Source organism: Choloepus didactylus, chromosome 5 (assembly GCF_015220235.1).
Source record: "Choloepus didactylus isolate mChoDid1 chromosome 5, mChoDid1.pri, whole genome shotgun sequence".
NCBI classification, from domain to species: domain Eukaryota; kingdom Metazoa; phylum Chordata; class Mammalia; order Pilosa; family Megalonychidae; genus Choloepus; species Choloepus didactylus.
Window position 1 is genome coordinate 111365227 of NC_051311.1, and position 72089 is coordinate 111437315.

Sequence of the window (72089 nt, forward strand, 5' to 3'; positions counted from 1 at the left end):
TGTTCATTTGAATTGTCCACTGCTTTCAAAAGGAAGCAGTCACACTCTTGAGTTTGCTAAATTGCAGGGCTGTTGCTTTCTTCTTTCCTTCACTTTTTTCTTACTTTTTTTTTTTCATGATTTATGAAGTGATGTAATCCTGGGTGTAACAGGTCTCTTCCAAACTCTCTTACTGAATCTCTTTTGACCCTGAGAACGTCAAAAGTCAAGAATCTTGATTGTCCCCTGGCAATGCAGGACATGACTCCCAGGAATGAGCCTGGACCCAGAATCCTGGGATTGAGAAAGCTTTCTTGACCAAAAGGGGGAAGCAAAATGAACCAAAATAAAGTTTCAGTGACAGAGATTTCAAATGGAGTCTAGAGGACACTCTAGAGGGCATTTTTGTGCTATATAGATATCCCTTTTTAGTGCAACCCAGTAGCCTAGATTCTTGAAGATGATTTTATAACTATGTAGCTTGCATAGTGTGACTGTGTGATTGTGAAAACCTTGTGGCTCACACTCCCTTTAACCAGTGTATGGACAGATGAATAGAAAAATGGGGACAACAATTAAATTAAAAATAGGGTGGTATGGGGTGGATGGAATGTTTTAGGTGTTTTTTTTTTACTTTCATTTTTATTTTTTATTTTTTGGAGTAAGGAAAATGTTCAAAAATTGTTGTGAACGCACAACTGTATGATAGTACTGTGAACCATTGATTGTACACTGTGGATGATTGTAGGGTATGTGAATATATCTCAATAAAGCTGTATTTTAAAAAAAGAGTCTTGATTGACTTGCTTGAAAAAAATAAGAAGACCCTGACTGTTTCTGATTCTTGCAGCCCCAAGATATCTTGTGGTCTTAGTCTGTGACAGTGTGGCTAGAGCAGGTACTGCCAGAGCCACAAATTCATAATATCAAGCAGGTCCAGCAGAAAACAATTATATGATAGACATGGTACGTTCTGTATTAGGCATGAGCAGGGCCAGAGAGCACAAGAAAGCATCACAAGAAGGTGGACCAGAGCCCTATGATCCACTGCTGCTATACCCATGCTTTTTCTTCAGCTCACATCTATAGCCATATGAAGAATTCCTTGAGTTTGGTTCATGGATGATCAGCTCAATATATGTGTGTGAGATGAAAATGAGCTGCTCTTGCACTGCAGACCCACTCAGAGGTATCCATAAAACAGTAAGAGGAAATCCTCCCAATGGGAAAATCTTTGGGTGGTGCAACTGGTCATACACTTTATGTGGAAAGGAAAATGACCCACAGTAAGAATATATAGGACCCAGGAGCAGTGACAAATGGCTTGACTAGTTGGTCAGGACCTAGGAGGGAGATTAGAAGACTGGAGACAATGCAGTCTGGGAAAGAGGCCTGTGGATGGACTTATGCGAATGGGCCAAAAGCATGAAATCTTTGTGTGACATGATAGTACTTACTAGAGAGCAACTTGCATAGACACATCACCGGAAGCAAAGTAGACAGAGTCCCTTGGCCAGCTACCATAGCCAGACTCTGCCACGGGCCACCCTAGTGCTGACATGACAGGTACCTGAACAGAGTAGCCTTGGTGACAGAGATAGAAACTATGCATAGGACCGATAGCATGAGCTCATTCTCTCAAAGCCTTATCTAGCTATTGCTGAATGCCCAATGTGCCAGTTTGGATGTATTACGCCCCCCAAAATGCCATATTCTTTGATGCAATCTTGTGGGAGCAGATGTATTTAGTCTTGATTAGGTTGGAGTCCTTTGATTGAGTGTTTCCATGAAGATGTGACTCAATCAACTGTCAGTGAAATGTTTGATTGGATAATGTCCATGGAGGTGTTACCCCAACCATTCAGGATGGGTCTTAATTAAATCACTGGAGTCCTATAAAAGAGTTGACAAACAGAAGGAACTTAGAGAAGCTGAGAGGGACATTTTGGAGAGCAGCTAAGAGAGACATTTTGGAGATGGCTGTTGAAAGCAGACTTCTGCTGACGCTTTGGAGATGCTAGCACAGAGTTTGCTCCGGAGAATCTAAGAGAAGACAAAATGTCCCAAGGGCAACATTTTGGAGAATGCCATTTTGACACACAAACCTGGGAGAAAGGGAGAAGACACCAGCCACATACCTTCCCAGATGACAGAGGTGTTTCAGATGCCATTGGCCATTCTTCTGTGAAGGTACCCTATTGTTGACGCTTTAGCTTGGACACTTTTATAGCCTTAAGACTAACTTTCTAACCAAATAAACCCCCTTTATAAAAGCCAATCCATTTCTGGTATTTTGCATAATGGCAGAATTAGCAAAACAGAACACCCAATCTGCCAATAACAAAGACCAACACTAAGTAGCCCATGTAATATCAGGCTTCAGAGAAAGCTACTAGTCATTGATATCAAGCGATTATAGTGAATCCATTCCACCCAGGAAGGGGCTGTGACTAATCTTAGCTGGAATTGACTCATACTTTGGGTATAAGATTGTCTTTCCTGCTCATATGGCCTCAGGCAGTACTGCTATCAGATAGGATCCTGCATAAAATTGCATTGTACCAAGAAACTCGCTTTGTCGCAGAAATGTGTAACAGTGGGTATATGACCATGGGACCCACTGGTCCTATTGCACATATACACAAAGCAGCTGCCAGATGGATAGAGCAACAGAAGATCTTTTGACAGGATTAATGAAGCACCAGCTAGAAGATGATTCCCTGCAAGTATGGACTGCGCACTAAATCAATGATCTTTATATGGTGTTGCATTACCAATAGGTAGACTATTTGGGTCCAGAGACAAGTGGTTGAAGAGGCGCAGCTGTCCCCAGAGACCCACCTGAAAAATTTGGGCTTCCCATCCCTGCACCTCCAGAATCTTTGGTATAGAGATCCTGGTTCCTAGAGGGATAAAGTGCCCACTAGAGGACACAGAAAGGGTTCCATTAAACTTTAAGCTCTGGCTGCCATCTGGTTGTTTCAGAATCCTTGTTGCAAGAGACAAGCAAGCTAGGAAAGGAGTCACCATCCTGGCAGGTTACTGGTAATCAGGAGGTAGGACTCCTTTTGGGGCAGGAAGCCATGCAAGGAGGCACGAAAAAATACATTTGGCCACCAGGTAATCCACTGAAACATCCCTTGGTACTGCCCTGTCCAACTTTGATAGTCAATTGATAATCACAGCAGCCACAATCTGAAAAGACATGGTGACCAAGAGCTCAGACCCTTCAGAGATGATAATCTGGATCACCTAAGTAAGTCATCTAGACCAGCAAAGGTGCTAGCCAAAGGTGTTTTGGTGGAGGTGAGAAGTTCAGTTGAGTCCTTGGGAAGCAAGGGTTGGAATTCATCCCAGTAATGTTCTCTTAAACTTCCCCAGGAGTCCTGGAGAAGCTGTTCCCTGTTGGGGTAAACTTTTTATATAAGCAAGTGGATCTCAGCTACACAAAGAGTGGAGGTAGTAGATGCTGTAGTCCGTAAGAAATATTCTCCCTTTAAGACTGAAGCACTTTTCCCCCACCAGCTGTTAGGACTTGTGCCGGGTTGAGTGTATTGTGTCCCCCAAATGCCATTTTCTTTGTGGTCTTGTGTGGGACAGACGTTTTGGTGTTGGTTGGATTTGCTTGGAGTGTGCCCCACCCAGCTGTGGGAGATGATTCTGATGAGATGTTCCCATGGAGGCGTGGCCCCGCCCATTCAGGGTGGGCCTTGATCAGTGGAGCCATATAAATGAGCTGACTCAAGGAGAGGGAACTAACTGAGTGCAGCTGGGAGTGATGTTTTGAAGAGGAGCAAGCGTCCTAGAGAGAAGCGTCCTGGGAGAAAGCCGTTTTGAGGCTGGAGCTTTGGAGCAGACGCCGGCTGCCTTCCTAGCTAGCAGAGGTTTTCCAGACGCCATTGGCCATCCTCTGGTGAAGGTACCCGATTGCTGAGGTGTTACCTTGGACGCTTTGTGGCCTTAAGACTGTAACTGTGTAGCGAAATAAACCCCCGTTTTATAAAAGCCTATCCATCTCTGGTGTTTTGCATTCTGCAGCATTAGCAAACTAGAACAGGACTGTTACCTGAGTTGCTTATCACGGATTGCCCTGGGCCAATAATTATTGCCTCACTCAAGTATATATCCCCTCTCTCCAACAGCAGCCCTCATTCAGTGACTGGTCAATTTGGGAGAAAGAGAGTACAAAGGCCTGGCTCTCTTGCCTCATTGCAGGATAAATCTGAAAGGCCATCCTAGCTCCATAGCTGAGAACTTTGATGTGACTATATCATGCATAGTTCAATTGTACCTTCTGCTTAATCTTGCGTTGAAAGATCCTATCTAGATCTTGGGCCAAGAAAACAGGATGTATCAGTGATCCATCAAAGTAGACTCAAATAACTGTCACATCTAATCATTTAAAAGCAAAAATAAATAGATTCACTCCCATTATCCAACTAATTGTGATGTCCATCTCAGATGTAAATGCAGGCTCTGTAGGCAACATAAGCTGATGAAATAAATAAAAAGAGCTCTTCCCATAGCCATAATTCAAAGTTCTTAAGTGCCAATGTCATTCTATTAAGCAAAATCTGGAAACAGATTTACAGTCTCTATGTAGATCCTACATGATTCAGATAGCCTTCAGGTATTCCAAGCCATTCAGATCTAAGGATTCTCTGAGGTTTGCTCAAAAGACGGATTTTGGAACTGTTGCTGATTTCAATTTATGGGTCCAAAATAGAAAAAGTTCTCTTCCCCAAAGCATTTAGACATATCGATATGGTTTGCCTCATTCCTAGGGGCCAATTTATTGGCTCTTTATCAAAATATACAGGATTATTTTGTAGTTGCAAAAGGAAAATGGGTAAGTCCCGCTGTGTTAGAAGTTAGAAGCTGTTTTTCAAATTGACAGCAAACGAAGTCACAAAGCCTGAAGGAAAATGTAAGCTGAATCTTGCTGACTCTTTTTAAAATACAATACATCCAAATACTGCTATTTTTTTTAATGTCCTGAAAAGCTGGTGATATTTCAAGAGGAAAATTGGAAAGATTTTTTTTTATACTTTAGTCAATAGTGAACTATTTCAAACACCAAGTAGTTCCAAATCTTTTTGAGCTCAAGAGGCTTGGTTGGCTTCCTGAGATTTCTAGTAGGCACCGTTCTTTGCAAACTATCTTCCTCTCCTGCTTCATTCCTGCCTCCTCAAATAGCCAAATGCCCTCTAACCAGCCCCTGAGACAGACCTCAGTGTTGAATGATGGATAATCATCATTTTCACCAATTCACTTTAAGAACTATGTTCAGTTTCCAAATACTAAACCGACTTGGACAACCCCCGTAGGAAAAGAGTAAAAATACAATCAAACAGTTTAAATTTCAAAGGTCAAATTCATAATTCTGAGCTGCAGCCTAGTTTTCTCCCCATAGGCAATGTGGTATTACATACACTATAAAGCACTGCATTCAAGCGCGAGGATTAGTCAGAGACTGTCAGAGCTGGGAAGGACCTTGGAGATTAGCCATTTCAATGCCTCTCTTTTACAGAAGAGACAAAAGATTCTTGAGAAGTAATAGCAGAATGGAGAGGAAAAGAGACGCAAAGTAAGACATACAAAGTTCTTAAACTTGCTGTTAGATAAGTTGCAAATGGTAGAGTTACTAGAAACTTCTCACACAAGGGACTTCTCCTGTTCCCCTCACTTGGGCCCCCTCCTCTCAACCCTACCTCCCACCCCCACCCTGCCTGCTCTCAACCTTGTCACCCCTCTCAGCAAGCTGCCGAGTCCCTTTTTAGAACCCTTCTCAGGATAGCTACCCCATTCAGTATGGACTTTTGCACCAGCCTCCTTCCATGAAACGGATGAGAGCAAGGCCTTGCAGATGCTGACTGGACCTGTAGCACAGAAGCAGAAAGCTGAATGTGTCTCTTCTTTAATCACCTTGTGTGCAAATCCAGACAACCAATGAATGCCCTCTTTCTCTCGTGCAGGACTGAAAAGGTCTCTGCTTTGCTTTCTTGTCTCAACCCAAGCACTGTAATGCATTGGTTTATTTACTCTAACCTGTCCTATACTATTTTCTGTCCTTCCTAAGGATTGTTTCAGCCTCTCACCCCAAGCTGCCATCATCCCTGTTCCTCTACATTTTCAACTACACTCTCTTTTCTTAGCAACGAAGATCATGTTTATTTTCTTAGTTCAAGGCAGTTTTATACCGAAGTCTCTTGTAATCCTGGACAAAGATGTAGAGTCTAGAGGTGGGAAATTAGGTTCTGTTCTAAAATGGGAGTGTTGGAAGACTGAGATCTTGCAGAAATCATAAATGCTTTGAAGCTGTGATTTTACCACAAAGAATAGTTTCTGTCAGGCATTTTCTATGGGGCAAATAGTGAGATGTAATGAATAACCAAGTAAGCACATTACATATATTCTCTTTATAATGTTGACTTTGCCGTGTACAAAAGTGGTACTATTTGGCCTTGGTGTTTGTTTAATAAAGGAGCTTCTGCCAATGTTCAGTGTCATAGCAGATACCATTAGGAGGCCTGGGTGAAAAAGCTCCACTCCAAAGTCACAACCAGGAGGAGGGAAAAGTGTGGATGGAAAGCTTAGCTTTGGAGACAAAAAGTTCCAGAAACTAAAAATGATTCAGCCACATCTTGCATAGCCTTGTACTACAAATATTCTAACCTCACTGAACCTCAGTTTTCTCATTTGCAAATTGTTTTAACAAAGCCTACTTAATAGAGTTGATGTAAGGATTCATAACATGATTACACATTGCACACGTTTTTACATACACACACATGTGTATAAAATGCCTCGTCTATAATAGTCAATAAATTGTATCAATTATTTTAGTAGTAAAAATAAATTTTTAGAGATTCAAATTAGCATCCACAATGGCAATACACTGACAACTAAAAACTTTACCTGAAAATAAACTTTTCATACTTTATTCCATTCTTCTTTCCATCAAAAATCAGTGGCAAGTAATAAACATTATTTTTTTCTTTTACTACCACATCTGCTGCAGGTCCTTACATGGGTAAGCAGTTAGCTTAGAAGAGAAGAGCTGAAATCCAGGAAATCAATATAATAAATAATCAGGCAGTGAATAATTGAGTCAAGTGAAACAAATTCAAAATGACCTCACGGGTTGAGATCAGATCTATCAATCAAGTAATACTGTCATACATTAAAGCATGCAGATGTTCTCACTCATTTAACAGATGAGGAAACTGAGGCTCGATGAGACTGCATGATTTGTCCAAAGTAAAAAGGCTTGGTAATCATAGGGCAAGATAATAACAGGGCAGGAACTCAGGTTTGTTTTTTGTTTTTTTTTTTTTTGAAACTTTTTACTGAGCTAAAATTTATCTAGAGAAAAGTGTACAAACCCTAAGTATACAGCTCAGTAGATTTTCACTCACTGAGCACATTCATGTACTCATTATATGAGTAGAAAAAGTAATAGAATATAAGCTCTCCAGAAGGTCCCTTATGCCACTCTCAATCAATATGCCCCCAAAGGTAACCAATATCCTGAATTCTATTACCACTGATTTGTTTTACATGTTTCTAACATTTATATAAATGTTCTCTTTTATGTTTGGTTTCTTTTGCTCATCATGTTTTCAATATACATCCTTCTTTCTTTATTAGCAACGGCTTCCGTAAATGCATTGGTATATTATTCTGTTATATAAATACACTGGAATTTATTCATCCATATTACTATTGATAAGTATTTGTGTTGTTTGTAGTTTTTAGCTGCTATGAACATCACTGTCCATATATTTTGGTGTAACTATGTATGCCATTTCTGTTGAATATATAACTAGGAGTGAAATTGCTAGCTAATTAGGTATGCATAAAAGAAGCCAGATCTTTTGACTCTAGAATCAACCATGGCCTGTGAATATCCTCAGCTTGATTGGACTTTCTTCTGTTCTACACAGCAATGGAATGACAAGTTCCAGGACTGAGGAGGCTCAAATGGACTGGAAGCCTTTTTGATACTCTCGGTATTGAGCAGTATTGCTCTTGAAGTGCCGTGGAAAGTATGCTTCACAGGGAGCCTGGAAAACAGGTTTGAATACTGTCTGTTGCTTCTTGAGTGTGTCTTCTTCAGCAAGTCTCAGAGCCTTTGCAATTGCCGTTCCCTCTGTCTAAATTGTTTGTCCCCTTCCTTTTGTCTAAAGTAACCTCTACCCACCCTTTAGGACTTAGCCTAATTCTCAGTTTTTCAGTAGAGCCTTTTCAGATATCCCCAATCCAGATTCAGTTTTCACTGCTACTTGTCTCACAGAAGCCTGTACTTCCTTTGTTTTTTTTAAATCATTCATCACAATCATTAGTTTATAAGTGATAATTGTGTAACTATTGGTTTATCACCTATGCCGTTAGACAGTAAGTTCTGTAAGGACAGATACATGTCTTCTTTGTTTACTACATGTGTAGGGGGTCCCCAAGACCACTATCAGGTTCAGTAATTTGCTAGAAGGACTCACAGGATTCAGTATATTGTACTCATGAATATGATTTTATTACAGTGAAAGGATATCAAACACAATCAGCAAAGGGAAAAGTGAATGGGCGAATTAAACCAAGCCTGATCCTTCAAGGGGCCTCTCCCGGTGGAGTCAACAGGACACAGTTCCCCCAGCCATGAGTTATGACAACACAAGTGAAATGCTGCCAACAAGAGAGCCAGTGCCCAGGTTCACTAGGGGCTGCTCACATAGGCACCTTCTGCCTAACATGTACCAAAATCCCAGAATCCCAGAAGAAAAGCAGATGTTCAGCCCAAACTGCATTTTCTTTCTATAAATAGTTTAGGTACAGTGAGCTGTTTATCAGTTACAGGGATGGAGGGAACCACCCTGAAATTCAAGTGCCCAGACTATGTACGTCAAAGATCTGGCAAAGGGCACTACTAGATGTGGGATGAATGGAAATAATTCACTGTCAATCTAAGAATCATTGGATATTTTCTCCTCCAGCTAATCTAAATTGCAGACCTTCCAAATATTTATTTATCCCATAAAAATATTTTTTCTGTAGATATAAATGTTTGACATCCCCCACAGATAAAAGTCAATAACTCAGATGCACCCTGGTTATGGTAACTTTGGACCCTACTTAATTTTCCCAACAAAAATTCTAGGGCTGAATTTTGCAGTAAGTCTGTGTTTCCAATAACATGTTCTCCAGGATACCAGTTCCGCGGCTAGTTCTCGAAATAAGGGTTCAGTTCGGGAAATCTCAGGAGATACTGCTTAACAAGTTTAAATACTTTTTTGGTATTTCTTTAATTGCAGGAATTTCAGAGCCATTAGTTGTATAAATCTCCATATGAGGAGATAAAGTATACAGTATGGCCAAAATTCTTTTATCATACCTTGTTCCCTCTCTCTTAAGGCAGTTTTTATTGGATTAGAGTTCTATGAAGAACACATTGACAAATGTTGTTCTAATTCCAGACCCTTCCATCAGGCCAGTCACCTTTTCACCTCAGCATTCTGCTGACAGGCCAGGGAGAACTGCCAAACCACACCTTCCAGGTTTCATGGAACATATCACAGCTGCAGTCATTTGGCCTCCTCCTTCTTGTACCTCTTCCCAAGCCACTTGTAGTCACAATCTTAACCTCATAATACAATCAGTAATTCTGAACCAAAGCTAATGAAAAGACGAAGGGGTTAAGCACATATTTTCACTGATAATAAGCAGTATTTATTAAGTATCCCACCTCAAAAGACCAAATCGCTGTTTCTTGGCAGAATTTTGCAAAGGTAACTTAGTTTTGTGAAGGTAACTTAATTGAAACACATTTGCATGTTACTGACCATACAGCACAAATAGTGTAAAACAGAAGTAATTAACTGTTGTTCCAGTTGAAAATCTACATTCAGCTCCTTTTCTATTTTCTTCATTGCTTTTGGCATTGAGACTACTGAGGTGAAGACTGTGCCAAAGCGGTCATAAATAGAACTACTGCTTTGGATAATTATTGTATAGTGCTATGATATTTTTTAGGCCAAGACTATTAATTTATGATAAATGCTATGTATATTCATATGGGAATTCATTTAGAAAAATGGCTTTCAAATAAACACTAGAGGAACACCTTATTTCTCTTCTGGGTTTATTCAAATAATTTTAATACAAAGCAAATTAAGGAAAATAGGATCCAAGCTTCTCTGCAAAGCAATAGCTAAGTTTAGCCAGGTGTAAACTTAATGAAAAGCCATAATTTTTTCCATAGGTGGAGGAACTGGGACAACGATTGTTTGTCAAATCATTAAGACCATTTAGTTTTACTCCTCAGCCACTGTTGAAGGTATTGGCAAATTAGTTGGCATCAAATTTCAAACATGAGCAAATGATGCAAACAATTTATGCCCCAAGGACTCACAGATTTTCTAATAAACCTAGAGATAGAGACCAAGGCTTTATATTTTTGTCATAAGGACAAAAAGGGAACAGTCTCAAAAATGATCTTTGGCTGACGAAGTTGGATATTTGAGGCCATGGTGGACTGAATCACATCCTCCACAAAAGACATGTTCGAGTCCTAACCCCTGGTTCTGGGGGTGTGAATCCATTTGTAAATAGGATCTTTGAAGATGTTATTACTTGAGGTGTGGCCAAACGGGAATGAAGTGGGCCTTAAACCAATGTGGCTAAAGTCCTAATAAGCAAAGGAAGTTGGACATGGAAATAGAAACCAAAGGAGGAGACACAAGGAGACAGAGTGCCATGTGACTGAGGGTTGCTAGAAAGCCACCAGTGGAACTCTGCACACTCCAGGAGAAACCATGGCTGGGCGATACCTCAACGTGGGGCTTCTGCCCTCCAAAACTGCGAGACAGTAAATTCCCATTTTTTGAGCCACCTATTCTGCAGTATTTGTCATAGCAACCCTGGCAAACCCTTACTGATCATTAAGACTGATTAGTTCTAGAGCCACAATTGTCAACAACCCCAGCCAGACGTTTGGATAACTCAGTAGATGGTTCCATCCATATCAAAGGAAAACTATCTCAGAGTGTATTTGTTAGCACTGTTGTTCTATATAAAGGAAATCCTGAATGAGAATAACAAACTTTTATTCACTGGAGAAACATAATAAACTCAATGATATAATACAAATGAAATGAATCAAGATGTATTCCTTTAATTCTAGTACTTTGTGCTCCTTTCCTTGTGCTGTATCATAGGGGTGTATCATTTTATTTTGGCAACTAAGGGCATTAAAATATTATTTCACTATCACAATCTTTTAAGAAAAATGATATTTTTAAGGCAACAAAATTAAAAGGATATCACAACGAGTTGCTTAGCAAAGTTCTGGAATCTCCCCAAAGAAGGAGAATCTCTGGAGGAGAAAGTATCCTCTAAGAGATGAAACTACCCCTCATGGCACTGTCTGCAGAAGATTTTGTTGAAGCTTCATACAGAAAACTAGTGGCTGCTCCATACTTAACACATCCAAGTCTCAAGAAAAAAGGAGGACTGTGGAATGGAGAAGACACTGGAATTATTGTAGATCAAGGACTCCCAGATGTTATGATTCACTGACTGAAACCATTTCAAAAAAAGGGGAGGGGGGGAATCTGTTACAAGTATAATGATTTTCTAAGTAAGGCTGACAAATTGTCATCATTTATCATAAATTCATGTAAAAAAAGACATTTAATAGCAACAGAATGGAAAGACATGTTGTCTAAATAAAGCACACTATTTAAATTTAAAAAGAAAAAACAGTTTTGTGAAAATTGCAGTCTGTTATTCTTATTGCTTTTCCTGTAGATAGAGTGGAGAAAACTTTATCAAAGACAAAAGACTAGTCAGTGGGCGATGGAAACACAGGGTGGGTGATATTATTGAATGTTATCCTTATCACACAGCAGGTGTCTTTAGGGTGGGATTTGAGAATCTTTGATTTTGAAGAAAAGGAAATTTTACTTGTTACTTCAGCTGCATACTGTCTTTCACACAATAAATGCTGGTTGAATTCAAGGTTGGCAAAATGTCATTTGTTCTGCAAATATTTAATGATGTCATTGTCTTTTATGAACTACATCAAGTTAGTTTGAAATACATCCCACATGCTTTAGAAGATCCATTGTCTCTTCCAGTCTTTTTGTGGAAGCTCAAGTTTTCCTAGTCACTTATTATTATTGAACACCTACTATGTGCCAGGAACTTTCTTCGGTGTTAGAGATAAAGTGGTAAACAAAATTACTCTTACGGAGCTTATGTTACAGTGGAGCAGGAGGGGCAGAAGTTAGAGAAGTTATTTTTAAAAATCAACAAGATACATTTAAAACTCTTAAATTTACAAAAAAAAAAAATTTAAGGTGTCGTGATAGAGATTGGGATGGCGTGGGAGGGCAGTAGCTGGGTAGAGGAAGTTCTTGATGCCACAGAACCAGTTCAGTTTCTATTTTCTGACTGTTCTCATTATGCTATTTTTTTCCTGCAGTGTGTCATGCAAATTGTGTACTACTCCTATTATTTCACTCACCGAAATACCTTCAATACAACGCTGTGTGTGAAGCAGACTTGAATTGAAGGTTTGGGGCTTAGAGAGAGTTTCTGCAAACAGTGCTCCACAGACAATTCTCCCTTGCAGGATTTCTCACTGGTTGCCTTTCAGGCAGGCCCTCGTCTCACCTGCTCTCTCTCTACTCAGACTTTCCATTCTCTTCTCTCCCTCACTACCTCTCTGCTATGTCTATTCCTAGCCTTTGTTTCAATTTTATACTGTGACCTCAAGTCTCTGGGGTCTACCTCCCCCCCCCCCCCAATGTGGTCCACCAAGGCATTTCCTAAGCAAAGACAGTTTCTTAAATGGAATTCTGGTATTTATTGCTAAAACTATGTTTTTCAACCTATGTCACTGTCTACTGTCAGACTTCAGTGATAGCTTGTTAGGGCCATAGATAAGAAGGTAATTACAATATAGCTAGATCAATATTCTGGTCTACTCCAAAGCCTAAATATTGCCTTCTTCATCCCATCCTAAATATTGGTTTATATCTATAATATGTGAGGCTCTGTCCCAGAACCTGTGAAGGGCATACAGAAGCTGTGTTCCTAACTTTCTAGATCCTGATCTAATTGACAGCAATGAACAGGTGCATAAACAGTAAAAGAATAGCAAATGCTATTAGGTGATTGGCTTATACAATCTGTTTAAAGAATGGTCCATGAATTTGGTACATCAGAATCAACTGGTGGTGCTTTTAAAAAATGATTTCTGAGCCCTGCCCCAGAATTACTTAACCAGAGTATTTGGAAGTAAAGCCGGAGAAACTATATTTTTAACATGTTCTACATATGATTCTTATCCACCCCCCAACATTCAGGACAACCTTTTCAGATGACCATAGAATTCATATATCATATCAGATGACCATTTCCTGTTTTGGGCCAGATTAGGTGATTTTTGGCTGGCTTTTGAAGGATGAATAGGACTAGAGAGTTAAAACTGGAAGAAAAGGGAATTCTCATTAGAAACAATGGCATAGGCAGACAGAGGCAGGAAAACAATCATACTTAGAAAATGGTGAGAAGACTGGTTTTATTGGAGAAAAGGTATAAAGTATGGAAGTAGCAAGGAGAAAAATGAGAAAGCACCCAGGAGTTGGACTGTGATTAGTTGCCCCACTGAAATCATATCCTTCCCATAACCAAGAAGACACCTAAGGTCCTCCAAGCCAGGTGACCCAGACACATAGAGCAAACTTTACAGGTTTAGAGATGGAGAAGATGCTATTCTTTTGTGGCTCCCATAGACTATACAGTTTTATTTTGAGTTTATTTTCTATTTATTAATATTCAGCTTTGATCCAAAACATTAGGGACAAGCTCTGATGATCTAATGTTCTTCACAGAATTAATAAATGAGCTTTGTTGATGTGTCTGCATTCCAACATCCTCCGATAAAGAAGTGCTAATCGGCTGCTGTGGTGGATGAAGATAAGCACATAAAGACTGTGACATAGTTTCCCCCCTTTTTGTAATTAACTTTTGAGTCTGTTGTGCCTTTTAGTGTCTACAATAAAATGGCAGGCAGTGAACATTTAATCAATCCCATTCAATAACAACAATGGATAATAGATCTTGCTATTCAATTTAACATTTTTACTTTTTTTAATTTAAGGTGATGATCCTATCAGACTGTAAATGTTCATGCTGTTTTGTTTCGCTCTCAAACTACTTAAAGCTAATCCAGGGATGTGTTCAGTGTGCAGATTACTATTATTGATGTATGAGTTAATCCCGCCATCCACTGGCCTCGGTGGGAGGCCCGTCCACTGTGAGAATCATTCAGTGCTGGGTCACAAGCCTCCTGAGGCTGTCCTGCTGGAAGAACCTAAAACCATGCCCCAGAAGTTTTGCCTTCTCAGCTCCTTCTTCCATCAAGCTGCAGTCTAAAGCTCAGGGCTCCCTGCTGCCACTTCCGTTCATGATGCACAACCCTGAACCAGCCTGACACCAGTCATTCCTGCTCAGATGCTGGCTGAGGGCAAGTGCTGTGCAGAATGTGTGTAGATCATCCAGGTAGAGAACAATCAACCAGAGTCACATGGTGCAAAACTCGGCCAACTGGAGAAAAAACCACCTGTGAGTTCCTTTCAGAACCCTTTGTAAGGGAGCTGTGGTCACAGGTTTCATTCCTGTTCTACCTAGTACTGGATATCAAATAGTCAGCATAGAGATCTTTAGACACAGGAAATGCACATATAAAAACAGCATCCTACATGCTTAAAAAAGAGACAATTCATCCACTCACAAATGATGAGGGCATGATTTTGGAACTCTGACCTTGTCAGTGACTGAACTTGAATCCATTGTAGAAAAGAGAAACCTACCTGTTCTGAGCCATAAACAGTGTATACATAATGATTTCAAGTTTTGCAGTATTAAATTCTAACTTATCAACAAAACACATAAATCCCCCAGGATGAAATATCTGAGTGAAGCTCAACCAGTAGACCACACAAAGCACAAATTGAATATCCAAGCCTGAGTGCAAAAGTGATTCCACAGCTCCGGAGCTTCATCCACCAAACAAAAAAGTGGGATCAAGCAAGTCAGGTACCTGGAGTGACTGAGCCTTTCTATCATTTCTGTGGATACCTAGCCTGTATTTTTGCAATACTGGGTCCTGGGTACTCACTGCTGACGGGTGTGGAGATGTTGCTTATGTACAGAGAGGCCCTCTTACACCTGGACATCAGGCTCCTCACCACCGAGGACACACAGTCTAGGGACCCTGGGGCTAAGGGCCCCGGCTGGAGGCTACGCGGCTACACCTCTTTCCTACTTTCCTCTGCAGTTCCACTTCCAGTTCCAGAGCCTTTGCCGCTGCTAACATTGTTGTGTCTGAAACAACAGATGAATGATTTGAAGCCATATTCCAAGGAGTGTGTAGCAACTTGTCATTTTGTGGTTTTTTTTATTTATTACATGTTTTATTTTTTTATTAGAGAAGTTGTGGTTTACAGATCATGCATAACATACAAGATTCCTATATATTCTCCTACTATTAACACCTTGCATTGGTGTGGTGCATTTGTTACAATTGATGATAGCAAATTTTAATAATTGTACCATTAACTATAATGCATGGTTTAACTGAGGGTTCACTGTTTGTGTAACACAGTTTTGTGGATTTTTAAAAATTTTTTATTTTATTACCATATATAACCTAACATTTCCCCCCTTTTATCTACAGTTAATATCCCAGTGTTGTTAATTACGTAATATCCAAGCTGTTATTTGTAAAAACTACCTTAACCTCCTAGTTCTCGCCATTATTTCCTCTATCCAGTGTCCAACAATCAACTGGATGTCTTCCAGCATCTTTCCCTCCTACCCCTCAACTAGGCATGGAACTCCTTCAGTTTCACCCTCCTGTCTGAGAGAAGTCTGAATTTTAAAGAGAGTGGATAGAAGCTTCCCCAAAAGTGGTTTCTTCCCCAGTTCTAGGATATTTTCTAGTTTGGGAATACCCTTGCCAGGAGGGTCATTCTGTCCCCTCTTTCCCACATAAGAATGTTCTGGTTTCCTGGGATGTTTAAAGAAGAGACCATAACATGGGTTGGCTTAACCAAGGGGAATTTATCAGCTTGCAGTTTGAGGCTGGGAAAATGTCCAAATCAAGACATCATCAAGGTGATGCTTTCTTCCCAAAGACCAGCTGCCAATGATCCTTGGCTTCTCTGCCACATGGCAAGGCACATGGTGACATCTGTTTGTCTCCCCCTTCTCTTCCAGATTTCCTTGTTTTCAGCTTCTTGCTTCTGTGGCTTTTTCTCTCTCTCTGGGTATTCATTCCATTTATAAAGAACTCCAGCAATAGGATTAAGTCCCATCCTGAATGAGGTGGGTCACACCTTAATTGAAGTAACCTCATCAAAAGATCCTACTTACAATTTGTGCAGAGAATAAAAATGTACTTACAGGGCCTTCTGAGGAACTGGGAGAAAATGTGAAAATGTTGGACTTTCCCACCTGGGTTATTACTGATGTTCTCACAAACATTGAGGACTACCAATTTAGAAGGTCGAGCCCGCAGTCTTGGGGCTTGCCCTTACGAAGCTTGCTACTGCAAAGGAGAGGCTAAGCTTACTTATAATTGTGCCTAAGAGTCTCCCCCAGAGAATCTGTTTGTTGCTCAGATGTGGCCTCTAAGCCAACTCTGTAGGTAAACTCACTGCCTTCCCCCCTACTTGGGACATGACTCCCAGGGGTATAAATCTCCCTGACAATGTGGACATGACTTCCAGGGATGAGTCTGGACCCAGCATCATGGGATTGAGAAAGCCTTCTTGGACAAAAAGGGGGAAGAGAAATGAAACAAAATAAAGTCTCAGTGGTTGAGAGATTTCAAACAGAGTTGAAAGGTCACTCTGGAGAGCATTCTTAAGTGCTATATAGATATCCCTTTTTAGTTTTTAGTGTATTGGAATAGCTAGAAGGAAATACCTAAAACTGTTGAATTGCAACCCAGTAGCCTTGATTCTTGAAGATGACTGTATAACTATGTAGCTTACATGGTGTGACTCGTGTGATTGTGAAAACCTTGTTGCTCACACTCCCTTTATACCATCTATGGACAGATGAATAGAAAAATGGAGACAAAAACTAAATGAAAAATAGGGTGGATGAGAGAGAATGGAATGTTTTGAGTGTTTTTTTTTACTTTTATTTTTATTCTTATTTTAATTTTTTTGAGTAAGGAAAATGTTCAAAAATTGATTGTGGTGATGAATGCACAACTATATGATAGTGCTGTAAACGATTGTACACTGTGGATGACTGTAGGGTATGTGAATATATCTCAATAAAACTGAATTAAAAAAAAAAAAAAGATCCTACTTACAATGGATTTACACCCACAGGAATGGATTAGATTTAAGAACATGTTTTTCTAGGGTATATTCAGCTTTAAAGAACCACAAAGAGGAAGCCTGAAATGGCTCTATGGAAAGATCATGCTATTTAAAGTCTGGCAGGCAGATGTGGATTTTGTGTGTGACTGTGGGCACATTATTAAGTTTCACTGAACTTCAGTTTTCTCTTCTGTGAGACTAGGACTGGATATGAGAAATACCTAATGCAATCCTTGGCATGGAGCAGGTACTCCAGTGGTGGCTGTCAACCTCCTTGTTATATTTATACGACATATTATATATATACAATATGTATACACACATACATATACATAATATACACACATATAGACAGAGCGACAGAGACAGAGAGAGACTTTTTAGAGCATCTTGGAAGGACCTGGAACTCACCAAACCTCATGTCCTCATGGGTATAGAAGATAAGATATCTTTGGCCAGTTGTGAGCTATTAAATTTGCCTAGGCCCATGAAGCTACCCTAGGAATCACAGGTTGTGGACAAAGGAGAAACTGACCAGTCAGCAAACATTCTTCCTCTGTCTTGAAATCTGACTGCCTATAGCCTAGCAGGTAGGAACCTGAGAAGGTAAACCGAAATACCTCCTAGCACATGAGATAAGCATTCTGTTTCTCTCTGCAAAAATAGCGATAATAGGTTCTTATATCAAAAATGCATTTGGTAGTATTAATATTCTGAGCTTCTGTCATTCCACTGTCAAAATACCTGCTTCCAAATACCTTATAAAAAGAATATTGAAATGGGGTGTATGCATCTGGACTCCTGGGTTCTTACAGTGGTATGACAATTGAAAAAATAAAAAAAAGGCCCCAATATGAGTGCTTGCCAATATTTATGGTGTAAATATTCCCACCACAGCCAATCTCATGCTACCAACCTGATATTGCTGAAGACAGAGCTGGGAAGAGATGAGCACAATTGGATCTCGTGAGCCAGTACAAGCCAGTTCCTGTACACCACTGGTTCTAGACCAATTCTGCCACTTACAAGACCTGTGTTTTGTTAACCAAACCTTACTCTCTGGGTCTGTTTCCTCATCTGTACAACAAAGAGCTTAAACCAGACTAAAGTTTCCTGATATAGATTCAGTAGACAAAAAAAAAAAAAAAAAAAACAGGTTCTGGGGTCACAGAAACGGGAACCATTGGATTAAACAAAATCAACAGATTTATTTATGGCAGGACTTTTAAAAACTTTAATATGACATTAGTAGTATGACTCTGTAAGAGGAAACTGTAGCACTTAGCTTTTCCCAAACATACATTCAATAGCACAGCTATTAACAATAACCACAATTCTGTACTGGTATATATTCTTGCACTTCCAGAATCCAATCTTAAAAAAAGAAAGAAACAGGCCTCAAAAGTTTACCACCTTCTCTCCCACTCTCACTGCCATTCCTCATTTTTTAATCTAAGGGAACTACCCTTCACTGAGTGCTTACTCAGTGCTGCCCCTGAAACTCAGCTGTACCAAGGTTTTCTTATTTAAGATTACAACTCCCCTGAAAAGCAGGAATTATCTCCTATCCAGTTTCCAAAACAGAAATCTGAGCCTCACTAGATAACTTAGCCAAGATCACAGTTTTTTTGAAGTAAAGGAAGCATCAAATGTTGGCAAATCAAAAATGCATTTCCCAAGAAGCCCATTTAAAAACGAAATGAAATCTAAATTACGTATGTATAATCACAATTGATCCCGTAGGTGGAGATCTATCTTAGCAATAGTGACACCTTGTGGCTACGTCTGCCTCAGCTTAGTAGCCAGAAAGACTAAAAATGATCCTTTCCCAGGCAAGTCACCCAACGAGCACAGTGGGATCCTTGGAAACAGGAGGAAAGCTCTGACAATTTTGCAGGGTTATCATTTTGCTATTTCAGAAATAACCTGAGATGAAAGAAGTCAGAGCTGTATTGTCTCATCTTCCCTTTTCTCTTCTCCCCAGTTCTTTACTTTGATTCCCCTGATAAACTAAAAAGCAAGTAAGTTTGCATTTATGTTCCCTCCCCACCCATATCCAAAACAAAATAGTACATGTAAAATGCATGGGTGACTCTTTGATATTATGAAAAACACTAATGGGACTTAATTTCTGTAGGACTTTCAGATTCTGGGAGGCTGACTGTATATCCCTTTTATGTGTTTTCAGAGGGATTTCAGACGCTGCTTAATGAAATGGGAAAACAGACACATTTTTCTAAAGCTGCCAAAGTGATATTAAGTTCTTAAAAGATAACAGGACTGTTGTTGATCATTTCAAGAAACATCTGGGAGGAAAACTTTCAAAGATGCAAGGGGAAATAGGAAGCCAAACAACATTACAGTGGCTAGAGTAGTACTCAGACTTTATAGTGGCTTTTTATTATAAAACTGAGGCCACATACTAGATCCATTGAATTCCCAAGGAGGCAAAACATTGTTTAAAAGTTGCATTTGGGATTCTAGAGCAGAGTGTTGAAGATGCACATGAAATCTTGTTTGCGTATTTTCAGGGGCTTAGGTGATTGGGAGAAAAGAGACTTAAATTTTGCAGAAGCACCATGACTCAAAAGGCAAAACAAGACAGGTAGAAATGACTGTTTGTGATTCCCATTTACCTTGTGCTGCAGCCAAATCTTACAGTCTCTATTATGCCAGAAAAGGGATAAATGCCCAGTAGATGTTGAATAAGTCATAGAAAAAGCCAGCTCAAAGCACTTTGCCATGTGAAAAGCTCAGACCAGCTTGGTGACATGCTATCTGCACCCATGGATCAACTTCTTTAGGTTGAGTGAGTCTGCAGGAGATGAGGATGGTGACAGGAGCTCAGGGCAAGAGAAGAGAGAAAATGAGAAGTAAAAAAGGTTAGAAATGAAAGAATGGGAGAAAAGGGAAGGAAGCAAGCAGGCAAGGGCTTGTGAGCAATATTAGTGTAAGGAAATTACAAGACCAAATAGTAAACTATTTTTCATTCAGTCAGTCTTGTTTTCAACTACCTCAGTCAGTCTTGTTTTCAACTACCTCAATAGAAGTCTGTCCTCAAAATTCCAGGACACAAGTGAGGGGCAGTGAGCACAGGAAGTCATGCAGCCATTACATGTCTCTGGGCTGCTGCTCCCACTCTTTTCTCCAACAAAAATGTTTTCCCAACCCACATCTCTGATTCAAAACCCTACTCATCCTGCTAGCAGCACTTCATATGACTATGAAGCCCTTTCAGAGACACACAACTACATATCACTTCTCCTAAATAATGACTTGGCTCACTCCAGCAAATCACCCACTGTGTGCCAAACGCACACTAGGTACTGGGATGCAGAGAGGATGAAGTCATGATCCTGCCTTCCTAGGAGCTCACTTGGGGGGAATGTTCTGGCTGCCCCTCCCATACCACATTGGTGCATCTCTCCTGTCCCTGCTTACTATAGTCTTTGGAACAATTGCTTTATCTCCAGGATAGGTCTTCAAATTACCCAAGGGCAGAGACTATGTTTTAATCTTTGAATCTTCGGTGATATCATCCAGGAGCCACTGAATACAGTAGATGACTACTAAATGGTTCTTTGTTTGAATTGACTGACTGTGATTTCCATCTCCAAAGTGCCAAAGTCCATAGTCCAACCAGTTGAGATAGAGGGTGTATGTTTTGGCTGCTTAGCCTCGGGGAGCCAACATTCAACCAGCAAAGAGGTTTAGTAGGCTGGCCAACTGCGAGAGTATCAACTGGGAAATGGAGGTTAGTGGCTAATAACATGTCTGGTTAGGAGGCAAAACAGGAAGAGAAGTGGACCTGATCAAGGGCCACCGCAGGGACCCTGTTTGTCTTAGAGCTTGATCTGAATATTCCTTTACTCTTCTGCTCCCCAGGGCCCCCCTCAGGCCTGAGCCCCTCTGGGCTGCTTAATCTTCTTGGTTGAGTTAGGAGGGCCTCGGCCCTGAGTACCGAAAGCCGTCTTTTAAGGGTAATTTGTACATATCAAATGTGTAGGGCTAGAAACAAGGCAAATACCTGATAACTTAATTAACACATCCTCCGATTAGACAGCCCTATTTTAAAACACAAAAAGAAAAAAGAAAAGTCTTCCTAATGCATCCTTGGGAAATGAAGCTTCTTATAAGAAAACAAACAAAGTATCTGTCAGAAGCTGCCACCACTCCCTTCATGAGCAGGACTGGGTGGCAAATACCCCGGGTGGGTAAAGAGCAGTGGCAACCAGACCAGCCTGTCAACATATACCTGACATCTCCCTACAGTGCCATGCTTACCCATCAGTGTGTCTCTGACCCCGACTCCAAATTCCTTTCTCTTCTTTTCTCTAATCAGGAAAAATACGAACCTATAAATGTATTTTGTTATTTAAAATATAAAAATAAAAAGGACATTTCAGGGTTTGGAAGTGGAGGGACAGAAAACAGCAAAAGGCCTTGAACTCCCTGCATATCTGCTTTGCGCCTCTTCGGGCCGTGAAGGTGACTTCAGTTAGGGTTTGCCACTCCCTAGGGGGGTGAAACTAATGCACAGGGGTCACGAGGCTGGGTATTCAGTTTTCTCCAATTTCTTGAAGAACTTGGAGTCCACTCTGCCCTGGCACTGACTTTTCCATTCATTTCCTCAGTTACTAACTTGAGTACAAGATACTGTTGTCCCCTTCCCCATTCAATGATGCTCAGAGGCATTGCCTGCAGCTTTCAGAACATTTTATACCTTTTTAGTTGGTATTTAATGATATTTTCAAGCTATAGTTGTAGTTTTCCTTTCCTTTTCAGATGTTTTGTAGGTTATTTCTATACTTCTTATTCATTTTTTTGTTTTACGAATTATAAAAATTATAAATGTCCCCTCAAGTTATAAATTTGATCCCTAAAAAATAATATAAAGGGGAAACAAAGTTCACCCAAAATCTCATCCCCTAGAATGAAGAGTTGAAACTGCTAATGTTTCTGGGATCATAACTTGGAGGCATCCATTTTCTCTCTCCCTTCCTCCTTCCCTCTCCCCTCTCTTAGGAATGTACCAGAAAGGACAGACCTACCCTATCTCTATCACTGATAAGGATGTTTCTAAACCACACCCTATTGAAACAGAGGAATATAGTATTGTGCACCAGGAAATGTTTTAGGGACCGAAATCCTGAGGGTCTCCACTGTGAAAGTGGGTGTACGGAGAAGCCACTCCTCAATACAAGTGCCATTTAGGAATTTCTTCCCCTCCTTAGCTCAACTTTCTACTGGCCTCTTGATACCACTGAACAAGTTGTCAGAAAACAAAACTACTAAGACTGAACAAAGTGACAGGTGCATAAAGTACCAGAATATCTCAAACTTCATCAAAAATCCTGCCTCATGTGTGGAAAGTGCAATCCATTTTCTTTCCCAATGAATATATGGCAAAAGGATTTTCTTCTCAAATATTTACTTTAAGATAAGGAGCAGTGAGGCAGAGATCTATAAGCATTTGATTTTAGATGGCTTCTTTGAAGGTTACTTTGGAGGAATTTCCTACTTTAGAGTTATGACAGCCCTTTATCAGAGCACAATGAATGTAAGTGGCAAGTAGTCATTGTCAGAGAAAAATCTGCCATCAAAGAAAAAGGAAAAAATATGCAAAGATACACTGGAAGACTGGATGGAGTAATAGTGGAGATTCATCTCTTCCAGTTATCTCTAAAAGAGAGTACAGTATAATCAGGATCTGAATTTGTTCAGCCCTTTTTATCAGAGTTTTCCATATTGTCAGGGAAGGAAAGTAAAAAAATAAGTCCTCCACTGACAGCATTCTTATCCTTTGATCTATTAACGTGTATGTCTGTAATAAATGGCAGCATAGAATAAAAAATTGAGGGAGGGAATATAGGGATGAAGTCAAGGAAACAGGCTTTTGTGATCCTGGCCGAGGCTTGAATTCAGGTCCCCACACTCTTGTCAAGTGACCTCATCCAGCTCACCTGTAGGGTCTCATCTGAATAATGATGATGAAACTAGTTATTTTATAGGGTTGATGTGAAGATAAAATGAGGTACCTTGTACTTAATTAGTATGCAATAAATGGTAGTTCTTTTCTAGAATCTATTCCAACATCTGAAAGCAAAAATCTGGCTTGTAGCTCTTCAGCCCAAGGTATTTGCCACTGATTTTGAGATCAAGAATACTCATGTATATAGCATATACAAATTTGGGTCCACAAACTTGAGTGTTCAGGAACTATTTCCCTTTTATCATCCTTCAAGGCAGTAGGGAATTTTTTCTCAATTTTCCCCTGGTTGTGCTAGCATCTCAATGGTTTGTCATGCCTGGAAATGGGGACAGGCAGCTGACTAATGTCCACTATGGCCTGGCTGCTACTGACTTCCTCATGCTGTGGCCCCTTGAAGTTCCCTGACTCACTGTGTCCCTACCCACATAGGTGAGAAAATCTTAGCGCATGTTGGAATTTCCATGCTATCATCCCCTTCCTGAGATGTCCACTGGCTCAGAGTCATAAATGGCCCTCGGCTTCAAATCCCTTTGCCTTCTCAAAGGCTTCCTCTCCCCTCACCTGGTCACAGCCTCAGGAAACCCTCAATTGATTAAGGCCTTTCCAAAGATAAACTGCTCTTGGCTTCTGCTTTTTATCCTACACAAATTCTGACTGCAAGGACTTCAAGGAACCAAAGATCCTGGTTGTCTGCCTCAATAAAGGAGAAGAGAGAAAGCTTAGGGAGGGCAAGCACAAAGTAACATTTCAATATAATTATATCATTATATATACATGATATCACCAGATTGACTTCAGGTAAATTTCTTCCTGCCACACTCAATCTTGAAAAAATATCTTTTAAGAAATGTATGAGAGCCACTCACAAATGGAATTATTTAGCCACCTCCCACATTCATGCCTTATGAGTCTGCTCTTCTATCCATGAACTCCCTGCACCCATGAGCAGTACTCAGACTCTGCTCAGTCCTTCCTTAGCCATGAGGGCATTTGCCTCCATCATCTGCCTAAGAATTCTCTCAGCTCACAAGGCCAGGAACAACTGCCACCTCCTCCACGAAGTCGTTTGTGATTTCCACATCCTCCTCTCCAGTTATAATGAAGCACTTCTCTTCTCTCCAGTGGCACTGTTTATCCCACTAGCAATCACTTATTCCTTCAGCATCTTGGACTAGTTTTTTCTCTTTCTGCTTCCATATGATCATAAGCATTTTGAAAATAAGGTAATGACCAATACATTTTTCCTGAAAAGAATTCAAGTTCACTTAAACAAAGTAATGATGTAAGAAAGGGTTGCTGTGCAAGCCTGTTAATTTTCTTTAGCATTAAAAGGAGACAACACAAGAACATAATATTTTTGTTTGCTTGATTGTTTTTAGTGTGGGACAATGATTTTTAATTCTGGTTGCACATTAGAATAACATACTTAATTTTCTGAAAGTACCAATGCCCATCCCCAGAATTCTGATGTAACCGGTCTGAAGTCAGGTCCAGGCAGTGGTATTATTTTTTTTTAAAGTGTCCCACTTGATTCTAATGTCCCAAGCTTGAAAATCTCTGATGATGAAAAGGCAACTGGTAGACTCCCTGAATCCAATTTTCTTGGAATTGTCAATGTTTCTCATTTTCTTATTTCCTTAATATCCTTATTATTTATCAACATTTTTTATCATATGCGTTTTTGTGAGCCATCTCCATTTCTTTGGGGAATAGGTGGAGTTTGAATAATCAAGCCACTATCATAATGAATCAGCAATTCCCAATTCTGGCTTCCAATATACCAATGAATCTTAAGAGAAATATTATAAAATTCTCAAAATAAATTTTAGTTCGCTAAAAAACCATAGTTTTAAACAATATTCATTGCATCCCTCCCATACCTCAAATACTTCTTTTAGCTAAAGGAAATAGCAAAACAGATAAAACAACAACAACAACAACAACAAAATATATCAAAATGTCAGAAAGTTTGGGTATCTTTCAACCTTGCTTGGTTTCTCCAACTCTCTATTAGTATAAAATTCTGAATACAGCAGCATATTAATTTATTGACTGAGCTCTCTGCAAAGAGGGTAAAACCCACATCAAGATTGGATTGTTGAACTAGCAGGGCCACACTTTTTTTAGGATCTGAAATTATGAGACTGAACTCAATGAAATTGAATCACATGATTCAATCTATATATTTGGTTAGAACTCCTTTTAACATAATTAAATATTTCAACAATCTACTATGATATTATCTTAATAAAATGTCAGTAGTACTATTAAGCTTGGGGTGCTACAAAAATTTTTCAAATATAAGTGGAAAAATTACATAAAATCTTCCAAGATTGATAAAATTTTATTCTGTAGCACCAAAATTTACTACAGTAATTGAATCAGGACCCAGGTGAAGTGACTGCCTTTTAATCATTTGAAAACAGTAGTAAATGTAGAAGATCACAATCTTACCATAGCAAAAGCAAAAAAAAACTGCTTTAATTGAAACTTCAAGCTATAGAAATACTCCGTGTATTTAAATTCAATCTCTTCCCTATTTAAATTGCACAAGACTTTCAATACCTGCTTTTTTTGGGTTCCCTTCTTGGCTGTGCTTGAGTATTACCTTAAAAACTACCAGCAGAGGAGGCGGGGCAAGATGGCAGACTGGTGAGCTGTATGTTTTAGTTACTCCTCCAGGAAAGTAGGTAAAAAGCCAGGAACTGCGTGGACTGGACACCACAGAGCAATCTGTCTTTGGGCATACTTCATACAACACTCATGAAAACGTGGAACTGCTGAGATCAGCGAAATCTGTAAGTTTTTGCGGCCAGGGGACCCGCGCCCCTCCCTGCCAGGCTCAGTCCCGGGGGAGGAGGGGCTGTCAGCTCCAGGAAGGAGAAGGGAGAATTGCAGTGGCTGCTCTTATGGGAAACCCATTCTACTGATTCAAACTCCAACCATAGATAGACTGAGACCAGACACCAGAGACTCTGAGAGCAGCCAGCACAGCAGAGAGGAGACAGGCATAGAAAAAAAACAACACGAAAAACTCCAAAATAAAAGCAGAGGATTTTTGGAGTTCTGGTGAACACAGAAAGGGGAAGGGCGGAGATCAGGCCTTGAGGCGCATATGCAAATCCCGAAGCAAGGCTGATCTCTCTGCCCTGTGCACCTTTCCTTAATGGCCCTGGTTGCTTTGTCTATTAGCATTTCAATAACCCATTAGATCTCTGAGGAGGGCCGTTTTTTTTTTTTTTTTTTTTTTTTTTTTTAAATCCTTTTTGCTTTTTCTAAAACAATTACTCTAAGAAGCTCAATACAGAAAGCTTCAAAGAATTGAAATTTGGGCACGTCAAGTCAAGAGCAGAACTAAGAGAGCTCTGAGACAAAAGGCAATAATCCAGTGGCTGAGAAAATTCACTAAACAACACAACTTCCCAAGAAAAGGGGGGTGTCCGCTCACAGCCACCATCCTGGTGGACAGGAAACACTCCTGCCCATCGCCAGCCCCATAGCCCAGAGCTGCCCCAGACAACCCAGTGTGACGGAAGTGCTTCAAATAACAGGCACACACCACAAAACTGGGCGTGGACATTAGCCTTCCCTGCAACCTCAGCTGAATGTCCCAGAGCTGGGAAGGGGGAGCAGTGTGAATTAACAGAGCCCCATTCAGCCATCATTTGAGCAGACTGGGAGCCTCCCAACACAGCCCAGCAGCCCAGAACTGCCCTGGGGGGACGGCACTCACCTGTGACATAGCACAGTCATCCCTCAACAGAGGACACGGGGTGCACAGCCTGGAAGAGGGGCCCACTTGCAAGTCTCAGGAGCCATACGCCAATACCAAAGACTTGTGGGTCAGTGGCAGAGACAAACTGTGGCAGGACTGAACTGAAGGATTAGACTATTGCAGTAGCTTTAAAACTCTAGGATCATCAGGGAGATTTGACTGTTAGGGCCACCCCCCCTCCCCGACTGCCCAGAAACACGCCCCACATACAGGGCAGGCAACACCAACTACACACGCAAGCTTGGGACACCAATTGGGCCCCACAAGACTCACTCCCCCACTCACCAAAAAGGCTAAGCAGGGGAGATCTGGCTTGTGGAGAACAGGTGGCTCGTGGACGCCACCTGCTGGTTAGTTAGAGAAAGTGTACTCCACGAAGCTGTAGATCTGATAAATTAGAGATAAGGACTTCAACTGGTCTACAAACCCTAAAAGAACCCTATCAAGGTCAGCAAATGCCACGAGGCCAAAAACAACAGAAAATTATAAACCATATGAAAAAACCAGACGATATGGATAACCCAAGCCCAAGCACCCAAATCAAAAGACCAGAAGAGACACACCTAGAGCAGCTACTCAAAGAACTAAAGATGAACAATGAGACCCTAGTACGGGATATGAAGGAAATCAAGAAGACCCTAGAAGAGCATAAAGAAGACATTGCAAGACTAAATAAAAAAATGGATGATCTTATGGAAATTAAAGAAACTGTTGACCAAATTAAAAAGATTCTGGACACTCATAGTACAAGACTAGAGGAAGTTGAACAACGAATCAGTGACCTGGAAGATGACAGAATGGAAAATGAAAGCATAAAAGAAAGAATGGGGAAAAAAATTGAAAAACTCGAAATGGACCTCAGGGATATGATAGATAATATGAAACGTCCGAATATAAGACTCATTGGTGTCCCAGAAGGGGAAGAAAAGGGTAAAGGTCTAGGAAGAGTATTCAAAGAAATTGTTGGGGAAAACTTCCCAAATCTTCTAAACAACATAAATACACAAATCATAAATGCTCAGCGAACTCCAAATAGAATAAATCCAAAAAAACCCACTCCGAGACATATACTGATCACACTGTCAAACATAGAAGAGAAGGAGCAAGTTCTGAAAGCAGCAAGAGAAAAGCAATTCACCACATACAAAGGAAACAGCATAAGACTAAGTAGTGACTACTCAGCAGCCACCATGGAGGCGAGAAGGCAGTGGCACGATATATTTAAAATTCTGAGTGAGAGGAATTTCCAGCCAAGAATACTTTATCCAGCAAAGCTCTCCTTCAAATTTGAGGGAGAGCTTAAATTTTTCACAGACAAAGAAATGCTGAGAGAATTTGCTAACAAGAGACCTGCCCTACTGGAGATACTAAAGGGAGCCCTACAGACAGAGAAACAAAGACAGGACAGAGAGACTTGGAGAAAGGTTCAGTACTAAAGAGATTCGGTATGGGTACAATAAAGGATATTAATAGAGAGAGGGAAAAATATGGCAAACATAATCCAAAGGATAAGATGGCCGATTCAAGAAATGCCTTCACGGTTTTAACGTTGAATGTAAATGGATTAAACTCCCCAATTAAAAGATATAGATTCGCAGAATGGATCAAAAAAAATGAACCATCAATATGTTGCATACAAGAGACTCATCTTAGACACAGGGACACAAAGAAACTGAAAGTGAAAGGATGGAAAAAAATATTTCATGCAAGCTACAGCCAAAAGAAAGCAGGTGTAGCAATATTAATCTCAGATAAAATAGACTTCAAATGCAGGGATGTTTTGAGAGACAAAGAAGGCCACTACATACTAATAAAAGGGGCAATTCAGCAAGAAGAAATAACAATCGTAAATGTCTATGCACCCAATCAAGGTGCCACAAAATACATGAGAGAAACATTGGCAAAACTAAAGGAAGCAATTGATGTTTCCACAATAATTGTGGGAGACTTCAACACATCACTCTCTCCTATAGATAGATCAACCAGACAGAAGACCAATAAGGAAATTGAAAACCTAAACAATCTGATAAATGAATTAGATTTAACAGACATCTACAGGACATTACATCCCAAATCACCAGGATACACATACTTTTCTAGTGCTCACGGAACTTTCTCCAGAATAGATCATATGCTGGGACATAAAACAAGCCTCAATAAATTTAAAAAGATTGAAATTATTCAAAGCACATTCTCTGACCACAATGGAATACAATTAGAAGTCAATAACCATCAGAGACTTAGAAAATTCACAAATACCTGGAGGTTAAACAACACACTCCTAAACAATCAGTGGGTTAAAGAAGAAATAGCAAGAGAAATTGCTAAATATATAGAGACGAATGAAAATGAGAACACAACATACCAAAACCTATGGGATGCAGCAAAAGCAGTGCTAAGGGGGAAATTTATAGCACTAAACGCATATATTAAAAAGGAAGAAAGAGCCAAAATCAAAGAACTAATGGATCAACTGAAGAAGCTAGAAAATGAACAGCAAACCAATCCTAAACCAAGTACAAGAAAAGAAATAACAAGGATTAAAGCAGAAATAAATGACATAGAGAACAAAAAAACAATAGATAGGATAAATATCACCAAAAGTTGGTTCTTTGAGAAGATCAACAAGATTGACAAGCCCCTAGCTAGACTGACAAAATCAAAAAGAGAGAAGACCCATATAAACAAAATAATGAATGAAAAAGGTGACATAACTGCAGATCCTGAAGAAATTTAAAAAATTATAAGAGGATACTATGAACAACTGTATGGCAACAAACTGGAGAATGTAGAGGAAATGGACAATTTCCTGGAAACATATGAACAACCTAGACTGACCAGAGAAGAAATAGAAGACCTCAACCAACCCATCACAAGCAAAGAGATCCAATCAGTCATCAAAAATCTTCCCACAAATAAATGCCCAGGGCCAGATGGCTTCACAGGGGAATTCTACCAAACTTTCCAGAAAGAACTGACACCAATCTTACTCAAACTCTTTCAAAACATTGAAAAAAATGGAATACTACCTAACTCATTTTATGAAGCTAACATCAATCTAATACCAAAACCAGGCAAAGATGCTACAAAAAAGGAAAACTACCGGCCAATCTCCCTAATGAATATAGATGCAAAAATCCTCAACAAAATACTTGCAAATCGAATCCAAAGACACATTAAAAAAATCATACACCATGACCAAGTGGGGTTCATTCCAGGCATGCAAGGATGGTTCAACATAAGAAAAACAATCAATGTATTACAACACATTAAAAACTCGAAAGGGAAAAATCAATTGATCATCTCAATAGATGCTGAAAAAGCATTTGACAAAATCCAACATCCCTTTTTGATAAAAACACTTCAAAAGGTAGGAATTGAAGGAAACTTCCTCAACATGATAAAGAGCATATATGAAAAACCCACAGCCAGCATAGTACTCAATGGTGAGAGACTGAAAGCCTTCCCTCTAAGATCAGGAACAAGACAAGGATGCCCGCTGTCACCACTGTTATTCAACATTGTGCTGGAAGTGCTAGCCAGGGCAATCCGGCAAGACAAAGAAATAAAAGGCATCCAAATTGGAAAAGAAGAAGTAAAACTGTCATTGTTTGCAGATGATATGATCTTATATCTAGAAAACCCTGAGAAATCAACGATACACCTACTAGAGCTAATAAACAAATTTAGCAAAGTAGCGGGATACAAGATTAATGCACATAAGTCAGTAATGTTTCTATATGCTAGAAATGAACAAACTGAAGAGACACTCAAGAAAAAGATACCATTTTCAATAGCAACTAAAAAAATCAAGTACCTAGGAATCAACTTAACCAAAGATGTAAAAGACCTATACAAAGAAAACTACATAACTCTACTAAAAGAAATAGAAGGGGACCTTAAAAGATGGAAAAATATTCCATGTTCATGGATAGGAAGGCTAAATGTCATTAAGATGTCAATTCTACCCAAACTCATCTACAGATTCAATGCAATCCCAATCAAAATTCCAACAACCTACTTTGCAGACTTGGAAAAGCTAGTTATCAAATTTATTTGGAAAGGGAAGATGCCTCGAATTGCTAAAGACACTCTAAAAAAGAAAAACGAAGTGGGAGGACTTACACTCCCTGACTTTGAAGCTTATTATAAAGCCACAGTTGCCAAAACAGCATGGTACTGGCACAAAGATAGACATATAGATCAATGGAATCGAATTGAGAATTCAGAGATAGACCCTCAGATCTATGGCCGACTGATCTTTGATAAGGCCCCTAAAGTCACCGAACTGAGCCATAATGGTCTTTTCAACAAATGGGGCTGGGAGAGTTGGATATCCATATCCAAAAGAATGAAAGAGGACCCCTACCTCACCCCCTACACAAAAATTAACTCAAAATGGACCAAAGATCTCAATATAAAAGAAAGTACCATTAAACTCCTAGAAGATAATGTAGGAAAACATCTTCAAGACCTTGTATTAGGAGGCCACTTCCTAGACTTTACACCCAAAGCACAAGCAACAAAAGAGAAAATAGATAAATGGGAACTCCTCAAGCTTAGAAGTTTCTGCACCTCAAAGGAATTTCTCAAAAAGGTAAAGAGGCAGCCAACTCAATGGGAAAAAATTTTTGGAAACCATGTATCTGACAAAAGACTGATATCTTGCATATACAAAGAAATCCTACAACTCAATGACAATAGTACAGACAGCCCAATTATAAAATGGGCAAAAGATATGAAAAGACAGTTCTCTGAAGAGGAAATACAAATGGCCAAGAAACACATGAAAAAATGTTCAGCTTCACTAGCTATTAGAGAGATGCAAATTAAGACCACAATGAGATACCATCTAACACCGGTTAGAATGGCTGCCATTAAACAAACAGGAAACTACAAATGCTGGAGGGGATGTGGAGAAATTGGAACTCTTATTCATTGTTGGTGGGACTGTATAATGGTTCAGCCACTCTGGAAGTCAGTCTGGCAGTTCCTTAGAAAACTAGATATAGAGCTACCATTCGATCCAGCGATTGCACTTCTCGGTATATACCCAGAAGATCGGAAAGCAGTGACACGAACAGATATCTGCACGCCAATGTTCATAGCAGCATTATTCACAATTGCCAAGAGATGGAAACAACCCAAATGTCCTTCAACAGATGAGTGGATAAATAAAATGTGGTATATACACACGATGGAATACTACGCGGCAGTAAGAAGGAACGATCTGGTGAAACATATGACAACATGGATGAACCTTGAAGACATAATGCTGAGCGAAATAAGCCAGGCACAAAAAGAGAAATATTATATGCTACCACTAATGTGAACTTTGAAAAATGTAAAACAAATGGTTTATAATGTAGAATGTAGGGGAACTAGCAGTAGAGAGCAATTAAGGAAGGGGGAACAATAATCCAAGAAGAACAGATAAGCTATTTAACGTTCTGGGGATGCCCAGAAATGACTATGGTCTGTTAATTTCTGATGGATGTAGTAGGAACAAGTTCACTGAAATGTTGCTATATTATGTAACTTTCTTGGGGTAAAGTAGGAACATGTTGGAAGTTAAGCAGTTATCTTAGGTTAGTTGTCTTTTTCTTACTCCCTTGCTATGGTCTCTTTGAAATGTTTTTTTATTGTATGTTTGTTTTCTTTTTAACTTTTTTTTTCATACAGTTGATTTGAAAAAAGAAGGGAAAGTTAAAAAAAAAAAAAAAAGAAAAGAAAAAAGACAAACAAGGAAAAAAAAAAAAAAGATGTAGTGCCCCCTTGAGGAGCCTGTGGAGAATGCAGGGGTATTCGCCTACCCCACCTCCATGGTTGCTAACATGACCACAGACATAGGGGACTGGTGGTTTGATGGGTTGAGCCCTCTACCATAAGTTTTACCCTTGGGAAGACGGTTGCTGCAAAGGAGAGGCTAGGCCTCCCTGTATTTGTGCCTAAGAGTCTCCTCCTGAATGCCTCTTTGTTGCTCAGATGTGGCCCTCTCTCTCTGGCTAAGCCAACTTGAAAGGTGAAATCACTGCCCTCCCCCCTACGTGGGATCAGACACCCAGGGAAGTGAATCTCCCTGGCAACGTGGAATATGACTCCCGGGGAGGAATGTAGACCCGGCATCATGGGATGGAGAACATCTTCTTGACCAAAAGGGGGATGTGAAAGGAAATGAAATAAGCTTCAGTGGCAGAGAGATTCCAAAACGAGCCGAGAGATCACTCTGGTGGGCACTCTTACGCACACTTTAGACAACCTTTTTTAGGTTCTAAAGAATTGGGGTAGCTGGTGGTGGATACCTGAAACTATTAAACTACAACCCAGAACCCATGAATCTCGAAGACAGTTGTATAAAAATGTAGCTTATGAGGGGTGACAGTGGGATTGGGAATGCCATAAGGACCAAACTCCACTTTGTCTAGTTTATGGGTGGATGTGTAGAAAAGTAGGGGAAGCAAACAAACAGACAAAGGTACCCAGTGTTCTTTTTTACTTCAATTGCTCTTTTTCACTCTAATTATTATTCTTGTTATTTTTGTGTGTGTGCTAATGAAGGTGTCAGGGATTGATTTGGGTGATGAATGTACAACTATGTAATGGTACTGTAAACAATCGAAAGTACAATTTGTTTTGTATGACTGCGTGGTATGTGAATATATCTCAATAAAATGATGATTAAAAAAAAATAAAAAAAAAATAAAAAAAAATAAAAAAATAAAAAAAAAAAAAAAAACTACCAGCAAATAAATCTTTTGAAAACCTAATAATCTATGTTTTTTCCTCACAAAACAAAATAACGAGAAAAATGGGACCATTTTCCTGCCAGAGAGCCTGCAGGGATGTAAGAAAAGTCTTGATTACATTTCAGGCATGCTAGCAAATTATGAGGTTGCTGGAAATGTCACAATATCTTTGTGCTGTGGTCTTTCCATCTGTAAGATAAAAATGAGGGCATCTTCTACTTTCCTCTAGCTGATACAGAAGTTATGAGAGATTGAACTCTATTCTCTCTGATGAAGAGAGAAGGAAGAGTTGTCTGTAACCATTAATTTCTACAGTAGGAACTTCACAATATCTAAATTATATACATTAGGAATTAATAGAGATTTTCAAATCTCATTCAAGTTTCCTGCAGTATGTGCCATTTTTCATATATCTAAGGCATTGTTTTTAAATTGCAGAAGCACAAAGACAAATTCATTTTCCCTCATGTGCTCCACCTTAAAACCTCTGGGATACAGCACATTTCAATTTCCCCGAATTACATGTTTGTTTGTTCTTAATTGGCCTCTCTGGATAATTACACAGGATACAGAAGAAAATAGTCTCTGGGATTAGTAACCCTGAACAGGTGCAAAATGTACCACTGAAAAGCTAGTTAATTCTCAAAGGTGGAAGTTCCAACTATAAATTAAATGAGAAACACAGCCTCATCAGTGCCCATATGTTGGTCAACTGGGGCTGTGCTTAACAGAGCAATCTTTGTAAATGTAACAAGCCTGTTTCAATGCTACCCACAGCATGAGGCTGATTCCTATTTTGCATTGTAATAGATTATACAGCTTCAATTTTCAGTGGACATGCCCTAACATATTGGGTCTCTCTGGAGACACAGCAGCGGCAGTGACAAGGAAGAGCAGAGGGCTAAGCAATATCATGCAATATTTAAAATGTTTTTTTCTTCAAAACCAGTAAACTGTGGTTACCAAATAGGATGATTCACCACTTCCAGCTGTCAAAAATAACAGCATCTCCTATTACAGAGACCTGTTACAGAATGACCATCTAAATATCCAGTTTACAAAAGACGTGCATTTGCATACTGATTATAAAATAAAATGTTTGCCTTGTTATGTAAGTAAAAGTGTTGCTGGTATAAAGCTTTGCCTTTTACAATGAAAAAGAGGGGAAGAGCAAGTAAAGTATCAAGAAAACAAACCCAGCACTATAACCCTTAGAAATTATGATACCTGACAATATTATGTCACCTTTGCCAAAATGGTCTCTAAGTATTCAGTGAAACAAATCTACACCAAGCCAGAGAGTGGGACAATCAACCATTATGGTTTGCCCAAGATGGCAGAAATTCCTCAGAACTGGCTAAACTCAGTCTAGATGTTATATTCAGTAAATGTTATAATCTTAGAGTGACTTAAGAGCAGGTATCACAGACTTGAAAACTATACTACATCAGGTAACACGAAGAAAAAAGTTGAAATCATTAACCAATAGCAATACTGTAGAGTGTCTCAATGGCTAGGGCTAGGCTGGTGTTACGGTAAGAGTCAATAATATAAGAATCAACAAGACCACACTGCTGAGAATCATGTGTTTTAAACTCTACCTACCTTTCCTTTTTTGCACGGGAGACTTTGTTGCTTGCTCTGCAGGAAACAGCAGGTTGCAGAGTTGGAAGTGGATATGAGTGAGGAGATCTTCATTCTGGCCGCAGTTGTGCTACTCTGGATTCTTGATTCTTCACTTACTGATCATTCACTCTCTACTCTTTAAGATACTCTTCCACCTCTAACATTATTTGGAGATAAAAAATTACATACCCTGTCTTATTTTTGGTAGGCTGTAATCACTAATACCTGGTTATGAACTAATAAACTGTTTTTGGCTTAAACAACAGGAATTTATTGACTCACAGTTTCAGTGGCTAGAAGGCTTGCTCCCTCCTGCTGTTGGTAGCATTCTTACTGGCTAGTAATTCTTGGGTTCCTTGGCTTTCCTGTCATATGGCAATGTCTTTTCCTGTCTCTTCTGGGTTCCCCTGACTTCTGACTTCCGGCTCCTCTCTGTGGCTTTTCTCTTCCTAAGACCTCCAGGATTAAGGATTAAGTCCCACCCTGATTCAGTTGACCACATCTTAACTAAAATAACATCTTCAAAAGGTGCTATTTACAATGAGTTCATACCCACAGGAATGGGATTAAGAAAGTGTTTTGTTTGATTTTTTCTGAGGTACATAACTCAATCTTCTATATTCTGCTTTCCTTACTCTAGCTTTTGCCCAAGAGCTGCTAATATATGATAAAAAAAAAAAAAAAAAATCCAACAGTCAGGATTTACTGAGCATCTTCTATATTCCACAATGTACTAAGCATTTGAGATAAGGCTGTGTTAACGTATCTCATTTACTCTGATCTCCTTTTCCTACTCAAAAATATATATAGTTTATTATGTACATCAAGCTAAGGCTTTAAAAATACATAACCCATGGGAAAGTAATGCAGTGACTTAAATTTATACTAAGTTGTAGATATCAGATCCTTTCCTGATGGTAGGATTTGGCAAAGAGAAAGGGTGGAAAGCCCAGGAAGCTCCTGACACCTTAACCTGGAGGCAAGACGTGTGAATAAGGAAGCAACCACACAGGAAGCCAAGTCTGGAGCTGCTGATGGCACCCTTGACTTAGTACATTTTAGTGCAACAATGCTGTTGGATTGAGTTTTATTATATCATATATACTTATCCAAAGTCAGACTCAAATGTTTAGCCTCTGGGTTTGGCTTCAAACAGTTGAAACATGGAAGGTGAAACCAAGATTGACACGACCTTCAGGAAAACGGAATATGTCCAAACTGATAAAGTTTATAATATAATATTCTCCCACATGTTTTATCACTTCAAGCTTTTTTTTCATTCTTATGTCACACTAGGGAAGATGTCTCAGTTTTGTAGTTAGAGGAGGGGAAAGGATCTGCATTTGAAACCAAAAGTACCAAATAACTAGAGAAATGATTTTGACTTGGAGTATTTATATTGGGAAACATACCACTGGCCAGCCTTGAGTAAACAAACAAAAACAACAAAACACCTGATTTATTTTATGTTGTAATAAAAAAACAGCAATGAAGAGGACTAATGAGGACGTTGTATATTTGTATATCTCCAGCAAATATTACCACAAGGAAAACACTTTTACTTCACTTTTTTCTATGGAATGAAGTCTGCAGACCACCCGTAATCCAATGCATCCTCCCACTGTGCATGTAACCTCCAGTCTCACTGGAGCATCTGTGGTCCCTCGACGCGTGCCCTGTGTTGCTATGGCACAGAGTACATTCCTTATCACCACGTACTGCCATTACTCACTCACCTGTTTTCCCCATGGACCAGGGGCTCCCCAAGGGCAGAAACCATGATTATTCAAGTTTGTCTTTGGTGCCAGGCACAACATCTGCATAATATATATACTCAATTAGTGTTAATTGAATGAAGGTAAACTACTTTTATTTTCAGCGGCCTTCTAAGTATGTAAAGCAGTATGGCTATAATGAACATCAGAATCCTAAATGTAACATCACATATCTCTGTGTTTTAGAAATAGAGAAAAAGAAATGAATTTTAGTCAAATACATATTGTCTAACTTACATACATATAGAATATCCCTATATTACCCCAAGTTTTTCATGCCTTTATTTATGCAATTATGAACAAAAATGGAGTTCTCCTGTTACTTTTTATTTATCCCGTTTCATTTTAGTTAGCATGGTTAACATAGAACAAAACATGCACACTTAGAAAACATCTAGATGACTATGTTTTTTATTTTTTATTGCTATATTTGGAGACACGTGGATACACTTGTATAATATTTATTTGCTAAATATCAACAGATGGGTAAAAAGTGTCAAAGAAATGCTCGTGATTTTAATGAGAACTAGCTCTGAAATCAAAGGTTAATTTGGGTCTCAAATGCTGCAAATAAATACTTTCCAGACCAACACCTATTTGAATCCAACATAAACCTTCTTATGATAAAACTTCTTATGACATATGCCTGAGCAATGGGTAAAAAAACAAATACCATGAAGGAGAAATTCTAACTCTATGGTTCCATTCATCTCCCCTTCACTTGCCTAGTTCTACAATTTACCTGCTGTAGTGGCCCCGAATAGATTTCACATGCTTTTACACACTAAAAACTATGATAACTTTGCCAAGTATTGTCAATAATGTTAATTAAATTGTTAGATGAGAAAATCATAAACTCAGGATGGCAGGTCATTTCACACATCTCAAAAAGCTCATATTAGAGTGAAGGATCTGTTTGATCATCTTGGAATATGCTCATAATTGTATAAAGACTTAATCAGCTTCTGAATATTAATATATTTTAAATAAAGGCTTAATTCCCTTTGCTTAGAATGTGTTAATAATTTACAACTCTACTTCCATAAATACTTGAAGTGGCTTACAATTAAAATACTTATGTGAAACTGTCAATTATAAACTCAAAGAAAAGAGAAAAACAATCATGTAGTGCAGTGGTTCTCAGGGTGACTTTTCCTCCCAGGTGACATTTGGTAATGTCTGGAGACATTTTTGTCCAAACTGGGGGCAGGGGTTGAATGTCACTGGCACGAAGTGGATAAAGGCCAGGGATGCTGCTAAATATTCTATAATGCAAAGGACAACTACCTTCCCTCCAACAAAGAATTATCTGGCCCAAAAAGTCAACAATGCTGATGCTACCAAACCCTAATGAAGAAGGGAGAACAATAATTTGACCAGAAACCAAGTATAATTACTATAACTAAGTGTTAAGTTTATCTTTTGGCTTCTTAGATCTCAAAGCAAAAAGGGAAATGTCTAATACAAGGAAGTAGACCATTTTGTCTTCCTAGCCTTAAATTCTAAGAGAAATTCATCACTCATTTTTATTTAAGTGAGAAACACTGATCAATAGAATACTGCTAATGATAATTTAGCAAAAAATGTTGAAGTATTTTCCATATAGCCGTTTTGGTTGGTCAATTTGTTGTTGTTTTAGAACCCTCCATAAAGCCCACAGCTCAAAATTAGCTTGCCAGTTGAGAAAATACTAGGGAGCCAAAATAGGATATTATAAGGGTAGAATTTAGTCAACATGTAATGATGAGTCTCAAACTTTAGTGTACACGAGATTCACCCAGGAGTTTAATATTAAGTTCTAAGGCCTCTTGTTGACAGCTTATTATTTAGTGGGTCTGTGAAAGGACATCAGCTCAGTGGACCACATTTTTATAAATACTGATTTATTGTAAGGAATATAAACATTGGACCAGCACCTCTCAAACCTTGACCCTCAAAATTATCTGGGGAAGGTTTTAAAAATGTAAAAGATTAAGCACATATGTATTTGTTTCACTCCCAGAAATTCTGGCTCAATATTTCTTGGAATGGAACTCAAAAGCTGTGTATTTGTTAAAGCTATGTATTTGATGTGCAGATTCTATTGATCAACAAGGAATTGAATTCACCACCACAGTCTATTATTTTAAAATATCATTTGGCCTAAATGCATTTTTGACACAAGCCAGAAGAAAGTCTAGTCAAAACTGAGTTTTCCGGACAGTGCTTGGACTGAGGATAGGCCAGGCTTTTGACTTAGGTTTCAGTCCCAATTTCCCAACTTGCTAACTTTGTGGGTCCTGGGTACTTGATGTAAGATCTCTGAATTACCTCTTTGGTAAAAAGGGAATAATTTCGAGGAAGTTGTGCAGATTGGTTAGTATAGTGCTATAATTATCTATATCTGTATATTAGGTATCAGCTATTCCAGAATCAATATTAACATTAGCCTTATAAAAAGTGAAATAAATTAAATATTCTTGCTAGAGAAGTATGCCTCTCTGTAAAATAAGTTGGCTCTTAGAATTAGTCCACAGAAAATACTCCAACATATTTACGAATCAGTGTTTGTATGCCAATGTCAGCATGCACCGCAGAAAAACAATGCAGTAGGCAGCCTCTCAGATGGAGCTCAAGGATCACTGCCTCCTGGTATCCACAGCCTCTTGCTATCACTTCCTGTTGAGTGAAGGCTGGACTCTTTGATGTGTGTACTTCTAATGAATAAAATATGGCAGAATCGACAGGTGTCACTGCCAAGATGAGGTTACAAGAAGACTTTGACTTCTATCTTGGGTGCCCTCTCTTGCTTTCTTGCTCCAAGGGAAGTCAGCTGCCATTATGTGAACTGCCCTATGAAGGGGCCAATGTAGCAAGGAATTGAGGTTTCTTGGTAATCTGAGGCCTGCCAATAGCCATGTGAGCAAACTTGGAAATGGAGAATCCCCCAGTCAAGCCTTGAGACGATGGAATCCGGATTGACCCGTTGACTGTAGCCTTGGGAGAGATGAAGATAGAGGCGCTCAGCTAAGCTGTGCCTGGGTCCTTGACCCATGGAAACTATAAGATAATAAATGCTTATTCTTTTAAGTTACTGAATATTGGGATAATTTGTTACAGAGCAATAAATAACTGATACAAATGACATGGATATTCTACTTATAAATTCAAGGCTGTGAATATAACCTTTGAAATAAAGAAGGTCACCAAGCAAGGGAATGTATTTTTAAATACTCGGGGATGAAATCAAAGAACTGTCATGGTAACTCATATTATTTGGAATTGAACTTTATTATTTATAACTGTGAAACACAGGGCAGTACCAGAATCAGCAGGTCCAGGACCAGCTGCAGATTCAGCAAATATGGAAGTTTGCTGCAATAATTCTCATGTGTCCATAACCCAAGAAAATGGTTGATTCTAAAATTGGCATATAATTGTTAAAGATTACAGAGATTTCTTAGGGAGTTGGTGGCCAAATTGCTTGAGGTGAATATGAATGTTTTGAGATCTTAGTGATCAAATAAATTCTAGGGTAATTTGGTGTTAACAGAAATCCTAAAGTAATCTCTTGGGGATTATCAATGTAAATAGTAAGCTAGTTCATGATATTGGGAAATGATTTATATGAAATTCTTTTCTAGGAATTCTTTCCAGCGCCCTAGAATCAGCTTTGCAGACAGCATAAAGGAATGTATCATTTACCAGGCCAGTTAGCACACACTTTCAAGTTGTGCATTTCCTGAAGGAAATCACAAATCCTGCAGTGATAATTTGAACCATATGGACTGCCATTCCCAACAGTGAATTTGCACTTATGTACAGGAATTTTAACTAAGCTCTCCTTGATAATTCCTTTATAGAAATAGTCAACTAAAAGGAAGACAGAAATTGACCAAGAAGATTTGGCCAATTTCCTCCCACAGCTTTATGTTCAACCAGAGGCAACTGTGTGCAAGTGCTTCAGCCACCATTTCAAATTAGAAAAGGTCTTAAGAGACAACAAGTGTGTACTTGTTGACAAGTGAATATTGCATGACCATGCCCATATTTTTCTCAACTTTAACATAAGATGTAGTCTTATGACAAGTTGTTCTGTGGTTCAATGTTAGCTTTTCTTTTCTCATTTCTTCTATTTTTTTCCAGCTCTTAGCATTTTATGGGGCAATGGTTTTGATGTTGCTAGCCTATAGTACTTTGTCTACAATAAAGTCTTGTTTCCTTAAAGACTACTTAACACTTGGGAGAATGATTGCACTGATGGCTTAATTAATGTTCTCTCTATACGCATACCCTCTACAATGTGACTTTGAAGCTCCTCACATAAAGAGGTGAAGTCTATTTCCCCACCCCTTGAATCTGGGATGGTCTTGTGGCTTGCTTTAACCAATACAATATAAGGGAAGTGACACTGTACCAGTTTCAAATCTAGTTCTCCAGAAACCTCGTAAACTTCCATTTTCTCAAAACCCTGCCTCCACTATCAAGAAAAGCCTAGGTTAGCCTGCCAGACAATGAGGGACCAGTGGAGAAGAGCTGAGACACCCCAGTCTCTAGATGCTGATACCCAACATTGTGAGATAGCCCTGCCTAGCTCAGCACAGCTGCTTACCCAACCTGCAGCTGATCAGAGATATACATGAGTCCAGCTGAGACAAGAAAATCCACCTGGCTGCCATACATGTTTGAGCAATAATAAACAGTTTGTATTTAGCAACAGCTAACTGATTTACCTTATATGCACTGAGATTTCAAACACTGCTTTAATTTTTTCTTAAAATAACACATTCAGAGGCGGGGTAAGATAAGAGCAGAGATAGGTGTGGAATTCAGTGTGCCTTCTAAAGCAACTAGTAAATAGCCGGGAACAACTAGTAAATAGTCTGGAACAAGTGTTGGGGGACATCTGTGACTGGACACACATCATAGACCAGCCTGGAATGGGTGGAATGGCTGAGATCGCAGCATAGAACTGTAAGTAAAGCACCCCTAACTGCAGAGCTGGTGTCTCTCCCCCACCAACATGGCAGACTGAGTTGGAAAACTTCACTGCAGGAAAAAGAAACAGTCCCTGCCAGGAGCAAGGGAATGTAGCTCAACCAAGCTCCAATTGCAGTTTTAATTAACAAACTTGGGCTACTGAATACATGCTACAAGCACAGATGAATCCAGAGCAAGCAGGAAAGGAACCTGGAAGGTTCTCCTGGCAGAGAGGAGGCAGGGCTGATGGAAAAAAAAAAACCCATCAATAAATAAAAACAGAGGATTTTGGAGATGGCTGAGCTCAGAATACTGGAAAACAGCTGTGTGCCAAGGAAAGGGGCACAGAGAACCTGGTACCAACATCAGTCAACCAATGAAACAGAGGTGGGGTGGGGCTGGGGACTGGCTCTGTAGAGGCTCTTTCTCTCTTTTTCCTTTTTTTTCTCCCATTCTAAGTAGCTCATTACAGAAAGCCTCAGGCATTTTCAATTGTCAGCACTAACCCAGGCAAGGGTAGAGTTAAGAGAGACAGACAAAGGAGGAATTCAAGTGTAGGAGATAATACCCTAAAGGGTGTATCTTCCCTAAGGAAAAAGGGGCAGGGCCCAGCTCAAGTGGCTGCCCTCCCTCAGAGAACTCAGACCCCAGGGTCTGGGGGGGGGCGGGGATAAAAACAACTTAAGCTTGGCTTCTGACACCCTTGGCTCCTGGCTAGGACAGGGTCAGCTCAGAATTAAAGGACTGCACCTCTACACCACTGGGGAGCTGCAGGCTGACAAGTACCACTTGCTGAACATGATAGGAAAAGCACAAAGTTTAAAGGACTCACAGGAAAGTCTGATAACATGCTGAGTCTCATCCTCAGGGAAGCCTGATACTGGTTACACCTTCCTCCTGAGAAATGAGCCCATTTGGTCTGGGAAAATCTGATTGGGATAATCAAGGAAACAAGATGCCTAGACAACAAAATTTATGAGTCACATTAGGAAAAATGAAGATATGGCCCAGTCAAAGGAACAAATGAGATACAGGAGTTGAAACAACTAATTAAAGATCTTCAAACAAATATGCTAAATCAATTCAAAAATAAAATCAAGTTGAGGATGATATTGCAAAAGAGATGAAGGATATACAGAAGACATTGGGTGAACATATGGAAGAACTCAAAAGTTTGAAAAAACAATTAGCAGAACCTATTGAATGAAAGGTACAATACAAGAGATGAAAAACACAATGGAGACATACAACAGCAGATATGAAAGGATTCATGAGTTGGAGGACAGAACAGCTGAAATGCTATACACAAAAGAACAGATAGGGAAAGTATGGAAAAATATGAGTATCATCTCAGGGAACTGAATGACAAAATGAAGCTCATGAGTATACATCTCATGGGTGTCCCAGAAGGAGAAGAGAGGGGAAAACAGACAGAAACAATAATGGAGGAAATAATCACTGAAAAATTCCCATATCTTATGAAAGACATAAAATTACAGATCCGAGAAGCACAGCATACCCCAAACAGAATAGATCTGAATAGACACACACCAGGACACTTAATAATCAGATTATCAAATGTCAATGACAAAGAGAAAATTGTGAAAACAGCAAGAGAAAAGTGATCCATCATATACAAGGGAAGCTCGATAAGATTGTGTGGATTTCTCAGTAGAAACCATGGAGGTAAGAAGGTAGTGTTATGATATATTTAAGATACTGAAAGAAAAACTGCCAACCAAGAATTCTGTATCTTGCAAAACTATCCTTCATAAAAGAGGGAGAGTTTAAAATATTCTTAAACAAATACTGAGAGAGTTTGTGAACAAGATACCTACCTGCTCTACAGGAAATACTAAAGGGAGCACTACAGGCAGAAAGAAAGAGACAGGAGAGAGAGGTTTGGAGCACAATATCGGGTGTTGATAGTAAAATATTGTGAGTACACCGAACAAAGACGATTGTGAGTACGGTTGAAAGAGGAAGGCTAGGGGCATACATGACACCAGAAAGAAAGACAGAGGATAAAGACTGGGATTGTATAACTTAGAGAAGACTAGAGTGATCAATGATTGTGATTAAATGTACAAATACAAGAATGTTTTTACACAAGGGAAAACAAATGAATGTCAACTTTGCAAGGTGTTAAAAAGAGGGTGCTATGGGAAAAATACAATTAATGAAACTAGAGTCTATAGTAATACACTTCCAGTAATTATAACAAAGGCAATTTACCAAAGCTAAATGTCTATAAGAGGGAGATATGAGGGAGGGCTATGGAATTCTTGGCATTGGTGGTGCTGTCTGACTTTTTTATTGTATTTTATTTTAATTTTATTCTTTCTTTTGTTGCTTTTTAGTTGTCCTTTTTTCTCTCTTTTTCTTTTTCCTTTTTTTTATTTTCCTCTTCCTCTTTCTTTTTGGAAGAAATAGAAATGTCCTTATATAGATAGTGTTGGTGAATGCATAACTATGTAATTATACAGGAAACCATTGATTGTTTTCTTAGGATGGAATGAATGGTGTGTGAATAAAACCATCTAGAAAATAAACAGTGGGATACAAGTGCTGGACAAAATGTGGAGAAAGGGATGTACCTAATCCCTTGGGGAAGCCCATCTGGTGGGCAGTGTGGTGGTTCCACAGGAAGCTAAGCATGGGGTTGCCATATGGTCCTGCAACTCAGTTTTTGGGTATATTCTCGAGTTGAAAAGAGGGACAGAAATGGGCATTTGCACAGTGGGGTTTATGGTGCCAGTATTCACAATTTGCAGTGGATGGAGGTGGCCTAAGGATACATCGACTGAGGAACAGAATGGCGAACTGTGGTTTAAACATACAATGGAATATTGAGCTGCTACAAGAAGGAGGGAAGTTGTGAAGTGAATGGACATTGAGGACAATATGTTAAGTAGAATAAACCAGAAATGAAAAGAAAAACATAATGCCTCACTAATATGAACTAACTATAATGTGCAAACTCTGAGAATTGAGTCTGACAGCATAGGTTATCAGGTGAAGGCTTATTGAGACTGTAAGCTCTTACAGCAGTTACATCTATTCCTGAGTTGTAATGGCTATTTCTAAATTCTGAGATGCTGAGCCCTTTGTGTATAACATGGTCAGTCCCTGGAACTTTGGATATCTGTGTGACACCTGAGACTCAGAGCCAGAGTCTGACAGCTAGGAATGTCAGCATTACTCCATATAGCAAGTGTTAAAGAGTCTGAAAAAAGAAATCAGACTTTAATTAGAGATATGAATGAAATGGATTCAGTTAGGACTGAGGTAAATCAGACTAAAGGGTAAAGGACAATACCGATGGTGTTTGTAAAACTTCAACGTCTGTGTGAGACCAAAGGAAGAGATGTTTACTAGGTGCAAAAACTATACTTTTTGTAACACACTATATAAGTTAACTTGTATGGTCAGTTTACTGAAACCACATAATGACATTGAACGTTGAATAGGGAGTGAAATCTGGTTGGTTTGTACAGGTTAGTGCAAAGCCCCAATACATCCCAGAGTAATTTGGGCAGAAAATAAAAAAAATTATTTGCAAAGCCCCCTTGAGAGACTGGAGGAATATGTGGAAATAATAAATTTCCCCACCTGTGGAATTACTGATATTCTCACAAGCATTGGGAACTACCAATTTAGAAGGCTGAGCCCTCAATCTTGGGGCTTGCCCTTATGAATTCTGTTACTGCAAAGAAGGGACTAAGTCTACGTATAATTGTGCCTAAGAATCACCCCCAGAGAACCTCTTTTGTTGCTCAGATGTGACTCTCTTTCTAAGGCAACTCTGCAGGTAAACTCACTGCCCTTCCCCGTATGTGGGACATGACTCCCAGGGGTGTAAATCTCCCTGGCAACATGGGACATGACTCATCAGGATGAGCTTGGCCCTGGAATTGTGGGATTGAGAAAGCCTTCTTGGACCAAAAAGGGGAAGAGAAATGAAACAAAATTAAGTTTCAGTGGGTTGAGAGATCTCAAATGGAGTTAAGAAGTCATTCTGGAAGTTATTCTTATGCATTATATAGTCATCCCTTTTTAGTTTTTAGTGTCTTGGAATATCTAGAAGGAAATACCTGAAACTGTTGAACTGCAACCCAGTAACCTTGATTCTTGAAGACGACTGTATAACTATATAGCTTATACTGTGTGACCATATGATTGTGAAAACTTTGTGGCTCCCACTCCCTTTATCCAGTGTATGGACAGATGAATAGAAAAATGGGGACAAAAAGTAAATGACTAATAGGGAGGGATGGGAGATATGGGATGTTTGGGATGTTCTTTTTTACTTTAACTTTATTGTTATTCTTTTTTTGTGTGTGGTAATGAAAATGTTCAAAAATTGATTGTGGTGATGAATGCACAACTATATAATGATACTGTGAACAAATGATTGTACACTATGGATGACTGTATGGTATGTGAATATATCTCAATAAAATTGAATTTTAAAAAAAAGAAAAAAAAACCACATTTGGTTTCCACATTTCTCTATTGCAGTATCTTAGTTAACAAGAAATATTTTATTTAAATGTGTCTTACTTTTCCAGGGCTGCTATAACAAAAGACCACAGATTGGTTGGCTTAAATAATAGGAATTTATTGGCTCACAGTTTGGAGGCTAGAATTCAAAATCAAGCTATCAGCAAGCCATGCTTTCTCTGAAAGTGTGTAGTGGTCCGGTGGTGGACTGCTGCCTCTTTCACATGGTGATCTGCCTCTTTCTGTCTTCTCCTGTGGCTTGAACTTTCATGTCCAAATTTCCTTTGCCTATATAGACTCCGGTTATGCTAGAAATTAAGGTCCACCCTGATTCAGTCTTACCTCATCTTAATAGGATCTTTGAAGATCCTATTTACAAATGTGTCTATACTCACAGGACTTAGAGTTAGGACCTGAACATGTATTTGGAGAGATATTCAATCTACCACAAAGTGTGTATAGAAAAATTCTAACAAAGTAGGAGATTAAATGGTGTTTCCCAAATTCTGATAAATCTTAGGGTCATCTCTTTGGGTGAACTTTTTTTTTGAGCTTTTCAACTTCATGAAAAAAGGTCTGTACCTTTCCCTTGCATGTTTTTTGTTGTTACTGTTGTTCAAGAAAAGTAAAAATGTACAAATACCCTGACAAATATGCATGCTTTCTTTTTAAAGGACCAAACTTTAAAAGAAAGAAAGAAAGAAGGAAGGAAGGAAGGAAGGAAGGCAGGAAGGAAGGAAGGAAGGAAGGAAGGAAGGAAGGAAGGAAGGAAGGAAAGAAAGAAGGAAAGAGAGAAAGAAAGAAAGAAAGAAAGAGAAAGAAAGAAAGAAAGAGAAAGAAAGAAAGAGAAAGAAAGAAAGAACACTTGCACTTTCTTTCCTTCAGGAGCAATTTTCTTTTCCACCTGGGATATGCTCCATAATTTCACTTGGAATTTGTTTTACTTCTACTCCCACAACAGTTAACTCTTAGACTAGTATGTGACTGAGCATCTTCTACTTTAATTGATCTAATTTGCACACATAATTCTGATGGAATTATTCATTGTAAAGTGTACCTGTGGGCCTTCCAGTATTCTCCTTTTTTTCTGTGAATCCATTGCATTAATTTACCTGCAAATTCCTCCTCTCTCTAGAGGCTTCTCTTGGTTATGTAAATATCTTTGTACAGATTTCCCATTATAAACTGTTCTGAAACACTGCCTTCTCTCATTTGTTTTCTGCTTATACTTAGACATAGATCTTAGAAATTTCAAAGTTTCCATTTTTAAAGATCTTTTGGCTGAAACATTAGAGATATTTGCCATATCTCTGGTATCTGAATAGCATAATTGTTGTAATAAAACTAAAATGTTGACACAGCATTATGGCCTTCAAAGATACTAATTTCACTTTCAAAACAATTACTCCTTGGATTCCAAGGTGCATTAGTAATAAAGGTACATTTTTATCAAGATAATTTAATCTTGATTTATTCTACATAGACTAGTTAAACTAATGATTTAAGTTTATCAGTATAGGGGAAGAGTCATGAAGACAACACAATCCATTATTCTAATTATGCCTGGTATCTGTTTCTAAGATGTCTGAGTAGTTAACTAATAGTAGCCTTGTAAAAAGGCTAAAGTATGCATAGGCCATCAAATAGTTTCACTTTACTACTGCATCATTCTTTAACTAACCATTCCCACATTCCCTTCCCTTCTATACTGTCTGCTCCTGGATAGTAGGGATTTGCCTGAATATAATAGTTATTCAATTAATGTTTGAGGGAAAAAAAGGAAGGAAGGAAGGAAGGAAGGGAGGGAGAGAGGGAGGAATTTAGCACATTCTGCACATATGGTTTTTATTATTTAACTGTCAATATAATACTTAGAAAATTAGAGAATAATCATGTTGTAGATATTGCAACTGGATTCAAGTACAGGAGCCTATAAATATAAGCAGTGAGTCACCTTATAAAAAATTATCTCAAACTGGATCAAAGACCTAAATATAAGAGTCAGTACCATAAAACTCCTAGAAGAAAATGTAGGGAAGCATCTTCAAGGTCTTGTGGAAGGCAGTGGTTTCTTAGACCTTACACCAAAAGCACAAGCAATGAGAGAAAAAAAAAATAGATAAATGGGACTTCCTCAAAAGTGAATACTTTGGTGCTTCAACAAACTCTGTCAAGAAGGTGAGAAGGCAGCCTACTCAATGGGAGAAAATATTTGGAAACCACATATTTGATAAGGGTTTAATACCCAGAATCTATAAAGAAATCCTATACCTCAACAGTAAAAAGACAAACAACCCAATTTTTAAAATGGGCAAAAGACATGAATAGACATTTTTCCAAAAAGGAAATACAAATGGCTAAAAAGCACATAAAAAGATGCTCAACTTCACTAGCTTTAGAGAAATGCAAATCAAAACTATGATGAGTTATTTCACACCTACTAGGAAGGCCACTATTAAAAAATGAGAAAACTGTAAGTACTAGAGAGGATGTGGAGATACAGGAACACTTATTTACTGCTTGTACCAGTTTGTATATATTATGTCCCCCAGAAAAAGCCATGTTCTCTGATGCAATCTTGTGGGGGCAGACATATCAGTGGGGATTAAGTTGGAACATTTGGATTAGGTTGTTTCCATGGAAATGCACCCCACCCAACTGTGGGTGATAACTCTGGATAATTTCCATGGAGGTGTGGTCCCACCCATTCAGGGTGGGCCTTGATTAGTTTACTAGAGCACTATATAAGCTCAGACAGAAGGAACTAGCTTGCTACAGCCAAGAGGGACATTTTGAAGAATGCACAGGAGCTGAGAGAGGAGCTTCAGCCGAGAGACAGTTTGAAGATGACCATTGAAAGCAGACTTTTGCTCCAGAGAAGCCAAGAGAGGAAAAATGCCCCAAGAGCAACTAAAAGTGACATTTTTGAGGAACTGCAGCCTAGAGAGGAACATCCTGGGAGAAAGCCATTTTGAAACCAGAACTCTGGAGCAGACGCCAGCCATGTGCCTTCCCAGCTAACAGAGGTTTTCCAGATGCCATTGGCCATCCTCCAGTGAAGGTACCCAATTGTTGATGCATTATCTTGGACCTTTATGGCCTTAAGAATGTAACTGTGTAACCAAATAAACCGCCTTTATAAAAGCCAATCCATTTCTGGTGTTTTACATCCCAGCAGCATTAGCAAACCAGAACACTGCTGGTAGGAATATAAAATGGTGCAAGTGCTCTGGAAGATGGTTTGGCATTTCCTCAGGAAGCTAAGTATAGAACTGCCATATGATCCAGCAATCTGACTACTAGATGTATACCCAAAAGAACTGAAAGCAGGGACGAGAACAGACATTTGAACAACTGATGTTCATAGCAGCATAATCCACAATTGCCAAAAGATGGAAGCAACCCAAGTGCCCATCAACTTATGAGTGGATAAACAAAATGTGATAAATACATATGACAGAATATTATTCAGCTGTAAGAAGGAACAAAGTCCTGATGCATGAGATATGTATGAACCTGGAGAACATTATGTTGAGTGAAATAAGCCAGTCAGAAAAGACAAATATTGTATGATCTCATTAATGACCTAAATATAATGAGCAAAGTTATGGAGTTAATATCTAGAATATAGGTTTTCAGAAGATAAAATGAAAATAGAGAATGGGGAACTGACGCTTAATTTGTGCAGAATTTTAAAATAAGGTTAATTGTAAATGTTTGGAAATGGATAGAGGTGATAGCACATTATTGGGTATAAATAACAGCACTGAATCATGTATGTGATTGCGGTTGAAAGGGAAAGTTTAGGGTCATATATATCACTAGAAGGAAAGCTAGAGGATGAAAGAAGGGACTGTATAACATAGTGAGCCTTATTGTGGATGATGAAGGTGTTAATAGTACAAATACAAAAATGTTCTTCCATGAATTAGAACAAATGTATGTCACAGCTACAAGTTGTTAATAATAGGGTGGTATATGGGGAAAATGCCAACTTATACAAACTGTGGACTGTAGTTAACAGTAACATCTTATTGTTCTGCTATCAGTTTTAACAAGGTACCACACCAAAACTAAGTGTTAATAGGGGGGTATAAGGGGCATGGGGTTTTTTCTTTTTGTAGCTATGAAAATGTTCTAAAATTGAATGTGGTGACAAAAGCACAGTTCTGTGATTATACTGACAGCCATTGATTATACACTTTGGGTGCACTGTATGGTGTGTGAATAAAACTTTTGCAAACATATGTATGAGTAGTGAGTATCGGTCATTGGTATAGCATCTCATAGAAGCCACACTGAGTCGTGTGCTATGATTTATAAGTTTTGTAGGCTGAGTCATGACCCAGGCAAGCTGAAAGTAGGAAGAAAAATAACTTATTGCTTTTAACTGGTACCAACTGTGTAATATCAGCCTTACCCAGATCTCAGGCTACCGTTTTGACTCTTGCTATTCACTGTAACTCTAATTCTTCTGGCTGGTGGGGAAAGAAGGGAAAGGATGGCTTCCTTCCTTCCTTACAACCTTCCTTGCTTCCTCTGTTCTTTCCATCATTCTGACCTGCCTCCCCTCTTCTTACTTCCTTCTTTCCTTTTTTCTACAAAGGTAAAAGGGCTTAGAAAAAGCTCATGATATATAGTGCTATTTTACATGTTAAATATATTAACTACATTTTTAAAAAACTGGTCATATGATTCATATCCAAAGAATTACCTTGACTTTATACGGAGTTAATCAGACTTGAATAGTTATGATTGATGGATTCCAGCAATTTCTGATCCTAGAAGAAAACATCATGAGGCATCAGCTATGCTTAATAAAATGAATCTATACTAAATACATAGGAAAGTGTATTCATTTGTGGATTGTCCTCATAGTGCCTTCTGATCTATATTGGATTATACTGAAATATTAATATTCTGGCTGACAATGAGGTGTGACTCATATAGGCTGAATTGAATATGGATGAGTTTTATTAAGGAGTTGGATGAAATGCAGCAAATAAACAGCTTCATAAATGTTGGTGCTTATTTCTGGGACAGATGAAATCATCAGGAAGAGATAAAACCGATGTGTGTATTAGGAAAGAGGTAGTTTGAGGTATTGCTGGAGAGTGGCTATATCTAATTTCCTTGATGATATATGTTGTACTTTAAAATCAGGACAAACATCAGAAAGAAAATTCTCTTAGCCCTAACCTTCACTGATTTGAACGGAGCCTGCATGTTAAAATGCATTCCCTTACTATTTATCATAAAGGAAACTCAGGACACTTTCCATATGGTGCTGCACATTTATTTCTCTTTAACAGAGTCACTTGAGTATATATAAAATGGTGAAGGAAATGAAGATGTCTGCTTTGTTGTCATTACTCCTGAATCATTTATCACTGCCAATACTCCTCAAAACTGCTGGGACCAGATCCAGTTGATAAGTTATTACAGTCCCTTACCTACAATAAAGATGAACTCAGTATCTGTAACTCTTACATTTGTTTTCCTGTCTTTTGGTAAATGGTTATCTTCAATTTTTTTTATATAGAACTATGATTGTAATAAGCCAATATCACTCATCTTTCTCTGCTCCAAACTTATTACCCATACATCCTTGCTGCCCTTCAGTCCTGCTCCTCTACCTGACCACCTCAATATGATAGAAGAATGCTTTCATTTCTCTCAGTTCCACTGAGAGAACAAGATACCTAAGACAGCATAGAACGAATGGGAATAAGACAACCAGGGATCAAATTCCAATAATCTAATTTCGGAATGAAGTAATTTAGAGAATATCGTCTCAGATTACAATGCTAATCCTAACCAAACATGTCATGAAAACTTGGTTTTCTCAAACTGTTTTTTCTCTCTGCAATTCTTTACTCTCCTCTTGTCTCTTTAATCTACAAAATTTAGCAATATTCTGTGGAAAAAGAGTAACTTTTAAGATCATCTCTTTCTCCAGCATAAAGTTGTTAGCTCAGATTTAACATTTATAATTCTTTTGCCTCTTTAATTGTCCCTGCAAGCCTGCCAACGTTAAAGGAATCAGAGCAGGTAATTGAGAAGTTTCAAAATTTAATCTGCAGAAAATACACAAAAGGATTCTATTTCTGATAACTTAGAACTGGTGGGGTAGTTACTGCTGCCTGTAATTTGGCAACATAAAATGTCTATTGAAGTCATTAATTCTGACACATTATCCTCAGTTTGAAGGAATGTTTTGTTTATTTGTGTCAAGGGTTTAAACGCTGCCTAGTGGCACACCAGGATCTATAACTGTAGGTTGGGTTTAAGTTATAATTTATTCCTTTAGGAGCCGGCAACATTTTAAAGATAGGATTCTTCTGCATCTGCTGTACTTTGTAAACACATGCTAATTGAACCTGGTCGTTACTAAGTGTCACAGAAATATTTACTGTGTTTACTGCTTGTAGGAGTGCTGGGCAGCAACGAGCTGAGAATAAATCCTTAAGTCTGAGAGACAAAAAAGTAATTACCTGTTTGCCTCAAAAGTATATGAAATAAATATGTGTGAGTTATCATACTGTCTTGAAATAATTTTGTTTTCTGACTGACAGGTGTATAATGAAGAAAGAATTAAAATCCAGGTGGGAATAGAGAGAAGGTATGTAGAAGATGCTATTTCTCCAGGCTCACTACATTGTATATAAGGAAGGATTAGGTCTGACAGCTAGCAACAGTGAAAAAACAAAATTAGGCTGAGGAAGTGGCCTCCCCGCATAGGACAGAGCCTATTAGAGAATATGTGGTGATTTAGGTAACGATGATTCTGGTGATGACCACAACTATTTACTGAATGCTTTAGTCCATGCCAGACACTATTAACTCATGTCATTTCACAATAACTCTTTTAGGTAAGTTAATACTTACCATTTTTTATTTAATTCCTATTTAACGGGTACAGAAACTGAAATACTTACAATTGATCCAGGCCACTTGAAGTTAGTATATGAACCCAGTCTGTCTGACTTTCAAACCCATATTCTTCAATATTTTGATATATTGCCTCTATAGAAAGAAATTGACAGAAAGTAAAAACAACAAAAACAAATGAATAAAATCCTTTAACCGCACAAGTCTGTCACCCCGTTTATTTGATTGAAAATGTTATCATTGAGCTTGGTTGCTCACTTCACCCTCAATGACTTTCAGATGTTTCCCAAATCCAGCTACATTTGCCTCCATTATGCATATTCTGAAAGAAGTCCTGTAAACACTGTAGAAAATCCACAGAAGCAGCCCAAAAGTTTTGCCTTTGTGAAAATAAGAGGTACCTCAAGATAACAACTCTGGGGACAAATGTACTGAGTTGATTCTTTTATATCTAATATTTTGGCTTAAAAATAAGACAGATCATCTTGTAGCCATATCTTTTATGGAAATGCATATATAAACACCAAGAAAAAAATTGCACATTTAAAAGTAAACTTTAAATATATTAAAATTTTAAGTATGAAAAGTAAAAGCTAAAAGAAGAAAATATAGGTAAAAGCTGATAAAATCTTTGCGCTCTCAGTATAGTGAGCCATTACATAAAGCCCATAAGCATATGGGGTTTGGGAATGAATAAGTCTGATCACATCAAAATTCATCATCTGTTCTGTGGACACCCTAGATAAACAGACAGGTGACAGAGCAGTAGACGATATTTGTAATGCCTAAAACTCATAAGGAATTCATATCTAGAATATGAGGAAATTCCTGCAAATCTGCTCATAAAATACAAGCCACCCAACAACAACAACAACAAAAATGGACAAAGAAAATAAATAGGCAATTGAAAGAAGGGGAAATCCAGATGGTTAATATTTGTATGAAGAGACTTTCAAGTTCTTCAGTGGAGAAATGCGAAATAAAATGAACTACCACTCCACAATCATCACATTAGAAAACAACCTAGAAAGTCTGATACTATGAAGCACTGGGGGGACAAGGTTGTGGGGAAGCAGAGACCCTAGTCTAGCCCTGTCAGAAGGATAAAATGGCACAGCCATTCTGGAAAGCAATCGGATGCACTTATCTCCATCAATCAGTCACTGCTACATTGTAATCCACTAAAAACCTCAAGACCCCCCACATTTATTCCTATGTGACTGTGCTTCTGCTGCAGCAGCTTTGTTTATCTCCACTGTCCTTCTCATGCATCTGCCACTTTGAGCCTGGGCTGGGCTGGGGGTCTGTTTCAATCTGCAGGTTTGTCTAGGCTGGAATTCTCACTATGGATTGAGGTAAGGTCTTTGCCATATGTCTCTCATCCCTCTTGGACCAGCAGGCTGGCTGGGGCATGTTCTTGGTCATGGCAATGGCAGAAGTGCAAGAGGGCGAGTGGAAATATGGGAGGCATCTTACTACCTAGGCTTGGATCCTGCATGCTGTCACTCCTGTCCAACTCAAGTCCAAGCAAGTCACATGGGGGAAATGCACCCCACTTTAAGTGGGACAGACTGCCAAGTTACATGGAAAAGGGTGTGAACATAGGCAAGGGTGAAGAAATGGGGCTAATAATTCAGTTTACCACAATGCCTTATAAGCCAGCCACCCAATTTCTTGATATATATTTCAGAGAAACTCCCCTACATGTCTACAAGTAAATAAGTACCAAAATTTTTATTGCAGCATTGCTTGTGATAGCAAAGAGGTAGGGCAGGTTAGGAGATACTTAAAGGAAGAATGGATAGCTAAAATATGGTATATGCTATCAATGGAATACAATACAATAGCCAGAATTAGATGTATATATAGCATCATGGATAGATCTCAACAATTTAATGTTGATAACAAAAAGCAAGAATGCGAAATTCTTTGTAAAATATCAATTATGTAAACTCCCATCCACATAGGAACACGGTAAAATTTTTAAAAATACATCTATATCTGTCAAAGGAAATTCTTTAAATAAATGAGAGTTGTTGTCTAAGAGGAAGCAAGGAATAGGACTGGGGATGAGTAATTATGGGAGAAGCACAAAATAATAAAATAAAATAAAGATGGGGGCTTTGTAATGAGCTGATGATTTAATTGAATTAATTTTGTGCACCTGTGGTCTTCAAATGCAAAAATTTTATAGCAAAATACCTTAATAAAGGGACAAAACTAGGCATAATACATTCAGAAAACTTTGTAAAGAAATAAAGTTTTAAGCAGAGTTTTGAAGTTAGGGAGGTTCTAGAAGGTTTGAGAAAGGATATTCCCAGGAAGAACATGTCATGTTCAAGGCGTAGAGGCAGGAACAGGAGAAGGATGTGTGAAAATTATGTGGGGCTTATTCTGGCAGAAATTTAATGGAAGTTTGACAGGGTGTGACAATAGATAAAGGCATAAGGCAGAATTCCTCGTAATCTGTCAGCAGGGCTTTTGTTTTGATCTTTCCATGGTTTGGGAGGCCTGTAAGAGCTGCTGAAGACAATGGAGCAGAGCCTGATATAAATGGGGCCCATGGAAGAGAAAGTCTGGACCACCCATGTGCCAATACTCTAGTCTTCACAGATCAGAGCTATCAACATTCTGTGATGCTTCCTTGGACCCAGACACTGATAATAATAGAAGATTTCCTGGAGTGTTAGGAGTCATTCTCTTCCTGGAATATAAAACAAACACAAAAACCCCCCAAAACTTTTGTTAGTGTTGCAAGGAAAAAGTCAACGATTAAGCCAATATTGGGAGAAATTAGCAAGGAGACAAGAATTGGAAATAGACCTGCTTTCTATTTCATCATCTCTTTGTCAAATAGAACAGTCCTTGAAAGAACGAGCATTTATTACTCCATTTTCTTTAAATTAAAAGCTTTCTTCATTGGAAAAAAATATTCTGGTTAACAAAAATGTACTTTTATCATTTCATACCCACTAGAATGGGTATTGTTAAAAAAATGGAAAATTACAAGTGTTGGAGAGGATGACCATTTATTCATTTGTTGGTGGGAGTGTGAAATGGCATCGCCGCTGTGGAAGACAGTTTGGCGGTTCCTCAGAAAGCTAAGTCTAGAACTACCATATGGCCAGGTAATCCCACTTCTAGGTATGTACATAAAAGAATTGAAAGGAGGGACTCAAACAGATATTTGCACACCAGTGTTCATAGTGGCATTATTCACAATTGCCAGAAGATGGAAGCTACACAAGTGTTAAACTTATAATTGATAAAGCACGGTATACATGCAATGGAATATTGTTCAGCTGTAGAAAAGAATGAAGTCCTAATAAATGTTACAACATGGATGAACCTGAAAGACATCATGTTGTGTGAAATGTCAGACACAAAAGGACAAATTTTGTTTTATCTCACTAATTTGAAACAATTAGAATAAGCAAACTCATACAGTCAGAATCTAGAATACAGGTTACCAGGGGATGGGTTGGGGGTAGGGAATAAGGAGTTAATACTTTAATTGTACAGAATTTCTATTGGAGTGATGGCAAAGTTTTGGTAATGGTTGGTGGTGGTGGTAGCATAACATTGTGAATGTAATTACCAGCACTGAATTATATATCTGAATGTGGTTAAAAGGGGAAATGGGGAAATTTAAGGTTGTGTTACTCAAATAAATTTTTTAGAAAACAACATAGGACTATATAACACAAACAATTAGCCCTAATGTAAACCATGAATTACAGTTAATACTACAATTATATTAATATAGTTTCATCAATTGGAACACATGCTAATAATGGAGGGGTAGGTTATATGGAAACTCGGTATTTTCTGCATGACTTTTTTGTAAACCTACAACTTCTCTAATTAGAAAAAGTTTACACAATAGAAATTTTTTAAAAATCTAATCTGAACATCTTTATAAAAACAAATAAACAGTTATTGCCATTCAAAAAAATGTGCTTTAAATCACTGTTGAAGAAACTATAAATTGGCAGGCCAAGTTAAGGAGAGCAATTTACAATGCATATTGTTTTACAATATAAATACCTTTTAACTCCATAATTTAACCATTGGAAATTTATTCTAATGTCCAAAGAAATAATTGAATATGTTCACAAAGATGTATGCACAGAAATATTCATCATAATGTTACTGTAATAGTAAAAAATGAAGAGTTAAGTGGGCAAGAACAGTGGACTAAATAAATTATGGCCCTTTTGTTGGATAGAATGCTATTTACTACCCCCCAAAATCTTTTAAAATATTTAGTAACATGGGAGAAACACTCCAAATATTTCAGTGTTTGAAAAAACATTATAAATAAGTATATACCAAATGTGAGGAAAAATATGCTAAAATATTTAGTGTTTCCATGTGGCACAACATGAAAAATATTTTTTTGTTTCCTTCTTTTCCAATTCTCTTCAGTGACCATATGCTGCTTTTATAAAACAAAATAAATAACATGTGTTATTTAAAACTATAATACTCTATTGAATAAGTCAAATATTGTTGAAACTAATAATTTAAACAATTCATAATCACTATTCTTATTTTTTAAAACATGCATTTGAGTCCCTCCAGGCAAATCTTTAAGAATGGAAAATCTAGACATACAATCAGCCACATTTTGGCAAGAATCCAGTTATATTTGAAGTACATATGCTAGGGGATAACGGATTTTATTAAGAGGAAATGACCAAATTAATAGTGGATTTTACACCCTCAAAGAATTAATGAAAATTTAAAAGGCAACAAAAGCTGTTTTGCCAAAGCATAGTCAAGTACCTTTTTCAAAAGGGTATTTATTCTAATTCATACAGAAAGCCTCAGGATTCGCATTCTAATTCACCGTTCACTGTAGCCAGGGCACTTCTGAAGCCCCATATGCATTGTGCTGCTTTTAATAATAGCAAAATGAAGAAGCAGCTCACTGTGAAAATTAAGAGAGGAATTTAAAGAAATAAATAAAGGACTATAATCTATTAAAGGCTGGTCACCTCCTGTCTCTCTCATCTCTCTCCTGGAGTTTCTAACAAAGTACCCCAACAACAGGTAATATTACATTCAGCCGTGTAGCAACCAGCAGAATTTCTGACTAACAGGGATCACAGCATATTTTCATTTGCAGAAACCAATCCTTTAATCCTCAGAACAGAAGAATGAGCCACAAAGTGTGACAGGTGTGTGGACTTTTCTGCTTAAATAATAAATGGCAGCGATCATCTAACTCACTTTCAAGAGACAGAACTGTGACGCTCAAACCGGCAACTGGGTCGTAAGATACTCAAACATACTCCGGTCCCTCCCATTCTTTCTCCTGCTTTTAAGAGTGTTCCAAGGGCAAATAAGTGTATTCCTGAGTTCTTCCGAGTATATGAAGTGAAAGAGAACCTTTCTATTGTTTGCACCATCAGCACCATGTGCCTCCTTCACGATCAAATACACTCACCTCCCCGCCCCCCACCCCTTAAGGAGTTTGCTGCAGGAAGTGAGCAGAGCCTAAAATCCTGAGTACCTGGAAAATGATCTAATATCAACTGATCTGACAAATATTCCTAACCTCAGACAAAACGAGGAATATTTTCCCTCACTCTTACTTGACCATTACCAGCCAAAAACAATGTGAGGAGGATTGGATTGCTTTATGGTCTGTAGAAAGAAACTGAAACTAAAAGCATTCCACATGATGGGAGTACTTGAGTTGCATTTTCACACAGTTTTCCCAAATTGCAAGACTTCCTCTGCCACGGAAGAAACACCTACTAATTTAGCAGTGACTCAGAGGCCAGGAGAGCACAGCGTCCAATTCAAACCGGAAGTGAACACTGAGGTTGGTGCGACAGTAAGTATGAACTTTGACTAGATGGCGTAAAGGAAGACGTAAATCATAGAAGTCATAAAAACTCATGCAGACTTCATAAATGCAGGATGTATTTAGACCCTGGACTCTAAAAGTTAAATGGGAGTCAGCTACGACTCCCTGCATATTGTTGTTCTTGTTTAAGTAAACTGGGGTAGATCACTGTACTGGCTGGATGTATACAGTATATGTATTCTGAAACGCCATCCCCATTTTTATTCCAACATTGTTTGGGCTTACTTTTAGCTTTTCTTTCTGTAGTTAAGTTTGAAGATCATCCAGTGACAAATAGGAAGCTGAAGGAGAAAGAGAAGAACTGCCCTGAACAAGAGAACTAATAAAAAAAAATACACAGGATAGAAGGAGGATCTCTTTTCTATCTCCAGCAGAAACAAAGATAAAAGAATTTAACTGGTAAAAGGAAGGTTTTAATTTAGACGTCTTAAAGATCTAGGTAAGCCAGACACTAATAATAGCTCCCTTTTAATAAAAGCTAAATGTTTTAGATGTGTCACAGGTATGAATTCACTATCACAAATTCAAGGGTGCAGAAGATGGAGTTTCTTTACTGCTGTAATTGTCAGCAATTATAAATTGTCAGCAAATCTCTGCTCTGAGCTCCAGCCTGCTTCAAGTAGGCAACTTAAGAGCCATTTCTACCTTTTTTTTTTTTTTTTTTTTCTGTTTCAATGCAGTGATTTCTTGGTCAATCTATGCCTCCAGGGACAGGAACCCTACAATTCTGCCTTCCTTCCAAGTTTCCTCTCCCTCCTGCCACCCACAAGCCTACATGGGTGAGGCCAACAAAGCCTCTGACACATTCTGGGCCCTTCCTTGGGTCCACACAACTCCTCCATCCCTTATTTCAGTGACTGGACTGGTCTCTGGCCTCCAAGGATTTCTCCCACTCCTTCCACAGTCCTTGACGGAGCTCTTCACCCCACAGCCTATCTGCAGCATCCCCTGATTCAGAAATCTGAGCAGACTCAGCTCACCCTGGAACATTCCCTGAACTTTTCTGAATTCATGCCATTGTTTTATTTCAGTTTCCCACCTCTAATTTTTGTTCAAATCCCCAAATAGTTCTTCCTAATCACCTCAAACAGAAGAGAACTTCCTTTTTCTCAATTCACATAGTCTGTTGCTCTCCCTCGGTCTTTATCACCTTCTGCCAGTGCCAACATTCAGCTGGTATATACTGGTGTGGGTGTTAGGATCGCTGGCATCCGTGTGATTGGGCAAAGTCCATTCTGATTGGCTCTTGGCTGTGCCCTACTGTTGTTTAACATTTCGAATGGCAACCCTATCTTCAGCCCTAGGTTATAATAAATTACATTCATGCTGTCCTCTCCTACTACCCTATAAACTTCTTGAGAAAAGATAATTGTTGTTTCAATTTAGTAGCTCATTCAGTGCCATGCACATAGTAGGCAATCAAAATATTTATTATGTAAATCTTCAGGTAAAACTGGACTAAGACCATGATGCTCTTAATGGTATGAAGATGAAATAGGCTAGAGGTATCATTCATTGTCGGCATATAAATAGAATTTACTTGGCAGCATTATTCTTTTATGTCTACTCCCTAATGCTCAAAGTCTCATAATTTTAAATTTGAAAAAAAATAGCCAGTGGAGTTATTTTGTTCTTAATTTGTGGAGAGAGGAGGGAGAAAATAAAATTATTCAAACTTTGTTCTTCTACCACTGACAGTTAATAATATCACTGTCATCATAGAACATATTTAAAATACATTTGAGAAATTATATCCATCTCTCTGATTTAACTCTACATTTTAATTCCTAGTACCTCCCAGGTGGATTAAAACTCAGCAGCTTCTTTGTTACTATTGTGCATCTTCACTACCCTGATATAAAAACAGAAACAGAAATAATGTATATAAGAATACTTACAATCCACAAGAGCCAGATCCTGAGATCTGCATAAAATCCTTGGTTGGTGCCCAGCATGAATGCACAAAGAACTAGCTTTTATTTCAGAACCGTTAAGGGAAACAAAATAAAATAAAAACAAGGTACTCTTATCTTATTATAGATACTGAAAAACCAAAATTTCATCAGTTTAGAAGACTTAGTTTGTGACAATAGATGACAGCTAAAAGCTGTGGAGATGTGGATGCTGGTTGATGGGCTTTACCCACACCCTAGCTGAGGGACTGGTGCTTACACACCAGCTTCGAAGCACATCGATGCAATTTCCTGTCTCCACAAAGTTACAAATGAATTTTTAAGGTCCCCATGAGATCATTTGCAAACTGCTGAAACCATGAGTGTTAAATTCAGGCAGTCACCAACCTAACACTTAAGAGTAGCCATTGCTACTACAATCACCCCCACCCCTCCAGGACCCCCAAAGTCCCTGCAGAAGCTTCCAAGTTCCACCCACAGCATCCTCAGTCCCCTGGAGACTTAGTGTTCAGAGGAGCTTGGAATTTGGGATTTAGGATTTGATAAGGTTCAGAGAGCTCAATTATCAGAAGGGATGAGATTCTGAATTAGACTTTATAGTCATGATTCTCAAACTGAGGTCCATAAGAACCATTGCACTGAAATTTCCTGGATGCTTAAAATGCAGATTCTTATTCCCAACACCTGACCTACTGAACTAGAATCTCTAGCAGTCAACCCAGGAATCTGCATTTTTAACTCACTCCTCATATAATTTTTAAAAATACCAAATGTTTAGAATAAATTAATATAGTAGAGATGCCATTTAAGATCCAGATCATCTGAGATGTCCTCTCAGTCCAGAAAAATAAGCTCCCAACATAAATAGGTTTACTGACAATTTTAGTGAAGAAATCAAGGTTACTTTCCTAAGTAGTGCTTCAACCTGAGGGAAAGCTCATAACATTTTACACCTGCAGAATAATATTGTAATGACTTAAAGATATACCTAAATTAAATTTCTAATAATCTCAATACAGTTCACCAAAGTTTTTCTTAAGAATATTTAAATGATTCCTATGTTTCCCAGAAATTGCAACAAAGAAGCCCATTCAGCTATTATTAAACTAGAAATCCCTAAATCAGGGTGACCTAGTTGACTACATGGTCGTAACGGGGCCTGAGAAGGGGTTGTCTACACCCAGCTCTGTCAGACCAAAGTTATTCAGATAACTTCTACACAAATAGCAGCTGTGGTGACAATTCTGATTTGTTTATTATCAGCAGCTTTGTATGAGAATTGCAATAAAAACATATACTCCCATCCAAAACCAAATCAAAGTGGCAAACGTTTTTCACTTAGAACTGAAAGATTCTATGAGAGGAATGGAAATCATTTGTTTTTCAAATAACCCATAATAACCATCACTTTAAGCATTTCCTTATGGAGCTTTGTGCAAAAAATTGTCAAGTTAGTTAGGTGATTGCTAGCAATTAATTAAGTTAACATCGTTTTTATTGATCAGCCCAGCAGTGATGACCGACAATCTTAATATCATTGCTTTATTTCTCAGAAAACCTTGGCTTAAGAACCTAACAGCAGGGAGATAAAGAAAAATAGATTATATGCTTTAAATCAGGCCAATTACCTTAACATGCTACTAGCACTTTGATAACTGAATTAAGGGCTAATGCTTCCTTTCCTTAGGTAACTAAGAGCTCATTTTTATATCCTTTTCATATACTCAACATGGCAACAAATCTCAACAGAGGACAGGAAAGAAGTGGGTCGTGGGTCTTTGGTATGAGCCCTACATTGCTCTTTCAATTACAGTCACCATCAGCAAATAAAGGAATAATTATAACAAAAATTTGAAAATTCAAAGTTTGTCAATAAATTTAACCTCTTTTCTGAAAAATCAGAGATCAAAAGGGAAAGGAGGACAAGCCTGCTTTGCTTTCTACCTCTCTATAGTGCCAGTAAAGTTACATTTCTCTTCTAGTTGTAAACTGGATATGAAATTTATATTGATGAGAATAATGTCCCCAATGTTTCACAGTGATTTGGGATTTGGCTACGATATTATTTCCTTAGCCCATCTTCTTCCAAGTCCTAGGAAAAAAAGGTAAAACCTGAAGATTATGTCTAACTTGAGAATGATACAGAGTTCTAGTATTTTCTCTGGGAATTCAGTAGAAACCTTTAGTGTTTTATTTACCCAACCTCCTCCTTCAAACTAAGTTAAACCTTAATAATTACCAAAGACAATGTGATTGGGAAAGCCATATGGACCACACTCCCCTTTGTCCAGTGTATGGATGAATGAGTAGGAAAATAGGGCAAAAAACTAAATAAATAAAAATAAAAAAAAAAATTTTTACAAAAGCTGTTGAAATTTTAAAACTAAGTTTTCTTCTAATTAAAATGATTGGGGGAAAATTATATTTTTTATTTGTATATTTGCTGAGGATAATATAACTCTTCTAAAAGATGTTCAAATAAATGCTTGGAGGCACTTGAGGAAAACAAACTTGTAGAATCCTTCCTAATAAGTACCATAATTAACACTTACTGAGAGAATACTAGCTTCCAGACATTTTTCCAGGTAAATTGAATACACCATCTTCAGTTTTACAACAATCCAGCAAATTGTTGCCCAATTCAGCAAATGAGGAAACAATAGAATAAATGAATAGCCCAAGGTCAGATGGGTAATGAAGGGCAAACCCCATATTTTACTGTTTCCAAAGCCTGTATCTTGGCTGCCTCAGCGGACTTCCCTGTGGTGGAAATCCACAGGCTTCCTTAAAGTGTGTTTCCTTTATTAAGATGTAACCTTTATAAATTCTGGGTCACTGCTGTTGGTAGTTCTATCAAAAAGAAAAGTACTGTGGGCACCACACCAGACTGGCTGGGTTCGAGTCTTGGCTCTGACCCTCTTTACTGTGTGTCCTTGTGTATGTTACATTCAACAGCTCAGTGCCTCCATTTTCTCATCTTTAGAATAGAGATAATAACTGTACCACCCCACTGGGCTTTTGGAAGGATTAAGTTCAGTTTTGCTCAAACTTTAATATGCATATGAATCACCTGGGAATCAAACCTATGGACTCTGATTCCTAGAGCTGGAGTGGGGCCTGAGATTCTACAGGTAGGATTCCTAGGACAACGGCTAACACTGAGTAAACTTTTAATAAATGTTAACTATGATCATTTAACGAGCAGATAAAAGAAGGCCATATGGAGAAAATACTTCTTTCCAGTGGATTTTTAAAGAAATGATAATGTAAGAGATCCCACATTGTAAAGAGCAGCCCCTCTTCTACAAGATTCCATCACTGCATGGCCAAGGTAAGGCAAAAGCCACCTACCTGCCTGCTGGAAATAGTACAATTTTGAAAGCATACTTGGAAGGAATATGGCTAACTGTGATACAGCCTCCTAGAGAGCAATACATTCATGGAATAAATACTTATTAAGCATCTATGTGTCATGCATGGAACTAGGCAATGGGAAATATTGATCATACCATTATTCCAAAAAGTATCAATCCCCTAGAAAATGTAGCATCTATCCCCTAACACTAGTTGCAAGGTAAATGGTTTTATGTTTTGTAAGGAGTCTGCCCTTTCCCTGCTTCAGCATTCCTTTGCCCTCCAGGTCTGTCATTTCCTACGTATTCCCTTTATGTCCTCCCTTTTGATTTGTTTAAGTGCATTCCTCTTCTGGACAACTCCTGAGCGTTTTCACTATCCACCCCACATATTTTTGTTGAGTGCCCAATTCATGCACAGTGAACAGCTTTCAGCACTGTGTGTGTTGGAAAAAATAATTAACAGATAATTAACCACAACGTACATATTCTATAGTGTCTTTTAAAAATTTCCTAATTGACTGCCCAAAATTAGAATCATTCTTGGGGGCCACCATATCTCTGGGCAAACAAAAGAGAACTTTTAGCCACAATAACCTAAAATCCACTTTAAAATAAACATGGATATTTTGTAACCATGTTTAACTGGGTATAGTCAGCTGAAAGTAACGTTTCCAGGCCCTCTGGTTTAATAGATGCCTTTTCATGAAACATATCCATATTTGCCCACTTTCATGCAACTATCTTATATCTGCCTATTCTTTATGGACATCATTCCTGTATTCCTCTTTAGGGGTAGTATTAATGGTTCACATGTTAGAAATACCAACTTCTTAACAGCATGCCTAGGATTTTCCTGTTTTGGTGATTGCAGCAGATTTGGGACACATGTTCTGCTAAATGCTCACAAGAATGAAAATAAAATCAGCTGTTCTTAAATTTTTCTGAGTCAAAGATCCCTTTGAATATGTTATGACTTTATGGAACCACTTCCCAGAAAAATAACCATGTGCACATACATGGATATTCTACATGTATTTTCAGTAATTTTGTTGACTCCTGAAAGTACATCCATCCAATAACTTTAGGTTCAGAATCCTTGCTGTGAAAGTTCTCCAGGCAGACTATGAACAAGATTGTTCATTAAATCAATTATGCCATTAACTCTATGATCTTAAGCAAACCATTTTATTTCCCTGAGTTTACTAATCTGCTAAAAAGTCTCTGAGTATAAAATTAAATAGATGAAATCATATTTTGGAAAAAAAGTATACATAAATTCACTCAAAATCATCATAAATTGTGATCATTCTCAAACACACCATCAAACTGGTTGGGAGACTCTTCACTTTTTGCCATTGACTCATTTATCTATCTATTGCTGCTCTTGTCATTACTGCCACCCATAGTATATTGACAGGCAATTGCTTTACTTGCTCTGATGTTCAAGTTTCTCTTTTTGGAATCAAGGGGACTAGCTATAACTTCTCTTACATGTTTGAGGAGCAGTGAAGTCACTGGAAGTAAGACCCTGTGTTTTTAGTCTCAAGAGTTTCCTTTATCAGTGAAGTCCAAAAAGTGTCTCCAAGTAGGTTGTACTAATTCAGAAAGACCCTGAAGATAATGTTGAATGTATAATTCATTCTGATTAATAAGAAAATATCTTTAACTTCAGAAAAGTTCCTCTTAAATAAGAAACTTGGATTGCTAAAATAGTTTCAAAATTCAAATGTGTGTTTCTCACTCTTTCTTAGTGAAAGAAATACAGCAGAGCCATACTTTTGCTTCAAAGTGCTTCTACAGTAATGGACAAATAAGTTTCACATTATTCTATTTTCATATTTTTTTTAATTGGGCCTTAGTGCATGTGGAAAATTCTGATTTTGTTACCTTAATCTAATAACGGACTTTTAAAAGGTAGTGACTATCATGGAACCTGTTTCTCCAATTCAGAGTGGTCCTAGATAATTCATCTAGTTTGGATCCTCTGTAATTATGTAGCATTTAGATTCTCATCTCGATGTACTCATATTGCCTTTATGTCAAATGCCATAATTCTTCAGGGCAGATTAAGTTTAGCCTTTTATTTCCCTCTGCTGCTTCCCTAGCGGTTGTTCAACGGATACTAAGAAGACTCTTTTTCAATTCCTCTCACTTTAAGGTAAGCCTTTATAAAGGTGGTCATAATGCGGAAAGCGGGACTTGTGTTGCGAATAACACTGTTTCATAAAAATGTCAGTGATTATTAATTCATAGAATATTTGTGAGGCAAGTGGAAAGACCTGATAAGCCTCATTTCCTTGACCATATTCATTTTTACCCTGGATTATAAATTTTGCTAATCACTATTTAAAATTGCATTTGCCTTTTACTTTGTCACAACCATGTTCATTTTAATTAGTTCAAGTTTGTGGGTGGTAAAAATGCTTTCCCATTCATCAAGATGTTACTGGAATAATATGATCCTGAGTCCTGGGCATTCCTGAGAAAACAGGGCTCTCTGTAACAGATTAAAGAATACTTCCAAGGATACTTTCCCAAGTACACATATCTAAGGGGTCCAAAAATACCTAATCCCAAGAAAAATAACTTACTATCACTGCAAATTCATCAATTCCAAGGAATAATTACAATAACTTACGTGCTGTAAGTTTGCTCAACTAAACCTCCAGGAACTCAGAGGGCTCTTTTCAAACAATACTGTGTTAACTTCAAAGGCTGTGCAGCTGCCAGTAATATTTCTTTCTGGTACTGGATTCTCATAATTTGCTTTCAAATGCTTGGAATATCTTCTGAGGCTCCCCTATGCATCCAAAGGTCAAGGAACTGACATTTCAATATCAGCAACATAACTTCGGGAGCTAGCAGAAAGATAAACATGGTGAGTCGCTTGTCTAATCTTGATAAGTAATACAGCTCATGCAATCTGAGGCATCCCAAGTGAGAACAACAGATGTTAATGTCTGCTTTGGGCAAGAGATCCTGGCAGGTCATAGCCAGACACGGAATCAGAATCAGGAATGAGCATCTTAAACTCCCTAAAAAAAGAGCTATCTGACTAAGAGGATCTAAATCCAGAAATTATATCCACCCTCAGAATTCACATCACAAAATCTTAGAACAGATAAGAGTAAATGTCAGCTGTTGGAGACATTTTCTGAACCACAGATAGGTTTTGTATCAACAAGTACTAAAATAGAGTTTTGAGGGGCGGGGCTAGATGGCAGACTGGTGAGCTGTATGTTTTAGTTACTCCTCCAGGAAGGTAGGTAGAAAGCCAGGAACTGTGTGGACTGGACACCACAGAGCAATCTGACTTTGGGCATACTTCATACAACACTCATGAAAACGTGGAACTGCTGAGATCAGCGAAATCTGTAAGTTTTTGCGGCCAGGGGACCCGCGCCCCTCCCTGCCAGGCTCAGTCCCGTGGGAGGAGGGGCTGTCAGCTCCGGGAAGGAGAAGGGAGAACTGCAGTGGCAGCCCTTATCGGAAACTCATTCTGCTGATCCAAACTCCAACCATAGATAGACGGAGACCAGACACCAGAGAATCTGAGAGCAGCCAGCCCAGCAGAGAGGAGACAGGCATAGAAAAAAAACAACACGAAAAACTCCAAAATAAAAGCGGAGGATTTTTGGAGTTCTGGTGAACATAGAAAGGGGAAGGGCAGAGAGCTCAGGCGGGAGCTCAGGCCCTGAGGCGCATATGCAAATGCCGAAGAAAAGCTGATCTCTCTGCCCTGTGGACCTTTCCTTAATGGCCCTGGTTGCTTTGTCTCTTAGCATTTCAATAACCCATTAGATCTCTGAGGAGGGCCCTTTTTTTTTTTTTTTTTTTTTTTTAATCCTTTTTTCTTTTTCTAAAACAATTACTCTAAGAAGCCCAATACAGAAAGCTTCAAAGACTTACAATTTGGGCAGGTCAAGTCAAGAGCAGAACTAGGAGAGCTCTGAGACAAAACGCAATAATCCAGTGGCTGAGAAAATTCACTAAACACCACAACTTCCCAAGAAAAGGGGGGTGTCCGCTCACAGCCATCATCCTGGTGGACAGGAAACACTCCTGCCCATCGCCAGCCCCATAGCCCAGAACTGCCCCAGACAACCCAGTGTGACGGAAGTGCTTCAAATAACAGGCACACACCACAAAACTGGGCATGGACATTAGCCTTCCCTGCAACCTCAGCTGATTGTCCCAGAGTTGGGAAGGTAGAGCAGTGTGAATTAACAAAGCCCCATTCAGCCATCATTTCAGCAGACTGGGAGCCTCCCTACACAGCCCAGCAGCCCAGAACTGCCCTGGGGGGACGGCACTCACCTGTGACATAGCACAGTCATCCCTCAACAGAGGACCCAGGGTGCACGGCCTGGAAGAGGGGCCCACTTGCAAGTCTCAGGAGCCATACGCCAATACCAAGGACTTGTGGGTCAGTGGCAGAGACAAACTGTGGCAGGACTGAACTGAAGGATTAGACTATTGCAGCAGCTTTAAAACTCTAGGATCACCAGGGAGATTTGATTGTTAGAGCCACCCCCCCCCCCTGACTGCCCAGAAACACGCCCCATATACAGGGCAGGCAACACCAACTACACACGCAAGCTTGGTACACCAATTGGACCCCACAAGACTCACTCCCCCACTCACCAAAAAGGCTAAGCAGGGGAGAACTGGCTTGTGGAGAACAGGTGGCTCGTGGATGCCACCTGCTGGTTAGTTAGAGAAAGTGTGCTCCACGAAGCTCTAGATCTGATAAATTAGAGATAAGGACTTCAATTGGTCTACAAATCCTAAAAGAACCCTAGCAAGTTCAGCAAATGCCACAAGGCCAAAAACAACAGAAAATTATAAAGCATATGAAAAAACCAGACGATATGGATAACCCAAGCCCAAGCACCCAAATCAAAAGACCAGAAGAGACACAGCACCTAGAGCAGCTACTCAAAGAACTAAAGATGAACAATGAGACCATAGTACGGGAGACAAAGGAAATCAAGAAGACCCTAGAAGAGCATAAAGAAGACATTGCAAGACTAAATAAAAAAATGGATGATCTTATGGAAATTAAAGAAACTGTTGACCAAATTAAAAAGATTCTGGACACTCATAGTACAAGACTAGAGGAAGTTGAACAATGAATCAGTGACCTGGAAGATGACAGAATGGAAAATGAAAGCATAAAAGAAAGAATGGGGAAAAAAATTGAAAAAATCGAAATGGACCTCAGGGATATGATAGATAATATGAAACGTCCAAATATAAGACTCATTGGTGTCCCAGAAGGGGAAGAAAAGGGTAAAGGTCTAGGAAGAATATTCAAAGAAATTGTTGGGGAAAACTTCCCAAATCTTCTAAACAACATAAATACACAAATCTTAAATGCTCAGCGAACCCCAAATAGAATAAATCCAAATAAACCCACTCCGAGACATATACTGATCACACTGTCAAACACAGAAGAGAAGGAACAAGTTCTGAAAGCAGCAAGAGAAAAGCAATTCACCACATACAAAGGAAACAGCATAAGACAAAGTAGTGACTACTCAGCAGCCACCATGGAGGCAAGAAGGCAGTGGCACGATATATTTAAAATTCTGAGTGAGAAAAATTTCCAGCCAAGAATACTTTATCCAGCAAAGCTCTCCTTCAAATTTGAGGGAGAGCTTAAATTTTTCACAGACAAACAAATGCTGAGAGAATTTGCTAACAAGAGACCTGCCCTACTGGAGACTCTAAAGGGAGCCCTACAGACAGAGAAACAAAGAAAGGACAGAGAAACTTGGAGAAAGGTTCAGTACTAAAGAGATTCGGTATGGGTACAATAAAGGATATTAATAGACAGAGGGGAAAAATATGACAAACATAAACCAAAGGATAAGATGGCTGATTCAAGAAATGCCTTCACGGTTATAACATTGAATGTAAATGGATTAAACTCCCCAATTAAAAGATATAGATTCACAGAATGGATCAAAAAAATGAACCATCAATATGTTGCATACAAGAGACTCATCTTAGACACAGGGACACAAAGAAACTGAAAGTGAAAGGATGGAAAAAAATATTTCATGCAAGCTACAGCCAAAAGAAAGCAGGTGTAGCAATATTAATCTCAGATAAAATAGACTTCAAATGCAGGGATGTTTTGAGAGACAAAGAAGGCCACTACATACTAATAAAAGGGGCAATTCAGCAAGAAGAAATAACAATCGTAAATGTCTATGCACCCAATCAAGGTGCCACAAAATACATGAGAGAAACACTGGAAAAACTAAAGGAAGCAATTGATGTTTCCACAATAATTGTGGGAGACTTCAACACATCACTCTCTCCTATAGATAGATCAACCAGACAGAAGACCAATAAGGAAATTGAAAACCTAAACAATCTGATAAATGAATTAGATTTAACAGACATATACAGGACATTACATCCCAAATCACCAGGATACACATACTTTTCTAGTGCTCATGGAACTTTCTCCAGAATAGATCATATGCTGGGACATAAAACAAGCCTCAATAAATTTAAAAAGATTGAAATTATTCAAAGCACATTCTCTGACCACAATGGAATACAATTAGAAGTCAATAACCATCAGAGACTTAGAAAATTCACAAATACCTGGAGGTTAAACAACACACTCCTAAACAATCAGTGGGTTAAAGAAGAAATAGCAAGAGAAATTGCTAAATATATAGAGATGAATGAAAATGAGAACACAACATACCAAAACCTATGGGATGCAGCAAAAGCAGTGCTAAGAGGGAAATTTATAGCACTAAACGCATATATTAAAAAGGAAGAAAGAGCCAAAATCAAAGAACTAATGGATCAACTGAAGAAGCTAGAAAATGAACAGCAAACCAATCCTAAACCAAGTACAAGAAAAGAAATAACAAGGATTAAAGCAGAAATAAATGACATAGAGAACAAAAAAACAATAGAGAGGATAAATATCACCAAAAGTTGGTTCTTTGAGAAGATCAACAAGATTGACAAGCCCCTAGCTAGACTGACAAAATCAAAAAGAGAGAAGACCCATATAAACAAAATAATGAATGAAAAAGGTGACATAACTGCAGATCCTGAAGAAATTAAAAAAATTATAAGAGGATACTATGAACAACTGTATGGCAACAAACTGGAGAATGTAGAGGAAATGGACAATTTCCTGGAAACATATGAACAACCTAGACTGACCAGAGAAGAAATAGAAGACCTCAACCAACCCATCACAAGCAAAGAGATCCAATCAGTCATCAAAAATCTTCCCACAAATAAATGCCCAGGGCCAGAT